This window comes from Helianthus annuus, chromosome 10 (assembly GCF_002127325.2).
Source record: "Helianthus annuus cultivar XRQ/B chromosome 10, HanXRQr2.0-SUNRISE, whole genome shotgun sequence".
NCBI lineage: Eukaryota > Viridiplantae > Streptophyta > Magnoliopsida > Asterales > Asteraceae > Helianthus > Helianthus annuus.
Genome location: NC_035442.2, coordinates 127,425,615 through 127,487,980, shown reverse-complemented (window position 1 = coordinate 127,487,980; position 62,366 = coordinate 127,425,615). Strand labels below are relative to the sequence as shown.

At 38.2% G+C, this 62,366-nt stretch overlaps 1 long non-coding RNA gene and 9 other non-coding genes across 11 annotated transcripts; 1 reads left to right on the top strand and 9 right to left on the bottom strand.

The window, feature by feature from the left end:
• The first annotated feature begins 10,612 nt into the window (after nt 1–10,612).
• Nucleotides 10,613–18,449, top strand: LOC110884879. Of its 2 annotated transcripts, XR_004868883.1 has the most exons (7): nt 10,620–10,748; nt 13,090–13,240; nt 13,992–14,107; nt 15,157–15,242; nt 15,823–15,953; nt 16,056–16,188; nt 18,261–18,449. It is a non-coding gene; the product is annotated as an uncharacterized LOC110884879 (long non-coding RNA). The 2 variants fall into 2 exon arrangements; XR_002561650.2 differs by lacking the exon at nt 13,090–13,240 and having other exon boundaries at nt 10,613–10,748.
• Nucleotides 12,073–12,144, bottom strand: TRNAP-AGG. The gene has a single exon. It is a non-coding gene; the product is annotated as a tRNA-Pro (tRNA).
• Nucleotides 12,899–12,970, bottom strand: TRNAP-CGG. The gene has a single exon. It is a non-coding gene; the product is annotated as a tRNA-Pro (tRNA).
• Nucleotides 13,639–13,710, bottom strand: TRNAP-UGG. Its single transcript has one exon. It is a non-coding gene; the product is annotated as a tRNA-Pro (tRNA).
• Nucleotides 14,362–14,433, bottom strand: TRNAP-UGG. The gene has a single exon. It is a non-coding gene; the product is annotated as a tRNA-Pro (tRNA).
• TRNAP-AGG lies at nt 15,425–15,496 on the bottom strand. The gene has a single exon. It is a non-coding gene; the product is annotated as a tRNA-Pro (tRNA).
• Nucleotides 16,303–16,374, bottom strand: TRNAP-UGG. Its single transcript has one exon. It is a non-coding gene; the product is annotated as a tRNA-Pro (tRNA).
• Nucleotides 18,450–20,588: 2,139 nt separating the features above from the next.
• Nucleotides 20,589–20,660, bottom strand: TRNAP-AGG. Its single transcript has one exon. It is a non-coding gene; the product is annotated as a tRNA-Pro (tRNA).
• Nucleotides 20,661–21,657: 997 nt separating this feature from the next.
• On the bottom strand, nt 21,658–21,729 carry TRNAP-CGG. The gene has a single exon. It is a non-coding gene; the product is annotated as a tRNA-Pro (tRNA).
• Nucleotides 21,730–22,055: 326 nt separating this feature from the next.
• Nucleotides 22,056–22,127, bottom strand: TRNAP-UGG. The gene has a single exon. It is a non-coding gene; the product is annotated as a tRNA-Pro (tRNA).
• Nucleotides 22,128–62,366: the final 40,239 nt, after the last annotated feature.

Below are 62,366 nucleotides of genomic sequence, written 5' to 3'. Positions count from 1 at the left end.
GGGTATTAGCTAATTCTACTGCATCGTCAATAGTGCGAGGTCTCGCAGCTTTAACGATATTGCGAATTTCGCTAATTAATCCCCAAATATATCGAGAAATGAGTACCGGTTCTGGCGAAGCCAAGTTAGGTACCACTCTCGCATATTCGAAGAATGTTGAAGTATAACCACGACAATCTACTCCGGTCATTCGATGATTGAGGAACTTATTTGCCATTTGTTCCTTCTCATACTCAGGACAGAATTTCCTTTCGACCAGATTTTTAAATTCGTCCCAAGTCATGGCATAGGCTACCCGTCTGCCTTTTGCCTGTAGCACCGTGTTCCACCATTCTAGTGCTCCTTCTTTAAACAGGTTTGAGGCATACATGACTTGATCTTCCTCAGCACATTTACTTATTGCAATTACTGCTTCGGTTTTCTCCAACCATCGCAGCGTTGCAGTTGCTCCTTCATTGCCTGCAAATTCAGCGGGTTTACAAGCAAGAAATTCTTTGAAAGTGCAACCAGGCGTTGCAACCTTTCGTTTCTTAGGGTGCTGCGTATGCTGAGATTCATTGTCATGATTTATATGATCATTGCCCCCGTTTATACTATTACTGAAATTATCTTCAATAGTATGCTTGCTAGGTATGATATGTTGTGGATCGTTTGGATTTTTCATAGCAGCGACGAACATTGGAATTGCGTTGGCTATTCCTTGGGCAACCATATTTTCAATATCTTGTTTAGTCATATATTGATCTTCTGGGTGTTGCTCCGATTGATTAACTTCATTTACTGGTTCGTTATCGTTATTTGCCATCTGATGATAAATTATTATGAATAATTAGCAATTAACAATTTATACAAATCATTAAACAAGTTATAACACATAATTCCAAAATTATCGATTTCTCGATTGCATTTCATATCAGTATAGTATGCATCAATACACACCGATATTTGACAATGTTTTATTCGTTATGTTACAACTGGTTTCACTATTTACTTTTACTATTATACAAAGATAGTTTCCATCCTCCTATTCGTCATCCTAAAAACGAAGTTCCCTCTCGTCATACTTCCAGGCAATCTGTCCCCCTATTTCCCTAATTCTATTTCCTGCATCCATCAACTCTTCACCGAAATGGCGAAGTTCAGCCAGGTTCTCATTGCTCATCGGTGGATTGGGTAGGGGTTCTGGGTCGAATTGTGGAAAGAATGAGTAAGCGTTATTGACAATATTTTGAAATTGCCAATCGTTGGTCCACCATTCTTCCATTTCTACAGGTTGGTTATGGACTATTGGTTCAGTGAGGGTTGGTGCAAAATTCATAGGAATTGGGTTTTCGATAGGATAAGTAAAAATACTCGGACTGACAGGTTGCATAGTCTCACATTTTTCTAGTAAAATATCTATCTGATCCTGAAAAGTAACTCTTTTGGTTTGGTTAGAACTTTCTCCAACTTCTACTTGGGTTGGGTTAGAACCTTGCCCTATTTCTATTTCTATTTCCTGAGAATACTGATCGAACTGCTCCTCCATTTGCCTGGATTCGTTATTGGCTTCAGTTTCTGGTTCTTGCGGATTAGGGTTTTCCTGGATTACAATCGCTTTTCCTTTGTCTAAAGGTTTACTAGTTTTAGGGGTTTTTGTAACTGTCTTTCTCTTACGTATACGGCTTCCCATACATAATTTTTCTTTGGCCTCCTTTTTGGTTTGGTCACTGGTGGAGTAGGGAGTTTTACAGGTTGGTCCACATCAGCAATATATCCCGTGAATTCATGAGAAACTTCTATGTTCACTGGGTACAGATTGAGGTTCTGAAAAGCTTCAGATATCTCGTTCATGCTGTGTAGCATATATGCAAAATGCATAGAATATCAAGTTAAAACTTTGGAACAAAGTTTAACAAAATAAACACAGAAGTTTTATTGCACACTTATTTGTACAAAATACAGAAAACACTCAGTTTTATTTATCTACTTACTGAGAATTACTAGTACTATATTTAAAATACTTTTTAAAGATTGGTATTTTCTGCCACAGTAGCTAACATATATAAATTAGCCCATTTTTCATCGAGTTTATCTTCCCAAGGGGATTTCTTAAGTAATTCCCGGGTTTCCTTTTTAATTTTCTTTTCTCTGATTTGCTCCTTACTTTTCTTAATAATCATACTCCTTTTTCTAGGAGAAAGCGGATTTTCATAATTCGCTTTTTGCACAAATATTCCTTCCTCAGGAATATTAGGGAGCTTTGAAATTTTAGTTTTAGACGAACTGCCTTCTTCGTAAATTGATCTATCTAATTTAAGATAGATATCTTGCAACTTTTGTTTACCCATACTGTAACTAACAAATAATCAGTTAAAAACACATAAACACATAATCACATATAGTAATCAGGAAAATTAAGTATCGTTTAAATACTTAATTAGCTTAACTTAGTGGCTCTGATACCACCTTGTTTCTGTCACGGCCCCCGACCCGGTTTGACCCGTTTCCGGAGCCGCGGGACAGAAATCCTGCGGTACTTTATTTATTGTGAGTTTAGCAGCGGAAAATTTATTTCACAGGATCGGCTAAGTTAAAATATTTCCCGATTTATTTTATTTCACAATTCGGGATACAACCCCGGATAATTTACAATAACAAGATTTTATTAATAAAACATAATTCTTTATTTTATATTGAGCCACTATCTTAAGCTTGAAATGCTTCCCCTGCATTTCTCCTGAATTACAGCAGATCACCTGAAACATGTTTGAAAAGATTTTGTCAGCGGGGAAATACTGAGTGAATCATTCATTTTACTGAAAATGACACATTTGTTATAATTCACAGTATTAAGAGTTTTTACATATGTTTATTATCAACCAACATTTCAAGAATAGGTATTTGTCACAGACCAGCTCTGTGACTGTGGTCATATCACCATTGGCTGTCCCAATGAGTGACGTATGTCACAATTAGGCTCGCCCACCTAATGTGAAGGAAACAATAATAACAATACTGTGCACAATACCCCACATACCGGCTGTAATTTGGTGATTACATAAACTTAATCACTGTAATTATAACTCTGAAAAATGGTTTGGAGTATTGTAAAATAGTTGATAAAAAGAGAATGACTCACATTGTAGATTTAGTATTGACAGAATATGATTTTATCCCTGTTAACCTAATTTCACAATAATGCACACAAAACAGAGTTAGTAATCAATACAGCAGTTACGATAATTTCCCGAGATCAAATACTCGTAATGAATGACCAAGTGCAATACTTCAACTCATTTATCAAAATGACAAACGACAAAGTATAGTACTTCAACTCGTGTATCGAATTATCGACAACGACAAAGTACAATGCTTCAACTCATTATCGAATTATCGACAACGACAAAGCATAGCCCAATGTGGGCGGCACTTAGACATTCTTTGGGTATATTGATCCTGGAAACTGAATCGTAATAGCGATCGAGTAATTACCCTGTTCTGCGGCAGCGATTCGATAATTGTGTGTGTGTGTTGGACTGTTTTGCTTATAACTCGACCTACGTAACTCCGATTTTCGTCGTTCAAGTGCCAAATTTCAAGTCCCAACCCCTGCTATTTATACTGAAAATTTGACACCGTCGCGTAGCGCGAGGGGGTACCCCTTTAGGCGTCGCGCTACGCGAGTGATCACCCTATTTTCATAGAGTAGCCCTTAGTGCATGTAGGCTTGCTGTGTCGACGGTTTTTAATTTTTCGAATTTTATAATTAGTTATGAAGATAATCGTTATTAGGGTTTTGCCCCCCCTGAGTTTTAGGGGCCCTGATTCTGATTCTGATTGTTCTGGAAATTTTAGGGTTAGTGCAGAATTACTTGGGTTTCTTAATTAGGGTTTCCTTAATAGCTAATTACCATCCTAATTATTTAATTTTAATAAGAGTTGTTACAACCCCCATCTCGTGATATTGATTTTCGTATCGACCTTATTCCTGGAGCTAACCCTGTCGCTAAAGCCCCTTATCGTCTCGCTCCGTCCGAAATGCGTGAACTCTCTAGCCAACTCCAAGAATTACTTGATAAAGGCTTCATACGCCCTAGCACATCTCCGTGGGGCGCACCTGTCCTCTTCATGAAAAAGAAGGACGGATCGTTCCGAATGTGCATCGATTATAGGGAACTCATTAAGCTCCCTATCAAGAATTGCTACCCCTTACCCCGAATCGATGATTTGTTCAATCAATTGCAAGGCGCTACGTGTTTTTCTAAGATCGATCTACGCTCTGGCTAACATCAATTATGAATTCAGGATGAAGATATCCCTAAAGCCGCTTTTCGCACTCGCTACGGCCATTATGAATTCGTCGTTATGCACTTTGGTCTTACCAACGCACCCGCGGTTTTCATGGATTTTATGAATCGCGTGTGTAAACCCTTTTTCGACTACTTCGTCATCATGTTTATCGATTATATCCTTATCTATTCGAAGTCGAAAACTGAACACGCGCAACATCTACGTTTAGTTCTCGAACTTCTCCAAGGGAATCGGCTCTACGCCAAGTTCTCCAAGTGTGAATTTTGTCTTGAGGAAGTTCAATTCCTCGGTCACATTGTCAACAGTCAAGGTATTCACGTCGATCCCACGAAGATTGAAGCAGTTAAGAATTGGATTACACCGAAAACCCCGTCCGAAGTTCATTCTTTTCTCGGATTGGCGGGCTATTACCGTCGATTTATCGCTGATTTCTCTAAAATCGCCGTTCCTCTCACCTCTCTTACGCATAAAGACAAGACTTTTATTTGGGGAACCGAACAAGAGGATGTTTTTCAAACTCTTAAGCGTATGCTTTGCGACGCTCCCGTACTCGCGCTACCCGATGGAAACGACTTTGTAGTCTACTGCAATACCTCTAACCTAGGTCTTGGTTGTGTCCTTATGCAACAAGACAAGGTTATCGCGTACGCATCTCGACAGCTTAAAGTCCATGAGAAGAACTACACAACCCACGATCTCGAACTCGGTGCAGTTGTTTTTGCGTTAAAGATTTGGCGACACTACCTTTACGGTACCAAGTGTGCGGTTTTCACCGATCATAAGAGCCCGCAACACATCTTGAACCAGAAGGAACTGAATATGCGCCAACGCAGATGGGTTGAACTTCTCAACGACTACGACTGTGAGATACGCTACCACCCAGGCAAAGCAAATGTCGTTGTTCATGCTCTTAGCCGACAAAGCTATTTACATAGCGTTCGTAATATTCAAGCCCAACACGACCTCAAAGCTCTCATTCGTGACGCTCAACACGCCTGTTTTCTCGATAACACTTTGAAGAAAGAACGAATACTTGGAACCGAAAACCAACTCGTGAATAAACCGAATGGTATCTTTCACTATCTCGATCGCATCTGGATACCTAGTCGCAACAATCTCTAAGAGATTTTGCTGACTGAAGCCCACAAATCTCGATATTCCATTCATCCTGGTGCCGACAAGATGTACCAGGACCTCCGTGCCAGGTACTGGTGGCCTTGAATGAAGAAGGATATCGCTCTCTATGTTTCGAAATGCCTAACTTGCTCCAAAGTTAAGGCTGAACATCAAAGACCCTCTGGCTTACTCGAACAACCCGAGATCCCGATGTGGAAATGGGAGAGTATAGCTATGGACTTCATTACGAAATTCCCTCGCACGCCATCAGGTCACGATAGCATTTGGGTTATCGTTGATCGTCTTACGAAATCCGCTCACTTCCTACCGATACGAGAAGACTTTAAGGTTGAACGATTAGCACGAATCTATACCGATGAAGTCATTTGTCGACATGGGACACCTCGTGATATCATCTCTGACCGCGATGGTCAATTCACCTCGTGCCTTTGGGAAACTTTCCAATCTGCTCTCGGTACTACTCTTAATCTCAATACCGCTTTCCATCCCCAGACCGACGGTCAGACTGAACGCATGATTCGCACCCTTAAAGACATGCTTCGTTCGTGCGTTATAGATTTTGGTGGTAATTGGGATTCACATTTACCTTTAGTCGAATTCTCATACAACAACAGTTATCATTCTAGCATTCAAATGGCACCATTTGAGGCATTATATGGAAGACAATGTTGATCGCCGATTGTATGGCACGAGATCGGAGACGCGCAAATTACCGGTCCTGAGTTATTACAAGAAACGACTGACAAGATCTTCCAGATACGAGACAATCTTCTGAAGGCTCGGAGTCGTCAAAAGAGTTACGCCGATAAACGCCGCAAGCCCCTTGAGTTCGAAGTTGGTGATCACGTACTCCTAAAGGTTTCACCTTTGAAGGGGTGATCCGATTCGGTAAGAAAGGAAAGCTAGCGCCTCGATACGTTGGACCCTTTAAGATTCTGTAAAGAATTGGCAAAGTGGCCTACTTACTTGAATTACCGGAGGAACTTAGCAACGTACATCCGAATTTCCACATTTCGAACCTCAAAAAGTGTCTAGCCGAAGAGAATTTGCATGTCCCTCTCGAGGATTTGCAAAGGAACGAAACATTACACTTCATGGAAAAGCTAGTAGAAATCATGGACCGAGAGACCAAGAAACTCCGACGCTCTCGCATTCCCATATTGAAGGTTCGCTGGGAAGGCAAACGCGACGCCGAGTTCACTTGGGAACTCGAAAGTGATATGAAAGCTAAATATCCACATCTCTTCGTTACGCCTGCGCCTTAACTTCGGGACGAAATTCCCTAAAGTAGGGGAGACTATAACAACCCGACTTTCTAAGTCAAAGTCAAGACATGTCATTATGCAGATCTGTCATTTCGTGCTTAACTGACTTGTACTCTCGAGATTTCGATTATCGCTATTGGGTCGACTATTTAAAATGATATTTTAAACTATGTTATAAAACGCATTCACAACGCTGATTCAAAACGCAGTAATCGCATTAAACGCAGTTTACAACGATTATTATTTGAACGCACTTTATCGCATTATTACTTCACGCTATCACAACGCAATCGCATCGCAATCTCATCGCAACTCGAAACACAGATTTACTTTTATGCATGTTATGTGTTATGTGTGTTATTTACTTGTTTAAAATGTTATGTGGTTATCTCATCGCAACGCTTACTCATAACTCGCTTAAACGCAACGCAATGCTCAACGCACGAAACGAAAGTCGGAAAAACCAACTCGCACAAGCCGTCTGATCGAATGACCCTTCGATCGAATGGTCATCCGACCCACACTCTCCACCGCCTTATCTTCTCTCAGCCTATAAATACCCACCTGTCACATCAACTGTTCACTGATGTGACAGCTATATCCGACCAACACGCTCTCAGCTGGTTTTCAAGCACATTTCACTCGATCCAAGGCCATTTTCGTAAGTGTTATTCCTAAATCTTGTACTTCCATCATCACTACACACTTTCTCATCATCTTCTCCACTAAAATCGCATATTTTCTCCATGAAATCACCTGATTTGGACCCTTTGAAGGTGATGTCATCTTGGTTGTGTATACAAATTGTGGTGTGACGTCATCCCGTCAAGGTTGGTTCAGATCTAAAGGATTTCCACATTATTTTACATAAATCTCAACAAGATTCAACATTTTCCAACTGTTTTCATACTTTTCTTCAACTTTCTTCACTTTCCACTCAAAACCGATGGAATCTAGACCCATTCAGGCTCTCTACTTATACTCTAGTTGAGATCCGGTCTTAGAACGGATTTCCACCGAAGAGACGACCGATTCACGAGTTGAACATGAAACTCCATCAACAACAGCTAAGTCTAATCGAACGGGGTCATTCCCATCCGATCGGCTGAGCTGAACTTGGTGTGATTCCCGTTGTTTGACACGTCATCACGCCGTCTCCGTTAAAACTTTTAATTTAGAAAATTTTACAAACTTTACAAAACATCAGGTCGCCCACTCGAATAGCCATCCGATCGGATGACCATCCGATTGAATGACTATTCGACCAGGTGATTTGTCCTTTATAACTTTCAACACTTAAACAATTTTGCAAAATTTCAAGGAATATCACACTTTCAATCGATTCGCCATCCGATCGAATGGCCATCCGTCCAGATGACCATCCGATCGAATGACTTGAATTATACTACAACGAAAACTTCAAAAGTTTGAAACGATTTACAAACTCACTCACTCAATCGAATGACCAACCGTTCGAATGGTCATCCGTCCGGATGATCATCCGACCGACTCACCATTCGAGACTCATTCTGTTACGCACCGTTCAACGCTTACGCTATCGTTCTATGCTCAGGCTAATCTCCACGCGCTCCCTTCAATTCAAGTACTGTGTTTACTGGCTAAACACGCACTGTGAGTATACTCGAACCCATTTTCCTTTAACGCACTTTGGGTGTTACATACGTTCTATATCAAATCACATCGAACACACAACGCAAACACTTTTAACGCTAACCGCTCTCGCATGTTATACGTGACTCGATGAATGCCTGTATGTTATGTTTACACAGTGATTGTTTGCCTGACACCTTAGCAACGACAGTACTATAGTTTGGACTCAGCACCTATCGTGGACAGGGGTTGTTAAGGGTTTTACTTCACATGGTCACAATGGTGATAATGTGTTGCGCATTCTACACTCGCAGTCATGTCGGTTGCATATGTCATTGTCGATAGCTTACTTGCTTCACATTTATACGTGTTACATGTTGGTTATGCGTAAACGCTTTCACTATACTATATACTATGCAAACTTGTGTACTCACCTTTACACTCTGCGTATTGACTTTATTTTAACATATGTGACAAGGATGCTATGTTTGTTGCGACGAATCAAGCTAGGGAGTCTAGAAAAAAACTAAATAAATCTGAGTTGTCGGAACAGTTTACTTGTTTTAGAGAACAATATATGTAATAACTGTTTTACTTTATATGTTGATGGTATGGGACGTTAACGATTAATATATTGTCATTAATAGTTGTTATGAATTCTCTTGGACAATTTGTTTCGCTCAGTGCCATGCCCCGATGTTTCCGCCATCGGTTGGGGTGTGACATGTCGCCGACGAACTCATCAACAGCCGGAAGTTCTTACGAATTTCATGTGTTGATCTAGCCTTCTTATTCTGATACTGAACATGATATCTCCATCTTATTCTTCAAGCTTAGAAGGTGACATTCCGGTTACCAAAAGCCCTCCAAACTACAAATCACAAGCAAAAATACACAAAACAATGAGCATTACACGGTGGAGGTGAGTAACAGTGTGAGTGGTAGTTGATGGTTTGTTTTGAAGGTTGTAGAGAGAGAAAGCAGAGGGTGATGGTTTTAAGTTTAAAAAGAAATTACATTTCAGACTCTGTACTTGTGAAATGGCAAAAAGTTACAAACGTAGGGAGCTATTTGGTACAAAAAAGTCATTTTGGATGAAAATGGTAAACATGCTCAAACCTCAGGGACGATTTTGGCAATTAACTCTATTTTTTTTCTATATTTTACGTTTCAGCCTAATTTTGCGAGTTAACATACGTGCGTAGTTCAACGTTTTTAACAGTCCCATCACAACGTACGGATACTAATTACTAGTTGATTAAATATACACATATCTAAAGGCGTATGATCATGGTGTTTGGATAGAGGATAACCGCCATTTATCTTTTTTTTTTAACAGTAAAGAATCTCACGTGTAAACCAATGCGTGGCTATGTCCAAGGTCGACTTCTCTACCGCCACACAGGAACCGGATGAAATCGGTAAACCCTCGTCCCCTGTCAGGTTCGAACCCGGGATTAAAGTCCCAATTCATCCTTCACTCAGATGTTTTCCGAAATAGCCCAAACATAAATCGAACCTGCGTCTCCACTAAAAAAGACTGACCCATTAGTCCTAACGGCTGGACTAACATCTCACAGGACAACCGCTATCTTATCTACGCAAGCTTTTTAGACGTAAGTTCCGTGATAACTTGCAGATGTTACGTCTACCTGGCAAGTCGCAACCAACGTTTTAAAAACCGGTTTTTAAATCAAACCGGATTAGGCTTAAAAATGGTTCAACCGGTTGAACCAGGTTGTACCGATCGGTTCAACCGGGTTGACTAGCTAATTCTATAATTTCATAAATTACAACATCAACGCAAAAGTTAATCCAAAAATACATGATTACATATTAAAAGATGATCCAAAAGTAAATCCATAATAAAAAATAATCCAAAAGATAATCGAAAACCATTCAATTTTCCAACAAACTCTTTTTAAATGAAAGTGTACGATATGTTTAAGCCATTTGAGTGTTGAATACATCAATTATTTTCATTTCATACAATATTAAATAAGAACTTTTAGTTACGAATAATCATAATATATAAAAATTACGTAAGATAAGTAACATATATAATAAAAATATGTAACAACCCAAACTAAAATAACCTTAGGCCGGTATCGGTATTACGTTTCAAACCGGTATACCGGATTTTACCGCTGGTACAAACCTTATGTCGCTTCACTTATTTACCGGAGTGTTTCGTACCGGATTTACATCTGAAAACGGTAATACCGGTATAACCGACCGGTATTTACCGGTTTTTAAGACATTGGTCGCAACAAAACAAATACTCGCGTTTTTCTTTTTTCTTACAACGCGTTTGCCGCAAAAACCGAAAACGATTCGAATTTGCTTTTTCATCTTCCCTCAAAATCATTTTTATTTTCCACAACAAAACGAGCTATCTGCAGATATCCTCCGGCTACAATCGCATAGCAATCGACGTAAAAGGTTAGAATCACTTCATCTTCATCTTTAATGCCTCAATTTTCTGCTAAAAGTTAACTAGTTATTTTCAATTTTCAAATATTATTAGGTTATGTTTAACGTTGTGTTTGATAAATAATGCATTAGTTGCAAAATTAGGTATTATGTGGATTCGTACACAGCAAAATTAGGTATATTCATTCTCTAGAGTGTATTTTCTTATATTATTCATCATTGTTTGTTTATATTTAGCAGCAGCACAAACTAAGTTAGGATTTGTGAAATCAGTTGCTATGTATATATGCATCCTCTAGAACTATTAACTTCATGAGGTGATAAGTAAAATCAGGATTAGTTGACGATTAATCGGTGATCTATGGCTGACCTAAAATCTGTAATCGGCCAAAGGCAGTCAAAATGGGTCACATTTTGGAAGTATTTGAAAATTTTTACTTATTAATCCAATTCAACTAATAAGCTTGAAAAAGTACATATAAAATTTTGAAAAGCTTTGTGTGTGTGTATATATATACAAGATTGAAAAATAACATGTAAAATTTCTAATCCAATTAAGCCCTATTAATCCTGAATGATAACTAGTTGGTGCCCTAGCTAGCGATTTATGCAACCATGTAAGTAAACGCGATGAAGCGATATAAAGGTTGTATGATTCAGACTGTCTGAAATTTAAGATAAACTGAAAAAAACAAAATCGATTGTACTCTATTCATTCCTAAAAACAGCTGTAATTTAAACTACTGATTTTAATGCCTATTCGATGCAAATCGGATAATAATTTTGTTTTCACCATCAAACTTAAGTGTATGCGACAACTTTCTTGGGTTTGTCATAATTTAAGATGACAAGGCTGCAATATTGTAAAAGATACAGGTACATAATCTTGTCAGATTGCAAGTAGATGCTGCCTATAATGTTTTACCTGACTCAGGAGGAAAATTTATTCTAAATATGTAAAAGGACTATGTAGTGGCTTAAATAGTTATTGTAGTTCAAAATGTTTACACAGGACTTTTTGCACCTAAAGCGAGAATCATACTCTTAGACCAAATGCTCATATTACTTTATGTAAATCTTCATCGTTTATAAATGTTTGTTGTAGTTCAAAATGTTTACACAGGAATCTGCTTTTCTATAATTATTAGTTTTTGCGGTTTTAGCCATAGATAAAAATGTGGAGAATAAGTGAATAACTACTGCATTCAATAAAGCAGTCCCTCTTTAACGCTTACTAAATTCATTAAAGGGAATTTGATCGACTCAGTGATTAAATTTACTTTCTTAGTATGGACAAAAAGTCAAAATAAGCTGTGACAGTTTCTAAAAAACCGGGGCATTCCGAGAATTGAACTCGGGACCTCTCGCACCCTAAGCGAGAATCATACCACTAGACCAAATGCCCACTTGTTTATACCGTCATTTGTTATTGTATATATAGTCACCTACTTGGTGCAGTTGGTTGAAAACTTGTAATGATTCCCGGTACCCAATAAAAAAATAACTCCTGTCGGAAAATTAGTTGACAGTGTTTCACTTCATCTTTTATGGAAATTAATAGCCACAATTAACTAGTTTTGACTTTTGAACACATACATACAAACATATGCATATATACCTATGCAGTTAATGCGGAAAAATATCGGATATCGGTCAAGGACCGATATTTGAGATATCGGTTATTGCGGTGGGATATGGGTGGGATATCGGTAATTTATAATATAGTGCATAAATATATATACATATGTAGAACCTATATAATATATGTATATTAACATCTAGAACTAATTAGTGCAACAATGTAGCCATACTTAGTGTTAAAATAAGTTATTGTCGAACCCAAAACACCATTTGTAGGTGCAATATATTATATACACACATATAATGTTTTTTTTTGCATTATATCACCTTCTGATTTTGATCAATTATGCAGGGTTGCTTGTTTTGGCAAATAAACTGAAGCTAAATAAAACTTCCATAACCATGAGTTGTATCTTTTGTTAAAGAATCTTGTCAGATCTATGTTCATATGTTTAGAATATAATATTACTTTAGTTGCTAGATCTGATTTAAAATGCCAAGTTGATTTTGTTTTATATTATTAGTAAAATATAGATCTGAACAAAACAATGTCATTGAAAAAATATTTTTTCTAGAATGGGGCATTCCGAGAATCGAACTCGGGACCTCTCGCACCCGAAGCGAGAATCATACCACTAGACCAAATGCCCATTTGTTTTGTATGTCTGCTTTTATTTATTATCAGTGCTTTTAAACTAGTTTTGACCTTTATAATGCTGTTACAATAACATTTAGCCATGACTTAAAACTCACATCTCATTGATGGCAGATTTTAGGTTCAGGTCTGCATTATGTGCTTTTGACTCTAAGCCAACTTTGATTTGGTATTAAATATGACACTGGTTAGAGGTGTATCGAACAAATGCTATAGTTTTAAACCACTAAAGAGAAGAAAGTGAAGAGGCAACTCTCCAGCAGAGGTTTGCATATACCAAACACACAAGTGTGGTTATAAATATATATCTTTTGACACATGTATGTGCTTTAAAGGTAGCCTATAATATTATCTTTTGAAAAGATAAAATCATCTTGAAGTCTTGGTTTATGATTGCCTATTCTTGCTATGAAGTTGCATCTGTACCTAAATATAAGCTTCCCTATTCATAAATTGAGTTCATTGATAACGGATTGTCAAATGTCAAATCTTTAAGCATATGATTATGACAATAAAGCAGTAACAAGTGACAAGAATACTGTCAGATTTTGATATATATGATTATTAAAACGATTAGAAGAATATGATCGACTCAATGATTGAATTTATTTTGTTAGTATGACCAAAAAGTCAAAATAAGCTGTGACAGCTTCTCGAAAAAAGGGGGCATTCCGAGAATCGAACTCGGGACCTCTCGCACCCAAAGCGAGAATCATACCACTAGACCAAATGCCCTCTTGTTAACTACCCTCATATCTTTATTTTTATATTCACTTTTTAGACATGGACTATTGCTGGTGTTTTACATTGTGGAATTGAAAGTATATGGTTATTTGGGTATTCTGATAACCATGATGCTGATATGTGTGTTCATACGACGATTTAAAGAAGCAAACTCCTAAAGGACTGAATTAATTTAAGATGTGTGTATTTATGAATGTATATGTACATACATGTACAGTAGTTTTATGGTCAGCAAGAATCATATAATCTCTCGTTTTTGATTTGTTTATCAGGTTTGGTGATAGAAGTACCCTACGTGTTAGTTTATAATTGCTTATTCTGGTAATTCGCGTAACTCGGTGCCTAAGAATTTTGTGAGAGAATAACAAATTTACATCTGCATATTCAGGTAATGTAGCTGTTCATATTTGTCATGAAGTTGCATCTTGTCATGATTTATGCATAACAGTCAATGTACATAGTTGAATTCGTAAACATTATCTTTTTATATATACAAGCACATCTTATTTGAATATAATGTCACTTTAGTAGGTAGATCTGTTTTTAAAACTCTGGAGTTGACTTTAGCTCATATATTATAAATTAAACAGAACAGAACAGTGGCACTTTAAAAAATAATTAAAATGCTATTTAGAAAAAAAGGGGGCATTCCGAGAATCGAACTCGGGACCTCTCGCACCCAAAGCGAGAATCATACCACTAGACCAAATGCCCTGCTGTTAACTGCCCTCATATTTTTATTTTTATGTATGAAATATTTCTTTTTTTTATATTGTTGAGTATGTGATGTTACAAGGACCTGGAAATTTCTACCTTCTTAGTTCTCACTAAGTTTGTTGATTCGTTACATTGCTAAGGCCACCCGTAGTGGGGCGCCATATGACGGCAAAACTGGGCATAGCGCCGCCAACACCACTACGGCGGGCGCTATGGGGTGGGTTTCTTCTGGTGTTAATTCTCTTCGCGGCGTCATCTTCTCCAGAATGTTTCCCCCCACTCACACGCATATATATACATACATATGTATGTATAATTGAAGGGGTTATATAACTCCCTTACCACTACACCCTCTTTTGATATAACGCTCCATAAAGCCCCTCTCTTACGCATTTCGCCACTTGTCGCATAACGCCCGCACATGGGCTTTATGACTGACTACACATGGTCTAACAAGTAACAACAATAAATGCATTTTCTGGTTGAGATTGAATTTGACCAGATTCTGAAAACATTTGAGAGAAGAGAGCAAAGAGGCAACACTTATATAGGATCTAATATTATTTAAGACATGCTTATATATGAATGTATATGTACATACATGTATAGCAGCTTAAATGGCCACCTAGAATCATATACGCTGTTAATTTGTTTGGTAGGTTTGAATAAGCTTGATGACAGAAGCTCATTGACATGTTGGTTTATGATTGCTTATTTCAGTAATTCAGTTGCACCCTTCCACAAACTTGGTGCCAAAGAATCATGGAAAAGAATAGTGGAGTTACATTTGCCTCCTTATTATTTAGGTAATGTGGCTACATATATTTGTCATGAAGTTGCAGCTTGTCATGAGATTTAGGCCTATCATTTTAGTAGGTAGACCCGTTTTCAAAGTCTTGAGTTGACTTTAGCTCTTAGATTATATAATTAAACAAAACAGTGGCACTTAGAAATATATTAAAAAATGAATTTATGTTTTACAAAAAAAGGGGCATTCCGAGAATTGAACTCGGGACCTCTCGCACCCTAAGCGAGAATCATACCACTAGACCAAATGCCCTCTCGTTTGTAACATCATTTATTATTTGTATTTATAGTCATCATTTATTATTTGTATTTATAGTCATCATTTATTATTTGTATTTATAGTCATAGAAATATTAGCAGAATCTTCAAACTTTAGAGGATTAACTATACTTCTTCTAGGAAGAGTCAACACTTGTACTTTCTTCACTTGACTCTACCTTTTCTTTGCTAGAACCTCACTCCACCTCAATTTGTACCTTTTTACCTTCTGGTCTTGAGTTAATCATGCCTAGTATATTAGTACCAACCACATCTTTATAGATTTTCTTATATCCTCATTTATACCCTTTATAATTCTAGGGCTATCACCTTTCAACTTCCAAAGTCAATATCCTTTGACACACTTGTGAAAATAGTCATAAAACTAAAGAGAAGATAGCGAAGTGGCAACTACTGGGCAGTAATTGAATATCTAAAGCAAGTGATAGTCTGTAAGTTTTAATTCAGAAACTGTGAATTGTTAACAACAATCAAACTTTCGGCTTTTGAAAATAGGTTTAGCTTGATGCCTTGACTTTTAATTTCTTATTCAGGAAATGAAGATGCATCTTTTTACCAGCTTGGTGCCTAAGTGTAGACTGCTGTACCGTCGAGTTGAATTTATTGACAAAAAAACTTATAACATTTCCAAGCATATGTTTTTGGCAAATCCCATCACTGTAGCAGGTAGATCTGTATTAAAGTCTTCAGTTGACTTATTAATATTTATTAGGATACTACTTTTTAGTGAAACAGTAGCAATTAAAAGTTCATATAAAATGAGTTGATTTTGTGAAAAAAGGGGCATTCCGAGAATCGAACTCGGGACCTCTCGCACCCAAAGCGAGAATCATACCACTAGACCAAATGCCCTATTGTCAACTACCATCTTATCTTTATTTTTATTTGTGCTTTCTAGACATGAACTGTTGCTTGTTTTTTACACTTCATACATTTTTGGGTATTGTATGCTAAATTGCTAAAACGAAGATTAACACAAGGACTTGGAAGTCGTTTCCTTCTCTCCATGTTCGCTTTATTGCTACTCAACATTAAGTGCATTCATCTAGTTGTTGAAAACTAATATATTATCATATGATTTGCTTTTATTCTAAGTAATATGGAGCCTGTTGTTACATAAATGTCTATTTCTGATCATAATTTTGCATCTTGGTGAGGGTAGATCTATAGATTCAGACCTGCATTCCATGTTTATATGTCAACTTTGAGGTTGCTTTTGGCCAACTTTTGAAAACGCTAAAGAGAAGACAGCGAAGTGGCAGCACTTATAGGGGGATAAATATATTAATCATGCATTACTTATGAAGGTATACATGTACATGTATAGTTCAAATGATAGTTTGTATTTAGGGGTGTCAATTGTGTCGGGTTGATGGGTTGGCGGGTTGTAATGTTTAACCCAAACCCGACCCTAATTGTTAATCTTGGCAAATATTACAACCCTAACCCGCACACATATAAATTCGGGTCAACCCGAACACGAGCCGTTTAACCTGTAGTTTAAATGAGTCATATATGTTGCCGATTTATAATCGAGTTGTTGGGTCCTAAACGGGTTATCGATACCATGTTTAATGGTATGAGTGTGATAAGTAAATAATATAGTGTGCCAAATTTAACATTATAATTACCAACCATATAAAATAGAAACAGAAAAAACAAAAACAAAAATATAAAAGTTTTTTTTTTCTTTTCTAAATAGTTAAACGGATTAACCCGAACTGTTTTTATTATGGGTCAACCCGAACCCAACCCATTTTTTAAAACGGATCGTGTTAGTCGAGCCAAACATGTTTTTTTTCCGTATCGGGTTTCGGGTCAGGTCAAGAATTGCTGCCCCTAGCTTTGGGACCTTAAGACCTTTGTAGTGTATAATAGCAAACCCTAAATCCTAAACCCTAAAACCCTAAACCTCGACTTGTTGCAGATTTCGAAAGAATCCTTAGCCCATAGTATCTGAATGTGGAAAGGATGTTAAGTGGGTCAAAGGGGGTTGGGTTGATCTGCTTAATGTATTTGATTTGTTTTTTTAGCTTAACCGTTTGACCCGTTATAGATCGACCCATTTGTGTAAAAGTGGGTAAAATTACACCACTGCTGAGTTTTGTTTTCACTGTAGCCATTTCACGTGCAACCTCGATTCACTGTAGCAATATAGAAGAAATATCCAACCATGTGATGTGTGCCACGTTTCCATGATACAATACATGCACACGTTCATAGGCATTTCTTTATTTCATCTTTTGCATATTGAGTTGTTTGAGTCCGTAACATTGGGTTAGTCATTAGTGTAATAGTGGATTTAGTTGTGGTTTCCTTTGTTCCCCTGTAAGGCTTATATAAGCCATAGTTTGTTTGCTAATGAGAGTTATGAATGAAAAATATGAATTGAGTCTCTTCTAAAAATCTTCAAGTTCTTTCAAGCTTCTTATCTATATTCTTTGAATCAATTGGTTAACGATTTGGTTCGTAACACCATGAAGTCACATGGATCCAACCAGATGAGTCAGTATTAATTTTCTTTTTTCTCAAGTTTGAGTTCAACTTTCATTGTTTAAACGAGAAGAAATTGCTTCACTGGCTAGATTTACATTGTGAACATTTGATATGCAGAGAATCAATTATCACAACTGGCTGTCCCAAAATAAGTATCAGATAATAAACATTATGTCTTTTAGTTGATATTTATTTTTTAACTTATCCATTAATGTAAGGAAGTAACCTTCTTTCTCATTCAGGTGAATGGTGACGTGGAACCGGAATTTGGTGGTGGGGAGGGAAAGTGAAGATTTGGGGTTGAGGCCATAGGTCTCAAGTTCAAATCCAATCGCAAGCGGGTTTTACTGTAGTGGGTCTTCGGACGACGAGTTTTCCTTGGAATTGGATATGGTGGGCTTCGGCTAATAATATTAGTTTGAGTTAACTCCCATTTTCGTCCCTGTGGTTTGGTCACTTTGGCCATTTCAGTCCATTTTTCAAAAATGCGCCATTTTCGTCCCCCACGTTCTGGAAAGGTGCCATTTCAGTCCAAAAATCATAACCCAGTTAAGTCAGTTAGTAAATAAGGACTGATTGTGTAAATTTGTAACATAAAGGACCATTTAAGTAAATATTAAACACCACCACCACTAGCCCTGCCACCACCACGGCACCACCACTCCGCTGCCACCACCACCACCACCGCCACCACCGCCACCACAGCCCTGCCACCACCACCACTCCGCCTGCCACCACCACCACCGCCACCGCCACCACAGCCCTGCCACCACCACCACAGCCCTGCCACCACCGCCACCACAGCCCTGCCACCACCACCACTCCGCTGCCACCACCACTCTCACAGATCGTAAACAACTCCCCACGCTTTGTAATTGTTCAATAAGCATGCCCGACACCACGTGAAATCGGAGTTTTTATAAAAAATTCAAAGTGGAATTAATCCACAGAAGTTTGTCGATTAAGTGTCAAATTGTTGTGTTATTTAGAGTCCCTGAACCCATACGAAACTCTCACACCCTTCAAAATCCTTTACCCCTTCGAAAATACCCTCTGTTCATCGTCTGCAAATCTCGCCGGAATACCCGTCGCCGGAGACTGTCGCCACGCCGTTGCACGCGATACCGGATCGGTTTTAATCACCCAATCGGTATGTTTATACTTGTACAATGATTCTGCAAATTTAATTTGAATATTATCCGGTATTGATCGAGAATTAGGCCGTTTGACTTCTGTTGACCGTTTTGGGGAAGACGATGAACAGTAGCATGGTCACCACCGCCGCCGCCGGAACCACCACCATCAACGTCATCATCGTCATCATCTGGGGAAGGCAGCCCCACCGTCGCCGGTTCTCTCTCCCGCCTCGTTATCTCTCTCTCTCTCTCCGACTTTCTCCCTCTCTCGTCTGATATGATGATGAACCGGCTGTGGTGGCGGTGGTGGCAGGGCTGTGGTGGTGGTGGCAGGGCTGTGGTGGCGGTGGTGGCGGTGGTGGTGGTGGCAGCGGAGTGGTGGTGGTGGCAGGGCTAGTGGTGGTGGTGTTTAATATTTACTTAAATGGTCCTTTATGTTACAAATTTACACAATCAGTCCTTATTTACTAACTGACTTAACTGGGTTATGATTTTTGGACTGAAATGGCACCTTTCCAGAACGTGGGGGACGAAAATGGCGCATTTTTGAAAAATGGACTGAAATGGCCAAAGTGACCAAACCACAGGGACGAAAATGGCAGTTAACTCTATTAGTTTTATAGATTTATGAATCATATTGTTTTCTTTTGAAACATAATAATATGAGTAAATTGCCATTTTAGTCCCTGAGTTTTTGTCCGAATTGTCATTTTAGTCCAAATAGTTTTTTTTCTCCTCTGGGTCCTGACTTCTCCTTTTTCTTGCCATTTTGATCACATTGCCTAACTTAGTCTAAAAACCAGGTTATAATCACGGGTATTTCTGGCATTAAATTATTATGAGGTTTATAAATTATGTTGTAAACTACCCCTGGTTATCACTACACAACAGTTATGCCAAAAATACCCCTGGTTATAATCAGATTTTTAGACTGAGTTAGCCAATGTCAACTCCCCTTTACTCCCCTAAGAGGGGAGTCCCCTCTCTTACGCATAACCAATCCTCGTGTGCCACGTCAACTCCCCTCTTAAACTCCCCTAACACCCTAAATTGATGGCGGCACTCCCCTCTTAGGTGACTTGGTTTTTTATTAAAAAAAAAAAGAAAATTTTTCATTGGTCCATCTCCTCCCTCTCTTCGGTGACTTCCCACCGATTTCATTCCCCCAAATAGCTCACCTAAGTGATGGCGGCGGTGTTCCCCTAAGGTGACTTGGGTCACCGAATGGGGTCACCGAAGGTGCCCCGCTCACCCTTAGGTAATGTGGCTGCTGCATATAATTTGTCATGAAGTTGAGTTTACGAACAGAATCTTTTCAGATATACAAGCACGTGTTTGTTGAAATATCACTTTAGTCGGTAGATCTGTTTTCTAAGTCTTGAGCTGATAATAATATATTAAAAAATGAATTTATTCTTCAGAAAATAAAAACAAGGGGCATTCCGAGAATTGAACTCGGGACCTCTCGCACCCTAAGCGAGAATCATACCACTAGACCAAATGCCCATTTGTTTATATTATTATTCTTTACTTTATTTATAGTCATTCTCATGGACCAAGATGTTCGATTTATGATTTAATCATGTTCTTATTCGAATCACTTATTCTATGCAATTGATCAATCATTTCAGTGTTCTGCAATTTAGATTATCTCTTTAAAGTTTGTTGACTTTTCTTTCATACTTGATTAAAAGTATAAGACACTGATGCAATGACTTAGGACACACCAGATCGTGTCCTTCAAGTCGCACGTTGCTTTCTACCACATCGTTTTAAACGAAGTTTTACCATAACATTCCTCTAATTTGGAACCAGTATGGAATTGATTCAATTGTGGAATCATGAATAGTCATTGGTTCAGTCGGTACAGAGACACAGTCATTTCTATTTTTTCTTATCTACATAGATAATAAAGATCAAAAAAAAATTTCTGAATAAATATTAGCAAGACCCCGGTTTTTTGTATGAATGGAACTTTTTCTATAAATCTCTATCTCAAAAAATGTCTAACAGAAATATCCAGAAATCTAAATATAGAAATAAAATAACTAACAGAAATCACACAAATAAATAAATTCTATTTGACTCTGCCTCTGATGACCGAAAGTTTGTCAGATTTACAGATATATAAACGAGATATGTGTGAGAGAGCTCAAGGATTTTATTTTTCAAATGACTAGAAATTTTTTCAATCTCTTACACACATACATATATATGCATATATAGTATATACACACATATAATTAAACAATTTTGCATCATTATTGAGAATCAAGTTACCTTCTGTTTTCGATCAATATGATTTCCTTGTTTTGGTAATTACGTTGAAGCTAAATAAAAGTTTCCATAACCATGAGTTTTATTTTACTTCAAAGATGTTTTACGATATAATATCACTTTAGTTGGTAAATTTGTTTCAAAATACCAGGTCGACTTTGCTTTATATGATTAGTAAAATATAAATCTGACAGAAAGTCACTGGGAAAAAAAATGTTTTTAGAATGGGGCATTCCGAGAATCGAACTCGGGACCTCTCGCACCCGAAGCGAGAATCATACCACTAGACCAAATGCCCGCTTGCTTTAAACATCTGCTTTTATGTTTTATCAGAGATTAGAAATTGATATATGAATTCATTGATGTTGTATTGTTTTAAGTATGTGAAATGAAATAATAGAATCACCTTTTCATGAAGTTGCATATTTATCTAAAATATAAGCTTCCCTACCCATGAGTTGAATTCATTGACAAACAAATCTAAAAGCATATGGTTGTGGATCTATCTCACATTTATAGACAGATCTGTTTCAGAAAGTCTTCTGTCTACATTAGTCGTATAATATAAAATAAAATATTGACAGATGCAAAATTTAATAAAATGAGTTGATTTTGTGAAAAAAGGGGGCATTCCGAGAATCGAACTCGGGACCTCTCGCACCCAAAGCGAGAATCATACCACTAGACCAAATGCCCACTTGCTTTTTATGTTTGCTTTTAGATTATTTCACTGTGATTGTAATATGATGTTGCATTGTTCATTTCTTTTCTTTTCTTTCATAAAGTGCACAATTTTTATAACTTTGAAGTATGTAACATCTGCATCTATAATTCTCCATGTGGCGTTTTATGTTCTTGTTAAGAATCAATGGCTTGAGGAGGCTACAATAAGCAAGAAGGTCTCGGTGCCTTTTGTCTTTAATTTGCTGTTTCATTACATATCGCTACAAAAGTTTAAGTGTGTTCTTCTAGTTCGAAACTGATACGTTTTGATATATGTAGAGCATGGAGCCCTGGTTCATAAGGATCACTTGTGTCCCGATTTGTGTTTATGTTTTTCATGTTTGCTTATTCTCTTTACCCGGTTGCTAACTTGGTGCCGAAGAATCATTAGAAAAAAGAATGAAGTTACATTTGCCTAATCCGGTAATGAAGCTACATAATTATATGCTGGTCATAAGAAGTTGAAGAGAATCTTTTCAGAAGCACATGTTTGTGGCCTGTGAGATCACTTTAAATAGGTCGTTTTGTTTCCAAAAATCACGAGTAGTTGATTTCAGTTCTAAAATATAAAATTACAAAAAAAGTAATGGCCAAAAGTACATATAATTAGTTTGCTCAACCTCAACTCACAGTAAGCTAAACGTCTTGACCAATCTTGCATAGTGGGACATCAAAACTCAAGGCATTTAAGTCGTTGGATGAACGAGATTGATGGAGTAACATTTTTGTAATATGTGTACATCAAAGGTAAAAAATGGAATAACCTAAAGTTGAAATTCATTTTTTCCCTAACGTTAATAACTTTCTTATGATAAAACAAAAGAGAAATAGAGATAAACTCAATTCCATACTTCATTCTATTCAATATTACAATATATAGAGATAAACATAACCATAAACCTTAAAGCCCATAAGTAATAGGTTGGGCCTAAAATGTCTGGTTTATAACACTCCCCCTCAGACATTTAGAATTATACACAGTTTAACAACATACTTCAGGATGATGTTAAATAGGTACTTCAGGACCTGAATAAATAAACTGATACTACTGGATCAGCTATGCTGCCTCATTAAAAACCTTACTAAGAAAACCCAGTGGGACAAAACTTAGTTAAGGGAAAAAGAGTACAGTGTGTATTATTCTCCCCTTGAATTCAACAAACAGCTTTCAATCTATGAAGATCGATCTTGTGTGATAGTTGCTCGAGACTGCTTCTTGGTAAAGATTTTGTGAACAGGTCAGCTAAATTTTCACTTGACTTGATCTGGCGAACATCAATTTTCCCTTCTTTCTGCAAGTCATATATTGAGAAGAACTTTAGTGAGATGTGCTTTGTTCGATCACCCTTGATGTAACCTTCTCTGATCTGAGCTATGCAAGCAGCGTTGTCTTCATAAATAATCGTCGGCTCCTTGATCTGTTCTAATCCGCATGCTTCTTGTATGTGATTAATCATTGATCTCAACCACACGCATTCTCTACCAGTATCATATAGTGCTATTAATTCGGCATGATTTGATGATGTTGCTGTAATTGTTTGCTTAGTTGACTTCCAAGAAATTGTTGTACCACCGTATGTGAATACATAACCTGTCTGAGATTTTGCTTTGTGAGGATCTGATAGATATCCGACATCTGCATACCCAACAAGCTGGGACTTTTGATCTTTCTGATAGAAAAGACCTAAGTCTTGTGTCCCGCAAATATACCGGAATATATGTTTTACGCCATTCCAGTGTCTACGTGTTGGATTCGAACTGTATCTCGCTAGTACAAGTACTACAAATGCAATGTTAGGTCTTGTGTTATTTTGTGAGATACATAAGGGCACCGGTCGCGCTTAAGAACAGTACTTTTGGACCAAGTACTTATTCGCCTTCTTCTTGAGGGCGATAAGGATCCTTGTGTGGATCTAGCGGTCGGACAACTATAGGTACGCTAAACGGATGTGCTTTATCCATATTGAAACGTACTAACATCTTCTGGATGTAGTTTGATTGATGGACAAATATGCCATTGCACAGATACTCAAAATTGTAGTCCGATGCATACTTTTGTCACACCAAGATCTTTCATCTCGAATTCCTTCTTTAACAACTGAGCAACTTTCTCTATCTCTTCAGGAGATCCGATGATGTTGATATCATCAACATAGACTGCTATTATAGTGAAATTTGAGAGTGTTCTTTTTATAAAAACACATTGACTGATTACATCAGACTTGTATCCTTCTTTTTCGAGATATTCACTAAGTTGATTATACCACATACGACCAGATTGTTTGAGACCATATAAAGATCTCTGGAACTTTATGAAACACATATCTCGAGGTGTTGATTTTAATGCTTTAGGCAATTTTAATCCTTTAGGGATTTTCATGTAGATGTCATTTTCAAGTGTCCCGTATAAGTATGCGGTGACGACATCCATTAGTCTCATATGAAGTCCTTCAGAGATTGTGAGGCCGATTAGGAACCTAAGGGTTATCGCATCCACTACAGGGGAATACGTTTCCTTATAATCAACTCCTGGGATTTGGGAAAACCCTTGTGCTACAAGTCGAGCCTTATATCGTACAATCTCATTCTTTTCATTTCTCTTTATTGCAAACAACCATTTATAACCTACTGGTTTGACGTCTATGGGCGTTCGGACTACAGGTCCGAAAACATGTCGCTTTTCGAGCGAATTTAATTCGGCATTTATGGCTTCTTGCCATCTTGGCCAATCATTTCTGTGCATGCACTCTTCTCAAGTTTTTGGTACGTAATCATTTTCATTGATTACATTCGTTGCTATAGCATATGCGAATATATCATCAACATATGTTTTATTCTGGTTCCACATTGTACTATCTTGTACATAATTAATAGAGATCTCATTTTCGTTCGGTACCGGTGTTTCTTCTGAAACTTCATTTTCCTCTGGATTCATAGTTGTCTCTTCTGGGACATTTACCTCTACCGGGGTTTCACTTATAATCTTTTGTGAGTTTTCACCAACTGCATTATTTTGCTCTTTTCGTTTTCGTGGGTTTTTGTCTTTGGAACCGATTGGTCTCCCACGCTTTCATTGTATAGTAATCGCTTCTGGGATTACCTCAATTCGAGAAGGTGCATTTGATGCTAGTACATGTGACTTTGTCACTCTATTCGTGTCTGTGAATGCATCTTGTAATTCATTCGCTATTCTTTGCAAATGTATGAACTTTTGGACTTCATATTCACATTGACCACTTCGAGGGTCGAGATTTGATAGCGATTATGCGTTCCATGTTATTTCTTGTGTTACTAGTCTTTCTTTGTCCTTATCTCCCCTAAGACTGGGAACATTGTGTTATCAAAATGACAGTCAGCATACCGTGCTGTAAACATGTCTCCTGTCATTGGTTCTAAATATTTAATTTTGGACGGGGAGTCAAAACCAATATAGATACTCAGTCTTCTTTGGGGTCCCATTGTAGTACGTTGTGGTGGCGGTATTGGTACATATACCGCACAACCAAAAATTCTAAGGTGGGACAAACTTGGTTCTCGTTCGGAGACCAGTTGCAATGGGGAGTATTCGTGATCAGCAGTTGGTCTCAATCTAATCAGTGCAGCGGCATGCAAAATAGCATAACCCCATGCAGAAGATGGCTCTCAATTGTATGATTTGAGCTAAAAGTCGGGCAAATGCTACATTTCGAGTAGCTAAAAGGCTCACATGTGACCATCTTGAGGATGCGTCTATTAAGACCAAGAAATAGTGGAATGGTCCACACGGAGGATGAATAGGCCCACAAATATCCCCTTGGATTCTTTCTAAAAATGATGGGGTTTCATGTATCAATTTAGTTTGTGAGGGCCGAGTTATAAGTTTGCTCAGAGAGCATGCTGCACATGATAAGTCTTGTAGTAGCAAAACTTTTAAGTTTTGAGAGGGTGCCCAGTTGCACTTTTGATTATTCGTCTCATCATTATGCTACCAGGGTGACCTAGACGGTCATGCCATATATTGAATGTGTATTTATCTAACAGCTTTTGGTTACTCACCATGTATGATTCGATAGGATTGATATTAGTACAATATAATCCAGAGGATAAGGCTTCTAATTGTTCAACAATTGTTTCTTGGCCATTTTTGTTTGAAGTAATTTGAAGATATTCAATATTATTTTCAGATATTGTTTTTAGGTGATAACCGTTTTTTCGAATATCTTTAAAGCTGAGTAAATTTCTTCTGGATTTACTAGAATATAATGCATTATCAATAGTTAATTTGGTACCCGAAGATAATGTTATGTGTGCTCTGCCGGAGCCTTCGATAAGGTTACTGACACCAGATACAGTACTTCCTCTAGTATATCACTGGCAGTCCTTCGTGGGTGTCTCTGCCGAAGACAACTCAGAGAAAAATTTCATATCTTTGAGAATAGTGTTAGTACTACCGCTATCTACCAGACATTCATCATCAATAATAGCTCTACTGGAGCTAGCATGCATGTTTATTTTCAATGAAATCACATACATCCAAATGAACGTCTGATATCGTGGTTGAAGCTGCATCCTCAATCAGATTAGTTTCAACATTCTTTCCTTTTTCTTTCATCATGCGTTGATACGCCTCAACGAGGTATTTAGGGGTGCGACATGTGCGGGACCAATGATTAAACATCCCACATTTATAACAGATGTTGCTTTGGTTCCTGCTACTTTTCGCTTTCGAAGGTCGCCCCGTATTGTGTCGACTCGATTCACCGCTATTTTTAGTGTTCTGGGACTCTCGATGCCATGTATATCCCCGTCCTTGACCACGACCACGACCTCTGCTGGGGCCGCGACCTCTACCTCTACCTCGTCTGCTTTGATAATTGGCCACATTCGCTTCAGGGAATGGGCTTGCACCGGCGGGTCGCAATTGATGGTTTTGTAGTAGGAGCTTGTTGTTTTGCTCCATGACCAGAAAACATGATATCAATTTTGGAATATTTAGTAAATTTACGTTCCCGGTATTGCTGCGACGATCGCATGTTTGAGGCATGGAACGTTGAGAAAGTTTTTTCAAGCATGTCTTCATCGGTTATTTTTTTTCACCACATAATTTTAATTCAGAGGTAATGCGGAACAAGGCAGAATTATATTCACTGACAGTCTTAAAATCCTGTAGTCGTAAATGAAGCCATTCATAGCGGGCTTTGGGGAGTAAGACCAACTTCTGGTGGTCAAAACGTTCTTTGATGTTTGTCCATAATTCAAGAGGATCCTCAACAGTTAGATATTCCCGCTTTAGATCTTCGTGAAGATGATGGCGGAGGAATATCATAGCTTTCGCTTTATCTTGAGGTGAAGTTTGATTACCATCAATAATTGTCTCCCCCAAATTGTTTGCCGTTAAGTGAATTTTAGCATCAAGAGTCCACGGGAGGTAGTTGTTACCCGAGATGTTAAGTGCGGTGAATTCAACCTTTGATAAGTTCGACATTTTATTTAGAAGGGAAAGAGACATGCATTTAGAGAAACAAGCATGTGTAGAAAATGTATATTGTATGAGAACTTCGGGTTCTCTTTTGCTAGAACTACAGGTTCTTCTGAACTTTAAGGTTGTTTTCATGTAATAGAGAAGGAAAACCAACTCATTTATTAATTTTGTATGTTGTAATTGTGTTGTAACATTATAATTAATGTTGTACCATTAATTATTTATTAATTTTGTATGTTGTAATCATGCTGATAACGTGATAAAACAAAAGAGAAATAGAGATAAACTCAATTCCATACTTCATTCTATTCAACATTACAATATATAGAGATAAACATAACCATAAACCCTAAAGCCCATAAGTAATGGGTTGGGCCTAAAATGTCCGGTTTATAACATCTTATACACTAATATTATTTAAAAGTTTTATATCATACAAACTAGCATTTTTTATCTTAATCTGAGTTTAGTATTGTTATAAATAAAGTAATTTTTTTTCAAATGTGAAGAAAAACCAAACTAATCTGGTGATTAGTTTGTGGTATGTGCCTCACAAATAAGGTTAATCTTCTTTGTATTCTCCAAGCTGTGATGATGAACTTCCTGCAAAACAGATATCGATCCATGGACGCGGGCGGAGTATGAGTACTAAATCTTTGTCATTGATTTACCGGTAAAAAGATATGTGAATGAGTTTTTTTAACTAAAATTATCTACAACTATATTTAAGACATAATAGACTCCAAATATGAAAAATATATAATATCTTGTTTCGCAAACAACCTAAACATGTTTTCTACATCGGATATGTCACAAAAACACTTGATCAACTTTCCAACCGCAAAACAATTAGTATCCTGGTCTGGAATCCTAACATGATAATTATTCGGAAAGTTAACGCGATAAACACACGTTAGCCACCTAAAATCATTCATTAGCAAGCTATTGATATACTTTCATGCGAATCTTTAAAGATAAGTTAGTCATCCGCTAGGAGTTTTCTAACCTCACTAATCAAGGAAAGCAATACCAATGGTCATAATAAAACCACCAAGATAAGCATAAAGTAGATCATGTCACAAACTATTTCATTTTACAAGTTTTGAACACAAATCTACCAAGATAGTAATTTCAACCAAAACCACTAAACAAAGATCATAAACCGCGTCAAGAACTTGTAACAACACCATTTAACCCGTTAAAACCCTTACGTGTAGGAAAGCATTCTTGATCAATACAACCACCAAGATAAGCATAAAGTAGATCATATCACAAACTATTTCATTTTACAAGTCTTGAACACAAATCTACCAAGATAGTAATTTCAACCAAAACCACTAAACAAAGATCATAAACCGCGTCAAGAACTTGTAACAACACCATTAAACCGATGGTCACAATATAACCACCAAGATAAGCGTAGAGTAGATCATATCACAAATTATTTCATTTTACAAGTCTTGAACACAAATCTACCAAGATAGTAATTTCAACCAAAACCACTAAACAAATATTCTAAACCGCGTCAAGAACTTGTAACAACACCATTTAACCCGTTAAAGCTCTTACGTCCTTAAATCATCCCTTTTTCTCCAACTTTGTCTTTGGCACACTGTTTAAGACCTGGAAATGGAAAAGTGCCTGATTAAGTACCTAAACAATGAAGTTTTGGTAAAAACGCATAAAATGGAAGTAAAATGGGGGACTTAAACATGTATAATTTAATGAATATCAGTATGTTATAAGTATGAAACACATATGAATGTGATTCTGAGAAAATATAATCTCGATGTATGTCTCGGTTTTTAATTAAGACGTGTATTTCGCGATTGATTACGTATTAGGCATGTATGATTAAACAAGGTTGATATAAAATACGATTTCCATTATGATCAAAGTCTCGAGGTTACAAGGATTGAAATGAAATAAGAATACAAACTTTCTGAAAATAGAAGTACGAAAATACGGAACATTACACTTTATCTCGAGAATTGCCAGACTAATTTGGGAGCTCTACATCATTTCCTTGGAATCACAATTACCCGTAGCAACCATGATTTATTTATTTCTCAAAATAAATATAAGAAATATTGCATCGGGCCTCCATATCTAACAACATACCCTGCATCACTCCTCTCAATATATAGTTAAAACTAAGTGCTTTGAAGTGTAAACTTCTTCCTGAGGACATTCTTTACAGGTCCATAGCGGGTACGCTTTGGTACCTTACGTTTACTCGACTAGACATTTCATATGCGATACAACAGGTTTGTTTGTCTATGCATTCTCCCGCGAACCACGTCTTAACTTTTTGGAATGTATTTTGGGATATGTTAATGGGATAACATAGTTGTAGGATCGTTTTCGACCCTGAATGAGTCGATCAGAAGAATTCCTATCCAAAACAAGAGGCGGAAACTAATGTCTTGGTGCGCTTTCAGCTGGATTCACTTTTAACTGTTTTTTTATTGATCTTGATAACGTTTACAAGCTCTGACAACACTTCGGCAGCACTTCGTGGCTTACCGGAAGACAACACCTACAACTATGTGTCTGATTTCGCTTATACAACCCTATTTATAGGTTCACTGATTTCGCTCTTATGTACCTGACCATATGAGCGAAACCACCATGTTCACTTGGGCGAAACCCCTACATGACCATATGAGTGAAATCTGCTCTTTGACACATGGGCGAAATCACTATCTAATATAAATCTCTTGGATTTCGTGCCCTGTTCTAACCTATACACTACAAGACTCGATATAAGACGTAGTCGACAGACGGATGCACCAACAAACTCCCCTTCGGATGTTGACGGAGTCTTCAGTGTCGAGTCTTCGATTGTCAATCTACAGTCTTTATCAGTCTTCGATCTTCCTCTGAAGTATTGTCATTGCAAGAATCCTCAATCTTTCTCTCTATCATCAACAAACTCCTCTCTCTCGAATGTTAAATCTTTAAACTTTATCAGCATCAGCAAATCCAGAATCAGCACTGGCTTTCTCTGCTTTATCACGGTGTCTTCAGACTCCCCTTCTCAATCTGCTGGGATCGCAGTCTGGAATTCTTTCATTCACTCTAAGATCGTGATCAGGCTCTCATATGGTTCAGGATCGTCACCTGGCACACATTTACCTGCACATCTCTACCCAACACATAAGTTTCTTTTAAAGATTAACCTTTAAATTTTAGAAACTATCGAAAGAAGCATTTAATAATAATTTTTCATTCAGGATCTATTCTTGGCTCTTATCATGCAAACTTAACAATTCTCATACTCTCTCCCAAACCTGTTCTTCATGTTTAGCACTTAGAATTTCGAAAATCAGCCTCTCAACATCAGTTTGTCGAAAATCTTTTTGATTTTTTTCAAAATTTATGCTAAAACACACTAAAATCTTTTTAGATTTTCTGAAAGAAAGTAAATGCAGAAACAAAATATTTACAGACAATATTTTTGTGAGTTCGTGCAAAAGGATCAAATCAGTATAAAAACATATCACTAACACCGTCAAGCTAGATTTCATTTTAAGTTCTAAACAATTCACCTAGATTGTCAGTATGTTTGTCCACTTAAATTTTCACACAAAGTTCAACTGTCTCGAGATACGCAATTAGTGTCTTAATTACTTAAACTTATTCGTGTGTCCCACCACTTGAATATACTCCCGTATCCAGATCCCAATATTCAGTCTTACAGGTGAGTATACCACAAATGATATCTGTAAAGGGGTTAGGTGCGAGGGCCGTGAGAGCTCAGGTCGATACTTCCGTATACGCAGAGAGATGACGGCTTCGACTTTCGGTGTGCCCCCTTTAGAGGATCTTTTTGTCACAACAGCAGCGACTATAATTTTATTGTTTCATCAGCTTGCTGAGGGCGAGCTTATATTTCAAAGCTTTTGCGGAAAGCATTATCCGGGGACTAGGTCAGTTCTTCCATACAGCAGAAGTCCCGGGATAATACCCCAGATATCACTGAGCATAAAGACCTAGTATCTCAGAATACGGGACCTTTCAAACAAGATTTCAGGGGTTACCTATATATCCAAGAAGTTGTTAACCCACATAATAAGCAAGTTTGAATTTAGGTTTATATCTCGTTACAGTTTACTGAATGTGTAAAAACCTACTGACACATCCGCAATAAGATTGTTTATCACATTTTAACTTTACATTTCTTTAGCGTGTTGTGATAGTCCACTGATGTACTATCATTTCCTCTTTTATGTAACAAAACTCATTTTTCAATTTTATCATGTTTTTGACTTTTTCAAATTTTCTAATGTTTTTGGATTTTCTGAAAATTTCAAATTTCTTACTCCCCCTAAAATTCAAAAACATTTAAAGACATTGAAAACAAACTATACAGAACATGACAACTGATATCGAATTGCCTCAATTCTTCATCCGCTTGGCATAAACAATCAGAACACCCCCTCACAACAAACTATTTTCCCATAATGATTTCAAAACACTTAAGTATGTTTTAATCAGAATGGTTTTTCCGGAAAATAAGTTTTGTTGATTTTACCACTTGTAAAGTTTGGGAATCAAATCATCACTTTGTTTTACCAATCTTTTGAATGATAGTTAATTCAAGTTCAATCTAATGACCTTGATTAACCACAAGTAGGGTCAACCTTAACCAATTTCTGAACCACTTGTAAAAATCACAAACATACAACTCAAACCTGTTTTCAACCAATTACCATCTGTTAGTTGAATTCTCAAGGTGCCGATTCCTACTCCACGCTTACCTACCTGGGAGTTCCGGCAAGTCCTGCTTTTCAAAAACACATTTTTATAAGCATTTTAAAGAATGATGCCGATTCATGCTCCACGATTACCAACTTGGGAGCTCCGGCATCTCAGGTTTTTATTCTTTGAAAAATATATCCACCCAAGCCTGACCTTCCTTGGGTTTATCATCCTCATCTTCTTCATCTTTGCTTTTAACGGACTTGTGAACATGTCTTTTAGAAGCATAAAAATCTTTGACATTTTTTGCCTTACCATTGACCATTTGTCCAAAGATACGTTTCACGTTTCCATTAAAAGTCTTTTCAACATCAAATTTCTTCTTGTCAGAATAAAATTGATTTGAAATTTCTGTTTTTCCAACTTTCTTCATAAAATTTTCAGCACGCAACGATGGAAAATTTTCATCATTCATAGTTGGAACTGATCTTTCAACCTTTTTCTCAACACGTGGCTCCTCTGATTTTGTGGAATCAGATTCATCACCAGAATTATTACCTGAACCTTTCACAACCCATTTTTGATTTGTTACATTTTCTTTTCTTCTCAAAGCACTCTTTGAACATTCTCCCTTTTCAAAAGTTGAATTTTTAAAGCATGTAAACTTTTGGGTTGAAAGTTCAGTTTTCTCGACAACTTTTTCTTTCAATTTACCAGAGACTTCTTGTTTTGGTTTGAATGTCTTTGGACAGTCCCTAGCAACATGACCAACTGTTTTACATTGAAAACAAGTTCTCTTTTCAATCTTCTTCTGAACAACATTCTTTTTCAACTCTTCTTGCTTCTTGGCAAGGAATTCTTGATTCGCCTGCTTTCTGAACAGTTGTTCTTTCTCATCCTCTGATGTTTTCCCTGAAACAAACACAGTTTTTGGTTTATAAACTTTTTCATTTTTATAATTTTTCGGTTGAATAAAACCTAATCCTTTCTTTTTGAAATTACGATTATGGTTTGGTTTCTTTTGAAAACTATAACCACAATTGTAACCCATTTTCTTGTTAATTCTTTGTTGTTCTCTTGAAGTGTATTGTTTAGGTTTTCCGATAAGATTTAAATCTTTTATTTCAGAAATATCAATTTCTGTAATTTTGAAAACCTTTTGAATCATTTCAAGTCTGACAATTCTTATTGGAAAAGCTTCATCAGAATATAATTTGTCAGAATCTTTCAAAGTATATGCCACTTTGAATGATTCATCATTCAAATTAGATTTTGATAACAAAAATTGTTTATCATAAACCCGTTTGTCCTTTTTGACTGTTGACTTTGACGCATCGGACTCAGACTTTGACTTGGATTTGGACTCGGTTTTAACTCCTCACAGTCATCTTTATCTAACACCTGATCGACCACACTTTTTATCAACTTTGACTCATGATCAGTGTCGGATGATGTGTATGTGACATCAATATTTTCTGGCAAGTTATCCGACGGCCCAGACTCCCATTGTAAGTTTATTGCCTTTTCGACTCTTTCGGAATTTGGATTTCGAGGTGAATATCCAGTTTCGACCGGGGGTGGACATCTATTGTAGACCACACTTGGTTTCTTACCAGAAATCTTCACTTTATCTTTGTCTTCTATCACAGATTTCTCTTCTTCTGAAGTCTTTACTTCTTCAAAAGTCTTCAAATTCTCCACAACCGGATAAATCCTGTCAACAACAAAAGTAGAATATGAGTAACTTTCTAATAACTTGTTGACTCTTTCAGTCTCAATTCTTTGTGTTTCCAGCTTTAATTCCAGCTCAGCACACTTCTTTATGTGAAAATTAACATCATCAAGCTGCCTCAGGTACGCTCTCTTCAGTGTATTCATTGCCACAACTTGTTCACCGTTTGAATCAGTATACTTGTTGATTTCTCTGTTCATTGTATCATAGGATTCTTTCAATCTGTTTATGTTATGCAGTAACTCATTGTTCTGGTTGATTAAAGAATCACAGTTCATGCATTTTTCAGGAACTTTGACAGATTCTGCATCAACTTTGACTTCAAATTCAGGAACATCCTTGACTGTTTTGTTTGATCGTAAAAATTCAGCTCTTCTCTTTTTCTCGGCTTCAGCTTCAGCTTTTAATCTCTCTTCCTCTTCTTCCTCTTCTTCAAGCTTTCTCCGTTTTTCCTCTGCAGCTTCCATGACTTTTCTGCACTTTTCTGCCCACTTCAGATCGTAGGCATTTGCAATGAAAGCGTTAACATTTGAAGTGCTTTTGGACATCTTTTTGGCCATGAGTTCTTGATCTGGGCAAAAATTGTCCTAACAGAAACCTTCAGCCAACTTTTCATCATCTTGTTCTGCCAAACACACTTTGCTGTTTGTTGGAAGATATTTATCCCAGCTAAAATTATCATATTTGCCCTGATTAACTAGACATGCTCTTTTTGATCCTTCAATCACATCTCTCCCGTGTGCAGTTTGTGCCTGATGCGATGCTTGTGGTGTGATTTGATGATAAATCGCCTTTTTGTGACAATCGTTGTTTCCGAAAGGATTCTGGGCTCCACTTGCTTCTCGGTTTGTGCACTCTCTCTTGAAATGCCCCTTTTCCCTGCAACGAAAACACGTAACTTTAGTTTTATCAAAACCTAAAGGTGAAACATGAGCCTCACGAAAACATGAGCCTCACGAAAACCATCTCGGCCTATAATTTGTTTAAACTTTTTGGCTCGTCTCAAAACACTGGCCATGCACCATTTAATATCCATCAATTCCATTTCTTCAGCATCAATTTGATCGTAATCCTCTTTCGTGAGCATTGGATTACCGATCTTTCCGGCCACAAAACTACTATAGGATTCTAACACCATTCCCAACAAAGACATTTGATTTTTAGCAACTTCTTCAGAATAATCTTGATCACTTTCAAGATTTAATACAATATTGCATTGAAGTTTTCTTTCGTTCTTTGTTGCAGAAATGTTTGGATCGAATGATGAAAATCTTGTGCTGCTTGATCCCTGAGGTTTCTTTTCAGAAGAGTCTTTTACACTAAAAGCAGTTTCGATTTTTGGAGAATGATTTGTTGTTCCAGTAACACCACTCTTGTAATACAAGCTGATATCCTGTTCTCCATCATAGTTCTTCATCCTGGCAATCTTTCTCTGCTCCATCTCTTGAGCTTCCAAGTGTTTGATGAAGTCTCCCAGTGTCATCTTTTTAAAATCCTTTTTGTTGGATTTCAGCATCATCAGAAAAGTTCCCCAGATTTCATGAGGTAGCGCATCTGCAAGTTTTTCAATTAATTCATCAGTGTCTTTTTTAATACCAAGTTTCGACATATTTCTCACCAAGTTACAATATCTCTCAATAATTTGCTTGGTGTTCTCTGATTTCAGACCACGAAACAAATCAAATTCTTTCTTCATGAGAGACATTTTGTTTTTGAGCATATCATCGCTTCCAACAAATTTTGCTTCCAATTCTGTCCAAATTGAATAAGCAGTTCCATCATGTTGAAACAGTATCAAAATATCTTCTTTTATTGATTGCTGAAGCAGACTCACCATCAATTTTTCGTCTCTATATTTCTTTTTCTCTTCAGTACTCATTTATCTAATTGTTTGCTGCACACCATTTGTTGTGGGTCTAACATATGGTTCTTCAGTGTGTTCCCACGCATCCAAATGATAAGCTTCAACCCAATTCCCAAACCGTTCGGACTATGCATTGTAATCATCAATATCCATGAGCTTAGGCGGTTTCTAAGATGTCCCGATTTCATTTTCAAGTAAAGCATTCTGCGTGATTGTAATTGGACTAGCAAAGGCGTTATAGAATTCGTTGTCCATTGTTCAATTGTCAAAAATTCACAAAATCCAAGTTTAGGCAAAATCAGGTTCTTGAAGCGAAATCCCAAATGTCACAATAAGCGAAATCCCAATTGTCACAATAAGCGAAATCCCAATTGTCACAATAAGCGAAAACTCAAGTGTCACAAAAAGTGAAATCTCAATTGACACTGGAGCGAAATCCACTTGTTTAACCACAAGAGCGAAATTACAAAGTGCCTTTAGAGCGAAAACAACTCTTTGAACCCTTGGAGCGAAATCAGACGTAGCTTGGAGCGAAATCTGATGTAGGATGACTGTATGAGCGAAATCAAGTGTGAACTCTGAGCGAAATTAGATCTTTATGTCCACAAGAGCGAAATTATCTTGATCCCTGGAGCGAAATACCAACTAACTTGTTGCTATAAGCGAAATCAGATATCAATTACGAGCGAAATCAACTGATGACATCATCATTTTCACGAGTTACTAAAAGCGAAACCCTAAAAATACTGAGTTTTAAGTCGATTTTAATTGTGAAACTTTCAAGGGTTTATTAATACTTGATTACGAGTGCTGTGTGTGAAATTGAGCTGATTTTACCGTGAAAAAATTTCAAAAATGACAAAGAAGGTGTAGAAAATCAGAATATGCAACTGAAATGGCAAGAACTCTTCCTCCTGAGCTCTGATACCACTTGTAGGATCGTTTTCAGCCCTGAATGAGTCGATCAGAAGAATTCCTATCCAAAACAAGAGGCGGAAACTAATGTCTTGGTTTGATTTCAGCTGGATTCACTTTTAACTGTTGTTGTATTGATCTTGATAACGTTTACAAGCTCTGACAACACTTCGGCAGCACTTCGTGGCTTACCGGAAGACAACACCTACAACTATGTGTCTGATTTCGCTGATACAACCCTATTTATAGGTTCACTGATTTCGCTCTTATGTACCTGACCATATGAGCGAAACCACCATGTTCACTTGGGCGAAACCCCTACATGACCATATGAGCGAAATCTGCTCTTTGACACATGGGCGAAATCACTATCTAATATAAATCTCTTGGATTTCGTGCCCTGTTCTAACCTATACACTACAAGACTCGATATAAGACGTAGTCGACAGACGGATGCACCAACAATACTACACTCTCCATATTACCACAACCCTAGTCACTCACGTATACCAAATTTTGGATTTTGTAATAACTTGATTTTTTGGTCATCATAACGTCAAAACACCATATCTTGTTCTAGCACCGAGGCAGAATACGGGGATATTGCTAATACGGTTATCGAAGCCAGTTGGATTCGCAACCTCTTACTCGAGCTTTATGTTCCACTTTGTCGAGCTACAATGGTATATTGTGATAAAGTCTATGCGTTTACATGTCCAAAAACCTAGTTTAACACCAAGGGATGAAACACGCAGAGATAAACATTCATTTTGTTATGGAAAATGTTCGCATTGGACAAGTATCTCCACACCCCTTTGGCTTACTAGTAGGCTGATATATTAACCATGGGCCTTCCTTGACACTTTTTCAATTATTTCGGACCACTTGGAGTTGGGGTGTGCAATAACCGAACCGTTAACCGGAACCGAACCGAAAACCGACAAAACTGAACCGAAATTAACCAAAACCGAATTAACAGAAAGTCGGTTAACGGATATTTGTTTACCATCGGTTAACCGAAATTAACCGAATCGAACCGAATCATTTATTTTCTTTATATATTTCTAGCTTTTATACCTCTATTTCATGTATTTCATGTTTTATACTTTAATTTCATGTAATAATACCTCTATTTCATTTATTTATGCCTTCATTTCATTTATTTATACTTCCATTTTTATGTATTTAAACATCTATTCATGCATTTATATATCCATTTCATTTATTTATACATCCAATTCATGTATTTATACATCTATTTCATGTATTTATACCTCCATTACATGTATTTCTAAGAAAAAAATTAGTCCTTGTTTGAATTGGTTATTAACCGAACCGAACCAAAAACCGACAAATTAACCGAATTAACCGAACCGATTAACCGATGACTTCGGTTACGGTTACGGATAATGCTGATAACCGAACCGAACCGAACCGTGCACACCCCTAACTTGGAGTGTATGTTCCACGCCCGCTCGAACTAAGGAAGTATTTTAGAGGATATATGTATGTGTGTATTTTGATATAGTTCATTGTACAAGGGCCTTAATTGTTAGTCTTGTATTCCCTACCGTAGGTGTCACACCCCGATTTCCACGTGTCTCACCGGTGGGCCCGGTGGGGGATTATCGTGACGTAGTTGGCAACAATATAGTCAAACCACACAATGTATGAATGCACAGCGGAAGCATAAAGATAATTATATTTCAACCATTATGTGCAATATCAAAGTATTACGAATAGTCGAAAATGTACCCACAGGGGATCAAATAAAAATATAAGTGTTGTTTAGCAGACGAAGGCATCTTAAGCTTGCGAGACTCTTTATGATGCTAAGGAGAATATCCAGCCAATTACGCATAGTACCTGCACTTAGTCTTTTTGGGAAAATACGTCAGTTTACACTGGTAAATACATTCAACCGACACTTTTGAAAAATGTTTATTAAAATTGATTTGAATGCACAAGGCACAAACTCTTTTATAACTTGGGAGAATTATTTAAATATATAATCTCGTGAACGAATTACATGTTCCTTATGCGTTCAGTAGCCCGGATCAAGTCCGGGTTAAAGATCAATAGACACACCATATCGACTATTTATGCACTGACGAGTGTACGCCTACACTCCGCGCTTAGGTCATGGCCATTTCGTAAAATGATGCCAGGGATATCCGGGACATGGTCATTAACCCCCCAAAGGCTTTTAAGTAACAAGACTGTTTAAACGAGCTGATCAAATTTATTTAATTACCCACTCAATCGGTGGAGAATTTGATGCCCGATCAAGCGGTATACTATGTACCGTAACCCAAGCCCGTATAACGGAAAATAAGTTAAAAGTATTTACCTTTGAAAGTATAAATCCTTAGTCGAAATAAATTGCAGATAGCTTTTACTGGTCTCCTAATCTGGAACGAAGGTTTAAATTAATCTATTAGAATCCTAACGGGTCTTTAATTTAGCCGTAGCTTAGACCGGTCAGTTTCAACGGATAGTTACGGTTTAATCGCGTGAAAGGCGAAAACCGGGAATGGAATGTGATTTTGACCCAACAAGTTTGAAGACTTGTTTTATATGGGTATAATAATCACACTCTGGATTTTGGGGTCAAAACAATATGGTTTGACCCGTTTCGGCTAGTTTATGTAAACTAGTTACATAAGCCGAACCGTGCGCGCAAAAGGCGTAACAGGTAACCGTAAGAGTCCTACACTGTTTTCCTAAGTTAATATACTTTAAATAGGTTGTGGTATCAGTAGGATACCTTCCATAATGCCCGTAACGAGTTTAAGTTCATATTATGCCCCGTAGGGGTATTTCGGTCTTTTTGAAGATTATAAAAGAGGTTTCTGAGTTCTACAGGAAATCTGAGTTTCCCGAACAGTTTATAAAGTCTAAAATACTTTATTTATTATTTAAAATCAGTAGCAACTGGAATCGGGTCAAAAGACCTTGTAGAACTCGAGTTATGGCCGAAAAGGGTATATTCGGTATTTACCGAACCGTTGCCATAACCGCAGGTTATGAGCAGGTTAAAAATAATTAAAAATCTTTAAAAATCCCAAAATATTATTTTACATCAGTGAGTAAAAGGTTTGGTGTCGAAATCCGGGTTTAGATAGGCGTTATGCTAATTGCGCTATTAATTTACTAAAGTTTCCGTAATTTGCGCTATTTAGCATAACTCCTATTCTGGACCTCGGATTGACGTGAAATTTTAGGGACATGCTTAGAAATTAGTAACTAAGGTTAAGATTCTTTCACATGTCCGAAATTCTCGTATTAATTTAAAAAGGGCGTTACGGTCAACTTTTAAGCATTTAACGGAAATGTGTAAAAGACTCGGACAACCAACGAACCGGTCACAGAGGGTTATACCATCATGTAACCTGGTCCTAAGAGAGTCCTAAGGCATATCTAAATCAAACTTTAACGGGTCAGAACTGAAGTCAAAGTAAAAGTCAAAGCTTTTGCGACTTTCGGCTCCGAACCGGGTCAAAACAGTAAATGGTCGGATCAAACAAGCTTAGACTAGTTAATATACTTATTATCATGTTTTATGAGTGTTTAAACAGGTTACATATCATCTACATTACCGATTATGCAAGAAATCGCAAAATAGCATTTCTGTTGACTTTTTCTAAGCACGTTAGACTCGACATTTGGACTAGTTAGAGTGGGAATCAGAGGGTGCCCTTTTAGGGGTTTAAAGCCCACATGATTACCAACATATAACTATCTTTGATTCGACAAACCACTGGACCATTTGTGATTTATCGCAAAGTCAATCGTAAATTACGACGGATTGACTTTTAAGCTAAAACTATGGAACAAACGAAACCACAAAGGGTTAGGCAACTTACAGAAGCTTGGTGCACGACTAAGGATGTTAGAAGAGTGCTTGAGAGCTCCAGAGATGATCAAGAGAGCAGATTTGAGGTGTGGTGAACATTGGTGCAATGTATGTCCTTTTATAGTGAAAATTTGGACTTAAGATCATTACAACTCACCCTACATTGGATCATGGATGATCAGCTGGTGGCCCTGGGTGCTAGGGGGCATGTAGAGGGTGCCCATGCTTCAATTAATGCATATAATGTCGTTCACAAGCTCAAACAATGCATCTGTCCAAAGTTTCTGCATCTGGGGTCCTTACGCGGCCCGCATTAGGATTCAGCAACTCGGACGCGGGCCGCATGAATCCTAATGTCAGAAAACGTATCTTCAACTGGCGCGCGGCCCGCATTAGCTCACCTGTTTCCTTAACGCGGCCCGCCTGAGGGTTAAATTCCAAGATTTTCAAATCTTTTGTAATGATTAACCTGACCTTTCGGTTTCGAAGGGGTAACTTTGCGATTTGGCCCTCGATTATTTACAATGAAGGGCCTCGTGACTTTTACCCGCATTCTTAAGTCCCCGGTTAGTTTAATTACTATCCGAAAAGCCTTAACTTTTATTGTTGACGCTTTTAACCCCTCGCATACGAATTTGATCATAACTTTCTCGTTTTAAAACGGAACTTCGCGAAATTTATATCGTATATTCTAGTGAGCGTATTTTACTGTTACAAAGCCTTGGGTTCGTCAAAGGGTCACTCACAGGTATAAATTAAACATGTTGACACATTGAACCCCTGTAGCTTGTAATCTCTCACTTTCTCCCGCGTTTTGCTCCGTACGATCCATGATTTATTCGTTTGAAGGTACGAGCATCATTTAGGGTTACTATACAGTATATTTACCCTTCGTTGACATTTATAACCCTCGAATTTACATACTTTCAAGGTTCGTCAACTTCAGTCCTTTATTTAATAGTTAATGCCACGTGTAAACTCATGACACGTGTCAACACATTTTTGGACACAAAATTTCGAGGTGTTACATCCTCACCCCCTTAAAATAAATCTCGACCCGAGATTTACTGAAATAAATAAGGGTATTTTTCTTTCATCGTGGATTCAACCTCCCATGTGAATTCGGGACCTCTACGGGCATCCCATTTGACCTTAACAATAGGTACATGCTTCCTTCGAAGCTTCTTTACCTGTTGATCTTCAATCGACAAAGGTTTCTCCACAAATTTCAAGCTCTCATCTATATGCACATCTATATGGGGTATTACCAGTGATTCATCAACGAAGCACTTTTTCAGATTGTAGATGTGGAACACATTGTGAATTCCATTGAGCTCCTCCGGTAAGTTTAACTTATAGGCAACTGACCCGACACGTTCGATAACCTCGAAAGGTCCTATGTATCTCGGGCTTAGTTTGCCTTTCTTACCAAAACGCATCACCCCCTTCCAGGGCGATACTTTAAGTAACACTTTTTCACCTACTTCGAAGTGAAAATCTTTACGCTTTGGATCTGCGTAACTCTTCTGCCTATCTCGGGCAGCTTTGAGACGGTCTCGAATTTGGACAATCTTGTCCGTCGTTTCGAAGACTATCTCTGGTCCTGATAATTGGACATCTCCAACTTCCGCCCAACAAACAGGCGATCTACACTTTCTACCGTATAATGCCTCGAAAGGCGCAGCCTTTATGCTGGTATGGTAGCTACTGTTGTAGAAGAATTCGATTAATGGTAGGTTCTTATCCCAACTCCCACCCAAATCGATAGCACATGCACGTAGCATGTCTTCCAACGTTTGAATAGTACGCTCACTCTGACCGTCTGTCTGAGGATGGTAAGTCGTACTAAAATTCAAACGTGTGCCCAAAGATTGCTGGAAGCTTTTCCAGAAATGAGACGTGTATCTAGTATCTCTGTCGGAGATAATAGACACAGGTATGCCATGTAAGGCTACAATCTTATCAACGTATAACTGGACTAACATGTCGGAGCTATAAGTCTCCTTGATGGGTAAGAAATGAGCTGACTTAGTCAGTCTATCGACTATAACCCATATTGTGTTATTTCCTTTCCTCGTCTTGAGTAACATGGTAATAAAATCCATAGTTACACATTCCCACTTCCATTCGGGAAGTTCAGGTTGTTGTAGCAAGCCTGATGGCTTTTGATGCTCAGCTTTGACTTACGCACAAGTCAAGCATTTGGCTACATAAGCGGCTACAGACTTTTTCAAGCCTATCCACCAATAATTTGCCTTTAGATCCTGATACATCTTATCAGCTCCCCGGTGAACAGAATATTTGGAACTATGGGCTTCCTGGAGGATAACATCTCGTAGTCCTCCATAAATCGGAACCCATATTCGTCCATTTAATCGTAAAATTCCGTCCTTGCTAAGAGTTAACTGCTCCTCAGTTACTCCTAGCTTTTCTTTAGGATAGTTAGCTTCCAAGACAGCTTCTCTCTGTGCAGCTAACAACCTTTCAATCAAATTATTCTTCACTTCAATGCTGATTCGGATGGGTTTCACCCTTTCATTTCTACTTAAGGCATCAGCGACTACATTCGCCTTGCCGGGATGATATCTGATTTCACAATCATAATCATTTAAAGTCTCCATCCAACGGCGTTGCCTCATGTTTAACTCCTTCTGATTAAACAGATGTTGAAGGCTCTTGTGATCAGAATAGATCACAAATTTGATACCATACAGATAATGCCTCCACAGTTTTAGTGCGAACACAACGGCACCCAGCTCCAAGTCATGGGTGGTGTAATTTTTCTCGTGCACCTTTAACTGTCTCGAAGCATAGGCAATAACCTTGCCTTTCTGCATGAGCACACATCCCATGCCAGTGTGTGATGCGTCGCAGTAAACTACGAACTCTTCTGTACCTTCAGGTAATGTCAGCACAGGAGCGTTGCTCAACCTTTGTTTCAGAATATCAAAGGACTCTTGCTGCTTAGGGCCCCAAACGAACTTTACTTTCTTCTTGGTCAGGGAAGTCAAGGGCGCAGCAATCCTTGAAAAATTTTCGATGAAACGCCTGTAATATCCTGCTAACCCCAGGAAACTACGAATCTCTGTAGGCGTCTTTGGCTCTTGCCAATTCATGACAGCTTCAACCTTAGCGGGATCCACTTGGATACCACGCTCGCTGACAACATGTCCAAGAAATTGGACTTCTCGAAGCCAGAATTCGCACTTGGAGAATTTGGCATAGAGTTTCTCATTATGCAGGAGTTTGAGAATACAACGAAGGTGTTTCTCATGGTCAGCTCGGTTCTTCGAGTAGATAAGAATGTCGTCAATGAAAACGATGACGAATTTGTCTAAGTACGGCTTACAAACGCGATTCATGAGATCCATGAACGCAGCCGGTGCATCTGTGAGCCCAAAAGGCATCACTAGGAACTCGTAGTGACCGTAACGAGTCCTAAATGCGGTTTTATGTACGTCTTCATCTCTGACTTTCAGTTGATGGTAGCCTGACCTCAAGTCAATTTTCGAAAAAGAACTTGCCCCTTGTAACTGATCGAACAAATCGTCGATCCTCGGCAAGGGATATCTATTCTTTATCGTGACCTTATTAAGCTCGCGATAATCGATGCACAGACGCATCGATCCGTCCTTCTTCTTTACAAACAGGACAGGTGCTCCCCAGGGAGACGAACTAGGTTTGATGAAACCTTTAGCTAGCAGTTCATCCAGCTGGGTCCTCAACTCCTTCATTTCGGTTGGTGCTAGCCTGTAAGGTGCTCTAGCAATAGGTGCTGCTCCAGGGATGATATCAATCCTGAATTCCACTTGCCTATTTGGTGGCAGACCAGGTAGATCTTCAGGGAAAACTTCTGGATATTCTGAAATGACGGGAATGTCTTCTATCTTCGGTTTAGGCTCTTCAATAATCACCTGTGCCATGTAGATGACACAACCCTTCTTTAGACATTTTGAAGCCTTGAGCATAGTCACTTGCTCAGGCAATCCGTACTGGGTATCTCCCCGAATGGTAAGCGATTCACCAGACGGAGTCTTTATCACCACTTGCTTTCTGTTGCAGACGATTTGGGCCTGGTTGTGAGCTAACCAGTCCATACCCAATACTAGGTCAAAACTGGCCAATTTAAAGGGAAGTAGAGATAGAGGAAAAGAGTGGTTCTTAATGGATATCACACATCCATCTAGCACAGTGGAGACGGTTTCTATGGTGCCATCTGCTAGCTCTACCTCGTAGTTCACATTTAAGGTTTTGACAGGCATATTTAGCAATTTGAAAAATTTATGATCTACGAAAGACTTATCAGCGCCCGAATCAAAAAGTACTCTTGCAAAGATATCATTTACGAGAAAAGTACCTGTGATCACGTTATCATCTAGCACTGCTTCCTTCGCCTCCATCCTGAAGACTCTTGCATTGGTCTTCTTGGCTTCTTCAGGCTTCTTGGCATATTTAGGGCAGTTGCTTTTAGTGTGCCCTTTCTTGTTGCAGCCGTAGCAGGTTGCATCCTTTATCTTTTTGCAATCCACGGTCTTGTGGTCCTTGGACTTGCATAACCCGCAAGCATACGACTTCGACTGAGTCTGCGAGTTTGATTCGAGTCTACACTTTCCAAAGTGATGTCTCTTGCAATTCTTGCACTTGGGCTTCTCACCAGACTGTTGCCCATCCTTCCTTGACTCAGACCCTCTCTTGTTGTCACCGTTTCCACGGTGCTTCTTGCCCGACCTTCGTGAAGTATCATCTTCACGCTTTCTCTTCTCAGCCTCTTTGTTCCTCAGCGATCTTTGTCGGACCGCATCAAGAGTAAGGGACAAAGATATGTCGGCTACAGATCTAAAGGTCGCTGGCCGAGAGGCCTTCACACTTGCCTTTATTTCGGGGGCTAACCCACTGATAAAACGAGCTATTCTCTTTGGCTCCGGGGTTACCAGATACGGAACCAACCGGGACATCATGTTGAAGCTCGTGAGGTAAGCTTGACAGTCAAGGTTCGTCATAACCAACGATAGAAAGTCGGTCTCGATCTTTTCAACCTCATGTTGAGGGCAGTAATTCTCCTTGATGAGAGAAATGAATTCCTCCCATGTCATGCTATATAGAACAGCCTTTCACGAGGCCTGAACCAACGACCTCCACCAAGCCAGGGCCTCGCCCTTGAATGATTGTGAAACAAACTTTACCACATCTTTCTCTGCGCAACCACTGATGTCCACCACGGTGTCCATCTCGTCTAGCCACGTCATGCAATCAACCGCGCCTTTCTCCCCAGTGAAGTCTCGGGGTTTGCATGATACGAAATACTTGTAGGTGCAGCCTCTGGTGCGAGATGCATCAGTATACACCTTTTCTGGACGGACACTGTTTTCATTGGATGAGTGATTATCATCGTCCTTTTTCGGCTTGGACAGTGCTTTGCTGTGAGATTTTGAGTGGGTTTTCGGCTTTGAGTGTGGTTTAGATATGGTTCTGCTCCGGGATTCAGCATACTCCTCGTATTGTCGATCCAGGGCTGCCTTAACAACATTGTCGACAAGAGCTTTTAATTCAGCGCCCGTTAAATGAACCTGGGCGTTATTGTATTCGTCTTCTTTTGAATGACTATTCTCCCCACTTGGATCAGCCATGGTAACTTGAATCTGCTACAGAAGATAACGAAAATTTTTTATTTAGGAGTTTATTATGGAATTGTCTTTTATGGCAATTCATTAACCATGGTAACAGAGACCATATCTGGTTAATTTGTTACTCACTTTTATTTAGGATTTGAACATACTTATCCTAATTACAAACAATATTGTTATTGGCATAAAGGCCTAGTCACGAGGACGTTTTTATAATATTAGCCGGGATTACAGAGAATCAAGGCATGAAGGTTTGAACCGTAGTTCTTTTACTTTTTCCGACAGGGAGTCATAGACTACCACTGCCTTTTGTCTTATATGACAATAATTATGGCCCGTAGGCACTACATCACTAATGGATGTTTAATAATTTGGCCCGTAGGCACTACATCGCTAATGGATGTTTTAATAATTTGGCCCGTAGGCACTACATCGCTAATGGATGTTTAATAATTGATCATCTTTATTGACGATTTAACCCATGATTTATAAATCATTAATTTGGGCTTTGGAATCCTTAAAAGGATTCTTATATAAGAATGACGCGTGCGATTTTAACGAATCACATCTGCCATGAACGTTAACATGATCATAGAGGTTAACTTGGAATCTGAATCTTTTAATCAGGTCTTACCATCTTGGCCGAGTCTTATAAAGACACCTGGCTAGGTTTCACTCTTAAGATTCTTTATTTAGGCAGATTTAAATTTAAAAGGAATGATTTTTGATTTATTTCATACATACTAACAAAACTGAAATTCATAACATAACATTCCATAAATTTCAAATATGATTACACGCTGCCCTAAACGGGACTTTTTAAATAAATAAATACTTACGCAGAGGTTTATAGAAAAACAAGTCCACGCAGGGACCAATACAAGATAGATGTCCGCGCAGGGACTAAAAGATAAGTCCACGTAGGGACTGAAATACGACAAATGCCCACGCAGGGACTAAATTGTAAATATAACAATACATAAGGAGACTAATGATCTCGCTTCTTCCTTCCTTTAAGTAGGTTTGCTAGGCCCTTGAGGAATCCACGATTACTCTTACGTTCTTGTTCGAAGTCTCGTTCCACACGGTTTAAACGGTGGAGTATTTCTTCTTGCTCCGGTGGAGAAAAACGTGGCTGCTGCGACGGTTGTTGAACCGGAGGTCTAGGAGGTATTGGATACCCATGAGCTGAGTAATCTGGTCTCCAAGAGATTCCATGAAGGGCATTATAATTAGCCGCTACCACATATGGATCGGCATCATAGTTATAGTTGTAGTGCGTGTGAGTCGGCTGCTCAAACGGGTTGTATGCGGTGGAAGCGCCGTACGCTGGTATCGGATTGTCATATCCGAAAGGTGGCGGAGGTGGTGCAACTGGTGCAGAATTCACCTCTGCAGGGTGACCAGAAGGTTCCCCTAATTGTGGTTCTTCTTCAGGTACTGACGGAAAGTGACTCGCGCTCAAGTGGCGAGGGGTGCTGAAATGGAATTCCCCTCCTCGGGTGGACATCCGTGCGCCTGATCTTCTACGCCTTGGCGGGTCTGGAATTACTGGTTGAACCAGTGGCGGTGGCGGTGGCGTAACTGCCACAAACCGCGAATCCTCAGAAGGATCCTGTTGTTGATGTTGGTCATGAGGCGAGAAATGATGTGAGGGTGTGAAGTACCAATTACATTGGTCAAACCTCGCCTGGTAGCTGTCGGGACCTTGATAGGGTGTTCCATGAAAGGATGACCCATCAGAGATCTCGATTGGATGGTTGGGAGTACCTCTTGCAGGCTCGACGGGGTCTGTATCCTCGTCCATATCCACTGCATTATCTTCAGAAAAGTGATCCTCTGGTCCTAAAGGGTTATACCCTATTGGCTCTTGGATATAATCCGCCGGGTTAAACTGTCCTACGAAGAAAGGTGAAGGATCGCCATAAGAACGGTGCGAAGCAGATCGCTGAAGAGGTATAAAGGATGGTTGAGGGTTATTGGGATTGTTTTCCGAATCTGGTCCAAACGAATGACGGTATGAGGGTGTTGAGCTATGCGAGGTAGAATGTCTCGCAGGTTCAAAGAGGTTTCTTCTTCGTCTTTGTGGTTCTTCACTCCTTGTACTGGAAGGAGCTCGCATGTTCGAAGGTCCAGCCTCGTGATCATTGTGAGTAATGATCGTCCCTTTTCCTCTTCCTCCTCTTCCTCGTCTGATTGCAGGTGGCATATTTCCTGCTTTCAAAACTTTAAATAACAATAAACAATAAAAAGACAAACTGGAATAACAATTCGAATTTGTCCTATGTTCTTGTCTAGACTCAAGTATGTGCAATTGTGTCATTGAGATTAAACACATAAGGATAGTGTTTAATTCACTCAACGTTGGCTCTGATACCAACCTGTCACACCCCGATTTCCACGTGTCTCACCGGTGGGCCCGGTGGGGGATTATCGTGACGTAGTTGGCAACAATATAGTCAAACCACACAATGTATGAATGCACAGCGGAAGCATAAAGATAATTATATTTCAACCATTATGTGCAATATCAAAGTATTACGAATAGTCGAAAATGTATCCACAGGGGATCAAATAAAAATATAAGTGTTGTTCAACAGACGAAGGCATCTTAAGCTTGCGAGACTCTTTATGATGCTAAGGAGAATATCCAGCCAATTACGCATAGTACCTGCATTTAGTCTTTTTGGGAAAATACGTCAGTTTACACTGGTAAATACATTCAACCGACACTTTTGAAAAATGTTTATTAAAATTGATTTGAATGCACAAGGCACAAACTCTTTTATAACTTGGGAGAATTATTTAAATATATAATCTTGTGAACGAATTACATGTTCCTTATGCGTTCAGTAGCCCGGATCAAGTCCGGGTTAAAGATTAATAGACACACCATATCGACTATTTATGCACTGACGAGTGTACGCCTACACTCCGCGCTTAGGTCATGGCCATTTCTTAAAATGATGCCAGGGATATCCGGGACATGGTCATTAACCCCCCAAAGGCTTTTAAGTAACAAGACTGTTTAAACGAGCCGATCAAATTTACTTAATTACCCACTCAATCGGTGGAGAATTTGATGCCCGATCAAGCGGTATACTATGTACCGTAACCCAAGCCCGTATAACAGAAAATAAGTTAAAAGTATTTACCTTTGCAAGTATAAATCCTTAATCAAAATAAATTGCAGATAGCTTTTACTGGTCTCCTAATCTGGAACGAAGGTTTAAATTAACTTATTAGAATCCTAACGGGTCTTTAATTTAGCCGTAGCTTAGACCGGTCAGTTTCAACGGATAGTTACGGTTTAATCGCGTGAAAGGTGAAAACCGGGAATGGAATGTGATTTTGACCCAACAAGTTTGAAGACTTGTTTTATATGGGTATAATAATCACACTCTGGATTTTGGGGTCAAAACAATATGGTTTGACCCGTTTTGGCTAGTTTATGTAAACTAGTTACATAAGCCGAACCGTGCGCGCAAAAGGCGTAACGGGTAACCGTAAGAGTCCTACACTGTTTTCCTAAGTTAATATACTTTAAAGAGGTTGTGGTATCAGTAGGATACCTTCCTTAATGCCCGTAACGAGTTTAAGTTCGTATTATGCCCCGTAGGGGTATTTCGGTCTTTTTGAAGATTATAAAAGAGGTTTCTGAGTTCTACAGGAAATCTCAGTTTCCCGAACAGTTTATAAAGTCTAAAATACTTTATTTATTATTTAAAATCAGTAGCAACTGGAATCGGGTCAAAAGACCTTGTAGAACTCGAGTTATGGCCGAAAAGGGTATATTCGGTATTTACCGAACCGTTGCCATAACCGCAGGTTATGAGCAGGTTAAAAATAATTAAAAATCTTTAAAAATCCCAAAATATTATTTTACATCAGTGAGTAAAAGGTTTGGTGTCGAAATCCGGGTTTAGATAGGCGTTATGCTAATTGCGATATTAATTTACTAAAGTTTCCGTAATTTGCGCTATTTAGCATAACTCCTATTCTGGACCTCGGATTGACGTGAAATTTTAGGGACATGCTTAGAAATCAGTAACTAAGGTTAAGATTCTTTCACATGTCTGAAATTCTCGTTTTAATTTAAAAAGGGCGTTTACGGTCAACTTTTAAGCATTTAACGGAAATGTGTAAAAGACTCGGACAACCAACGAACCGGTCACAGAGGGTTATACCATCATGTAACCTGGTCCTAAGAGAGTCCTAAGGCATATCTAAATCAAACTTTAACGGGTCAGAACTGAAGTCAAAGTAAAAGTCAAAGCTTTTGCGACTTTCGGCTCCGAACCGGGTCAAAACAGTAAATGGTCGGATCAAACAAGCTTAGACTAGTTAATATACTTATTATCATGTTTTATGAGTGTTTAAACAGGTTACATATCATCTACATTACCGATTATGCAAGAAATCGCAAAATAGCATTTCTGTTGACTTTTTCTAAGCACGTTTGACTCGACATTTGGACTAGTTAGAGTGGGAATCAAAGGGTGCCCTTTTAGGGGTTTAAAGCCCACATGATTACCAACATATAACTATCTTTGATTCGACAAACCACTGGACCATTTGTGATTTATCGCAAAGTCAATCGTAAATTACGACGGATTGACTTTTAAGCTAAAACTATGGAAAAAACGAAACCACAAAGGGTTAGGCAACTTACAGAAGCTTGGTGCACGACTAAGGATGTTAGAAGAGTGCTTGAGAGCTCTAGAGATGATCAAGAGAGCAGATTTGAGGTGTGGTGAACATTGGTGCAATGTATGTCCTTTTATAGTGAAAATTTGGACTTAAGATCATTACAACTCACCCTACATTGGATCATGGATGATCAGCAGGTGGCCCTGGGTGCTAGGGGGCATGTAGAGTGCGCCCATGCTTCAATTAATGCACATAATGTCGTTCACAAGCTCAAACAATGCATCTGTCCAAAGTTTCTGAATCTGGGGTCCTTACGCGGCCCGCATTAGGATTCAGCAACTCGGACACGGGCCGCATGAATCCTAATGTCAGAAAACGTATCTTCAACTGGCGCGCGGCCCGCATTAGCTCACCTGTTTCCTTAACGCGGCCCGCCTGAGGGTTAAATTCCAAGATTTTCAAATCTTTTGTAATGATTAACCTGACCTTTCGGTTTCGAAGGGGTAACTTTGCGATTTGGCCCTCGATTATTTACAATGAAGGGCCTCGTGACTTTTACCCACATTGTTAAGTCCCCGGTTAGTTTAATTACTATCCGAAAAGCCTTAACTTTTATTGTTGACGCTTTTAACCCCTCGCATACGAATTTGATCATAACTTTCTCGTTTTAAAACGGAACTTCGCGAAATTTATATCGTATATTCTAGTGAGCGTATTTTACTGTTACAAAGCCTTGGGTTCGTCAAAGGGTCACTCAGAGGTATAAATTAAACATGTTGACACATTGAACCCCTGTAGCTTGTAATCTCTCACTTTCTCCCGCGTTTTGCTCCGTACGATCCATGATTTATTCGTTTGAAGGTACGAGCATCATTTAGGGTTACTGTACAGTATATTTTCCCTTCGTTGACATTTATAACCCTCGAATTTACATACTTTCAAGGTTCGTCAACTTCAGTCCTTTATTTAATAGTTAATGCCACGTGTAAACTCATGACACGTGTCAACACATTTTTTGACACAAAATTTCGAGGTGTTACAGTAGGGGTCAGTTCATTGGAAACCACAATAAAAATGAGGAATCAAGAATCCTGTGTAAAACATGTAAAAAAAACTTATAAAAAGTTATTTTTACATGTAAAAATGTCATTTATACTTAATGTTATTCAGAGTTTTTACATATAAACGTATATAAAAGTTGTTTTAATAAAAATATACAAAATATAAAAAGGTAAAAAACTGTTATAAAGTAATTTTTTTTTATTTCAACAACTTCTACATGTGTTTATATACAAAATCTCTAAAAAAAATGTAATATTGTTTTTCTTGTATACAAAAATAGGTTTTTCATGGCTTTTTACCGTGAACTAAACTACAAGGTTGCAACTTTTCTAGAAAGCATATCATTCCTAGTTTCCTCCAACCACATTACAATAAAATGGAAACGCCTAAATCACCTTAAAGGCACTCCATCCCTTAAACGCAACAATCCACCATGGGTGCCGAAAAAGTTATTTAAAAAAACATAACAATGTTACCCGTTATGCTAAAGTTGCGATATATTCAAATTTCTATAAGTTTGGGACTAGGATCAAGGGTGACCAGGGATGAAAACTTGGTAGCACAGTACACACTTGATCCGATAAGCGACGTGTAGTAAGAACATTTATACTGAGTTTATTACGTTTTTCGTCCATATGCTTTGTCAAAAATCACTATTTCAGTCCATTAGTTTAAAAATTGCCAAAACAGTCCCTGTGGTTTCACTGTCGTAACCATTACAGTCCGCTCTCACTAACGCCATTCAGTTGTTCTGTTAGTTTATTTAAAATGACCACAATGCCCCTTTTATTAAAATTAAAATAAATAAAGAGTTAGTTACGTTTTTCATCCCTATGGTTTGTTAAAAATAACCATTACAGTCCATTAGTTTTAAAAAATATTAAAACAATACCAATACTTTCACAACTGCAACCTTCAATTCATAAAAAATGGCGGTTAACAACTTCATTTATATACTACCCCCTACTCTACTCTTCACTCTTTCTATTTCCTCAAATTCAGCCGGAAGTTCACCTGCTCTAGCTCCACACCCTCTCTACTTCATCCATTCTTCAACATCTCCCAACACCACACACGCAAATCTGAACGATGACCACCTCCACAACTGTTGGTGCATACGTCTGTCGACTTCGTCTAGTATCGAGTCTTGTATTAGATAAGATAGATTAGGGCACGCAAAACGAGAAATGTGGGTGTGATGGTATTTCGCATGAAATAGCACAGAGCTATTTCGTACGAAATCAAGGGTATTTCGCACGAAATTGTAATTTCATGTGAGACTGATTTCGTTTGAGTAATTTCGTGCGAAATTACTATTTCGCATGAGTAGTTTCGTGTGAAATCTCCAGCCTATATATACCTGTCGTGCCATTTCATTTGTAACGATTCTGATTCCGGTAGCGAAGCTCTGCCGAAGTGTCTACAGCATTGTAATCGATCTGATATCAATAGAAAAACAGTTTAAAGTGATTTCTCGTGTAATTCAGCTGAAATAACACTGATACACATGTTTCCGCCTTTTGTATTGGTGAAGATCTCTTCTGATCGACTCGTTTGGGTCTGAAAACGATCCTACAAGTGGTATCAGAGCACAGGAGGAAGAGTTCTTACCATTTCAGCTGAAAAATCTGTTTTCTACACCTTCTTTTCAACATTGAACACAATTTAACGGTTAAAATGGCTTGGTTTTCAAATATATTGTGTAAAACAGTGTTTTAACAAACCCTAGAAAGAATCAGGTCTTAATTCGGCTTAAAACTGTTCGAAAGTTTAATTTCGCACGAAAGTTGATATCATTTCGTTTGAACATCGATGTGATTTCGCACGAAATCAGAATTAATTTCGCACGAAATCACTATTTCGTGTGAAACAATACATCAGTTCGGTATTTCGTATGAAATTAGCATTTGATTTCGCACGAAATAGGTATTTCGCTTGAAATTGCTCATCAGATTGTTATTCCGCACGAAATAGCAGTTTATTTCGTACGAAAGCTGATTTCGCTTGTAAGAGGATATTTCGTTTGAAACAGTCTGTTTGTGAATCTTTGAAAACTGAAACATGGAGAACGAGTTTTATAATGCCTTTGCTAGTCCGATGACTATTACTCAAAGTACGATGCTTGAAAATGAGACGGGGACAACCCAAAAACCACCTAAGCTTATGGACATTGATGAGTTTAGTGGATGGGCCGAACGTTTTGCTAACTGGGTTGAAGCATATCACTTAGATGCATGGGAACATACTGAATTTCAATATGCTAGACCAGTTGGGAACAATAATGTGAAAATACCAATTAGAGAATTGAGTGCTGAGGAGAAAAAGAAATACAAAGATGAGAAAATGATGGTTAATTTGTTGCAGCAGGCGATTAAAGAAGACATCTTGATCTTACTTCAACATAATGGAAGTGCATTTTGGATATGGAGAGAGTTAGAATCATAGTTCATGGGAAGTACTGATATGCTCAAGAACAAAAAGTCGCTTTTGTAAAAAGAGTTTGATCTATTTCGTGGTTTGAGAACGGAGAACACTAAGCAGACTATCGAAAGATATTGCAACTTGGTGAAAAACATGAACAGATTGGGGATCAACAAAGATAAAGATGAGTTGATTGAGAAGCTGGCTGATGCGTTGCCACATGATGTTTGGGGGACGTATCTGATGATGTTGAAGAATAAAACAGATTTTAACAATATTACGCTAAGTGAGTTTATTAAACATCTTGAAGCTCAAGAGATGGAACAAAGGAAAATTGCTAGAATGAAGAACTATGATGGAGAACAAGACATCGGTTTGTACTACAAAGGTGGTGTTAGTGATAAAACCAACATTTCTCCAAAGGTTGAAACTGCATTCAGTGCAAAAAGTTCTTCTGAAAGTTCATCTCAAGGATCAAGTAGCAAAACGGGATTTTCGTCATATCCATCATTCGATCCAAAATTTTCAACAACAAAGAGTGGGAAAGTACTTCAATGCAACATTGCATTAAATCTCGAACATGATCAAAACTATTCTGAAGAAGTAGCTAAAAGTCATATGTCTTTGTTGGTGATTGTACTTGAATCTTATGGTAGTTTAGTTGCAGGAAGAATCGGGAATCCAATGCTTACAAAAGAGGATTACGATCAAGTTGATGCTGAAGAAATGGAGTTGATGGATATAAAGTGGTGTTTGGCGAGTGTGTTGAGAAGAGCCGAAAAATTTAAACAGATTACGGGAAGAGATGATTTCCGTGATGCAAATGTTTCAACTTTAGGGTAGTGTTTGGTATGCAGGAATGAGAGGCGGATGGAATTGATTATTACGAGGGAATGAAGAAAAGAGTGTTTGGTTGATCAATGGAATGGAATCACCCATTCCATAAGCCATTCCATTCCCTCAAAATCATTCCATCCACCCCCCATGTTTTTTTTTTCATTCCATCCTCTCTTACATCATTCATCAACAACACCACAACCCACCACCTTCGCCACCACCCACCACCACCACCATCATCACCCATCACCGACGCCACCCGCAACCCGCCTCCATCGCCACCCCGACAGCCACCGCCGCCGCCACCCACCCACCACCGTTGTCACCTACCGTCGCCACCAACCACCACCGCCGCCAACGCCACTCGCCGCCGCCACCACCACCACCGTCGACGTCACCGCCACCACAAACCACCACCGTCGCCGCCGCCACCCAGTGCCACCTCCGCCGCCACCAACCACTACCGATGACCGTCGCCGCCACCCCCCCCACCCACCCATCCGTCGTCACCGCCACCACCACCCACCCGTCGTCGCCACCCACCACCGCCACCTATAACCACCCATAATCACTACCACCAACCACCATCACTTCGTTTTTATTGCCTACCAAACAATACACAATAATAATTCATTCCATTCACACATGGTAACCAAATAAGACATGGAATGGTAATGATCCATTGCATTCCCTCATCCATTCCATTACATCCTCCATTCCATTCCCTCGTTCATTCCATTAACCCATACCAAATAGACCCAAGGATTTGATAAATCTAAAGTTACTTGTTTTCGTTGCAGGTAAAAGGGGCATTTCAAGAGAGAGTGCACAAATCGTGAAGCAAGTGGAGCTCAAAATCCCTTTGGAAACAATGATTACTATCGTAAAGCAATTTATCATCAAGTTGCTCAACAACAACAGCCACAAACTGCTCATGCTAGAAAGGAGATTGAAGATTCAAAGAAAGCTTGTCTGGTCAATCAAGATGATGGAAGTTCATCAAAAGGATTTAGCTGGGATAAATTTATTTTAGAAGAGAGTATAGCATGTATGTTGAACAAAATATCAGATCAAGATGATGAAAGATTACCAGAAGGCTTTAGTTGGGAAAATTTTAGTTGGGATAAGTATTGTCCTGATAAAGAAATTCTAAAAGGTCAAGCTTTTGTTGCTCAGGTTGCTAATGATTATACTGATGACTATTGGGCAGAAAAAATCAGAAAACATTTAAATGCTGAAGCTGAGAAAAAGAAGAAATATGAAGAAGAAGAGCAAATGAGACAAGCTGAAGCTGAGAAAAAGAAAAAGGTAGAAGAAGAAATTCGAGTGAGAAAAATCAAAGAAGTTCCAGCGTTTGAAACTAAAACAGATGCTGATGCAGTCAAGATTTCTGAAAAGTGTATGAACTGTGAGTCTCTGATAAAGCAAAACAATGAATTGCTACTCAACATAAAAAGGCTGAAAGAATCATATGATGTCTTGAACAAAGCCATGAATCAATACAACGAGACAAGCAGTGAACAGGCCACAACAATGAAGACACTTAAAGGAGCATACATGAGACAACTTGATAGTGTTACCTATTACACTGAGAAGTGTGCTGAGCTTGAATTGAAGTTAGAAACACAAAGAATTGAAACCTAGAGAGTTAACAGATTATTAAAAAGTTACTCATGTTCTACTTTTGTGGTTGACAGGATTTACCCGATAGTGGAAGGTTTGAAGACGTTTGAAGAAGAAAAGACTTCTGAAGAGAAGAATTCTGAAACAAGAAAAGATGATAAAGTGAAGACATCTGGTAAGAAACCAAGTGTTGTCTATAACAAATGTCCACCCCCAGTCGAAAATGGATATTCTCCGCGAAATTCAAATTCGGAAAGAGTCAAAAAGGCAACAAACTTACAGTGGGAGTATGAGTCGTCAGATAACTTGCCAGAAAACATTGATGTCACGTTTACATCATCTGACACTGATCATGAGTCTGAATTAATAAAGAAAGTGGTCGATCAGGTGTTGGATAAGGATGAAACAGAGGAGTCCAAGTCGGAGTCAAAGTTTGAGTCCAACATGTCAAAGTCAACAGTCAAGAAGGACAAACGGGTTTATGATAAAGAATTTTTGTTATCAAAAGCTAATTTGAATGACGAACCGATCAAAGTAGCATATACTTTGAAAGATTCTGACAAATTATATTCTGATGAAAATTTCCCAATAAGAGGTGTTAATACTGAGATGATCAAAAAGGTTTCAAACTAACAGAAATTAATATTTCTGAAATAAAAGATTTAAATCTTTCGGAAAAACCTAAACCTTATACCTCAAGAATTCAACAAAGGATAAACAAGAAAATGGGTTACGGTTCTGGTTATGGTTTTCAAAAGAAACCAAACCAAGAAAGGTCTTGGTTTTATTCCACCGAAAAATTATAAAATGAGAAAACTAATAAACCAAAAACTGTTTTTGTTTCAGGAAAATCATCAGAAGCAGAAAAGGAGCAAGTGTTCAGAAAGCAAACCAACAAAGAATTCCTTGCAAAGAAGCAAGATGAAATGAAGAAAAGTATTGCTCAGAAGAAGATAGAGATGAGAACCTGTTTTCAATGTAAAACAGTTGGTCACATTGCCAGGAACTGTCCAAAGGCAGTACAAACAAAACAGGGAGTCTCTGGTAAACTGAAAGAAAAAATTGTTGAGAAAACCGAACCACCAACGAACAGATTTAAAGTTTTTGAAAATTCAACTTATGAAGTTGGTGAATGTTCAAAAAGTGTTTGTAAAAGAAAGGAGAAACTTAACAACCAAAAGTCGGTTGTTAAGAATTCAAATGATAGTTCTGGTGATGAATCTGATTCCACAAAATCAGAGGAGCCACAAGTTGTTGAGAAAGAAGTAAAATCAGTTCCGCCATTGGATGATGAAAATTTTCCACCATTGCGGGCTGAGAATTTGAAATCTAAAATTGGCAAAGTTGAAATTTCAAATTAATTCTTTCCTGAAAAGAAAGAATTAGATGTTGAAAAGGTCTTTAATCCCACTGTTCAAAATATTTTTGGAAAAATGATTGATGGGAAGGTGAAGGGGGTTAAAGAGTTTTATGAGAAGAAAACAAAGAAACTAGATGGAGATGGTTCATCCCAGATTAGTATATGGGATGGAACTTATCATGACTAAACTCTGGACTTGCCGGAGCTCCCAAGTTGGTAATCGTGGAGCAGGAATCGGCATCATTCTTGAATGTGTGTTTGAATAAACATACAAGTGGTAGAAAAGTTGGTTGTCATCTACAAGTGGTTAATCAAGGTCATTAAATTGACCTTGATTTAACTTTCATTCAAATGATTGAGAAAACAAAGTGATGAATGAATCCCCAAGCCTACAAGTGATTTATGAAATCAACAAAACTTATTTTCCGGAAAAACCATTTTGATTAAAACAAACTTAAGTGTTTTGAAATCATGATGGGAAAATAGTTTGTTGTAAGGGGGAGTTCTGATTGTTTATGCCAAAAGGATGGCGAATTGAAGCTATTCAATAAGTTGTCATTTTATTGTACAATTTGTTTTCAAATTTTCTCAGAAAATCAAAATTGAAACATATTTTGATTTTAGGGGGAGTAAAAATTTTAGAAAATTTCAAAAATTTGAAAAATCCAAAAACATGATAAAACCGGAAAAAGCCAAAAACATCAAAAAATGAAAAAGAGTTTTTGTTGTAAAAAGAGGAAATGATAGTACACCAGTGGACTATCACAACATGCTAAAGAATTGTAAAGTCAAAAGTAATAAACGATCTCACTGCGGATGTGTCAGTAGGTTTTACACATTTAGTAGAGTGTTTTCGAGATATAAATCTAAATATCATAAATTTCTTATCTCGTGGGGAACATCTCTTGGATATATAGGTAACCTCTGAAATCTTGTTTGAAAGACTTTATATTTCTGACATACTAGGTCTTTGTGCGTGGTGATATCTGGGGTATTATACCAGGACTTCTGATTTCGCGGGAGCAATAGTGTGACAACCCGTAACTTCAAGGTAAAGACCGTTTATTTTGCTTTTATAAATCAAATCCTACATGTTAGTATTTGAAGAATTAATTACATTTATCCACATCACGTTGAACCGACCCGAAGTGTTCGAACCAGGTGCATGTCGATTCAACTTTCTTGCGAAACCCGAACCTATGAGGTCCAAACCATAGCATGAATAATGTATATTTACATTACTAATATATTACGCACATATTAGTTATTTAAGTAAAACAAAAAAAACAACAATTATGATAATAATAATTGTAGGTGTATAATTTGTTTAAAAAAAAAAATGTTGCTGGCTCATGTGACCTTCACGTTTTGAAAGTGCCAGCCCAATCAACACTTAAGCCTACCTCATATCCTTAATTTGATCGGCCCATTTACTTAACCGTCATCCATCATTCTCTTTTAGTATTTGTATAATATGCATGTTATCAAGTCATATACCCTTATCACACAACAACCCCACGACTCCACCTCCCCTTAACCATACGGCGGCAGCAGAAGGAAACCCCCACCCATCATCCCTTACATCGAAAACCCTAGAAGAAGCACCGTTCACTACCGTTTCTTCTTCTTTCCTTCTTCGACGCCTGTACACACCGAAACTGATCATCCAAGATCACCACCGGTATGTGCCTCCCCACTTTGTAGTCTCACATTAAGGTTTCTTTATCTCGGTTTCGGTTCGATCACGACTATAGCTTTATGTGCATTCGTGACATGATCTTGACTTGTTATAAGATAACTATAGTGATCTGCTTATATATGATGCTAGATTTTTTGACTTGATGATTTGTGTCTTTAAGAGTAATGAATACCAACTGTTCTGTACGTGATTCAAAAGAAAATTATGATGCGTACATGCATGAATATTAGATGACCCGGGGTGGCAACGTGATAGACAAATATCACGCGTGGAGTTTGATAACATCCCACCACCGCCATAACGAAAACGCGTTATATCATCACGGTTTGATGATTCCGTGATATTTTCAACGGCGTGATGGTGTTTAATTGTGAGGGTAATTGTTGGTTTGGGGAAAATTGTTGGGTGTGGTGGTGAGTGATGACCACCCCCACTAAAAAAAGTTGTGAGTGATGGAAAAATGGTTCATGACATGGCGGAACTTGATTGGTGCTTGTGAGTGATAAATTCTATCACTAGTGAACCACCCCATCCCCTTAGTAGACATGAATGGTATGAAAATTTTGTATGTAATTTTACCGGTTGTAAACATAACCGTAGATACTTGATTGTGTGTGAACACTAAACACGATGACGACGTCGAATATATATATGACTCGTGAATATATATATATATATATATATGTCTTTAGTTGAGTAATTTCATGCAACTGTTGATAGTATATGTATATAATGAAACATAAGTGTAGGGGGTAGATGATTATATATGCACAGGAGAGCTTGTATACTTAGGTGTGTAAATGATTTCGGATGTATGAGTGTATGAGTGTGTGATCATGTATATGTATGCTCATGTGTAGAACTGTAGACGTAGGCGTAACCGTATGTATATGTGAACCTGAAGTATGTACAGCCGTGGTATATTTATAGATGTGTAGCCGTATACGTGTGTAGACGTGTTTGTATATGTAACCGCTTGTACATACGTATTCATGGGTGAACTGTAAGTGTCCGGATATGAACATGTATGTGTATGGTATGACTTGTAGGGTTGGTAGGATACATGAAAAACAATTAAACAAGTAATGTTTCGTTTAGCGATTTTCTGCAGAAAATACGCCAACTTCCGGAGTCTATTTCGGGACTTAAACTTATTGAAACTCTATGTTTTCTATGCCTAAAATCAAGTATTCGGAAGTAGCTTTCAAATCACAGTGATTTCATATTGTTCGGACAGGTCTAAGTATTTTTAACAAATTAAATCGCAAAACTGCTCTAAGCTGTCATTTTCTGCAGAAATTGCAGCTCACTTTTCATGTCATAACTCGATATGTGTTTACTGTTTCGACTTGAAAATTTTAATGTAGATGCTCTTAAGTGTCGGTGCAAACCCCCAACTGGAATTTCGTCAATTGGATAAACGTATATTTTTAAATAAATTTTTTGGCAAACCTGACCAGATTATGTCAAATCTGATCATGGTTTGGCGCATGATTTTTCTCGAAAACTCTGTAAGGAATTTGGTCACCAAATTTTAATGTAATGGTCTTTGGTTTGATTGCAACGTTCTGTAATTCTTCGGGAACTATCCGGTGCCTGAACGGTCCCGATTAACGCACCGCAAATTGTCCGAAAATGCACTTAAAAGCTGAAATTTTGTGACAAGATTTATTATGTGATTTGTGACGAATATGTGGTCGCTAATTCGATTAGCGACACTTTGCATGCATATGTAACATATATTACTTTATAATATTTTACGTGTAATATGTTAGAATACGTGTAGGAACTTTGTGCTCTATTTGAAACCACTAGTGGACTAAATGGTAATCATACTAGGACGTGATTGACCAACCCTGACTGTTAGCTATTTTAAGAGTTCAACCGAGCAAACCAAGGTGAGTTCACACTTTCCACAAGGCATGGGATTCCCAAGGGTTGGGAATGGGTAAAGGATTGAAACTGAAACTGCGTGATCTCCTGGTTTGGAACACGTACACACCCTCTTTATTGAACGGTGACAACCCGTGATAAGTATTTAATCAGAACCCGCGTAATCTCCTGGTTTGGAGATTACGTACACACCCTCTTTACTGAAGGGTGACAACAAGGATACTAGACCAAAACTTCTATCATGAAGTCCCTCCTTTTATATCGACTTAATCGCCGGGCCAATGGCGAGCGGGTCATTAGTTAGATAGCGCTATTTAGGTTTGACAAGCCTCACACCGTGCCGCAGAGGACGGGCGTGAACTAATGGATCTGGGCACTAGTCAATGATGATAGACATTGACGTCGGGGCACCAACTTACTTTAGTCAGTGGTCGATATGGTAAATGGGTCTAGTGGTTAACATGGGGAAGCCCCCACCAACTATGGATATGTTTGGGAAACAGGGTGAACG